The sequence below is a fragment of the Chlorocebus sabaeus genome, chromosome 11 (assembly GCF_047675955.1).
Source record: "Chlorocebus sabaeus isolate Y175 chromosome 11, mChlSab1.0.hap1, whole genome shotgun sequence".
Lineage (NCBI taxonomy): Eukaryota > Metazoa > Chordata > Mammalia > Primates > Cercopithecidae > Chlorocebus > Chlorocebus sabaeus.
The window spans coordinates 13948286-14020374 of NC_132914.1; the positions used below are offsets into that span (position 1 = coordinate 13948286).

A 72089-nucleotide genomic window follows, 5' to 3' on the forward strand; every position below is an offset into this window, starting at 1 on the left:
GGGGAAGGAGCCAGGAATCACACAGTCCTTTCTTTCTTCGGCTTCTGAATCAGCAACTCATTCTCTCGGGGATCGCTGGGTTTGTTTCTTGACAATGGCTAGCAGGTCCCATGTTTCTCAGATGAGTAAATTTGAAACCACAGAAAACGGAGGCCTTGTGGCCAAGTCCTCTTGGTTTGTCACATCTCTGAAAATCTGAGCCATTGTCAAACTCCTGGCTGCAGGGAATTAAACCCTTTATTTCCCTCTGCCAGCATCTTCACCTTCTCCAGGAAGATCTGCCAAAGGACTGCTCCAGGTGCAGGTCCACCCACCTCCCCACTTTCCCAAACCTTCCTTTTCCATTTAGAGGCTGTCCTTGAGTCCCAATTTCCATGTCACTCTGGAAGTGTAAAAGAGATCTTTATTCCCTTTACCTTCTCTATTTTTAAGCAGCACAACTAACTCACTCTGTACTGGTTCAGCTGGTGAGGATCCATATTTTTATTTTCCCGTAAGAGTTCCCAGGATCTAAACAGTATGTTCTGACAAAACAGGTTAATTTGAGTTGCTAGTTATTTACATTATTAAAACATTATTACATTTGTACATGTAATAATGTCTACATACTGATTACACACACACACACACACACACACACCCCCCCCAAACTGGCATAATCCCTGGTTAATATGCTAATAACAAAATTGATGATTACTAAGTTGAAAAAGTTAGTTAGCTGTCTTCTGTTTTTGTATATGGGGCCTAATTCTCCCTGTGATCTTGGGCCCAACACATTTCTGAAAGGCCACACCAGTCAGAAAGTAGATTTTCCAGTTGGAAGGTATTGAATGCATTGCAGGGGTAAACCCAGGACCAGTCCACCCTGGGAGGACATATGTCATTACACCGAGAATCAAGTATCAGGAAGTATAGTATCATCATCATCATCATCAATCAATGACTAACTATCAGTTTATTTCCTTTTGTTTTTATTTTATTTTTTAATTTTAATTTTTTTTTTTTTTTTTTTTTTGAGACAGGGTCTCAGTCTGTCACCCAGGTTGGAGTGCAGTGGCATGATGTTGATTCTCTGCAACCTCTGCCTTCTGGATTCAAGCAATTCTCCTGCCTTAGCCTCCTGAGTAGCTGGGACTACAGGCGTATGCCACCATGGCAGGCTAATTTTTTGTGTTTTTAGTAGAGACAGGGTTTTACCACATTGACCAGGCTGGTCTTGAACTCCAACTCCTGACCTCAAGTGATCTGCCTGCCTCAGCCTCCCAAAGTGCTGGGATTACAGGCATGAGCCACCGAACCCAGCCTCCTTTTGCTTTTAATCAATTTAGAATTGAGTTCTCAAGCTGCTGTTTGTTTTGATTCTAAGCATATTTTGATATTCCAGTGAGTACCCAATTCAGTTTATATATATATATAAAAATATATATATATATAAAATTACACACCCTGCATCAAAAACATCTTTACGTATTTTTATACTTAAACCCAGTTCAAATTGCTTTAAGGCTTAGGAAAATAGGTTTAGTTCAGTATGTAGTTTAGAAAATGTATACATTTTATTCTGGCTTCCAACTAAAACTGTGGTATACTTCTTGCCTCTGAATTGGACAGATTTCTGTGTTTGGCATGTATTGTGGCAATGGTGTATTATTTTGTTCTTGTCAGTTGCATTCATCATTATTTTAAAAAGATTCCAGAAAGCCTGGTGTTATAGTTAGCCCACCTTGACCCTAAATGTTGCACCATTGCATTTTGACCAAGCATTGGAATCATAAAAATTCTCCACCTTCTGTTTCTAGGCTTTCCCCACAGCTCACAGCCCAGAGTCAGGAGAAATGGCGTTTTGGTTCATCGGCTTCCCTGGAGTGAGCAGGGCTGTCCAGACTGAAGGGAAATGGCATTTCTCCTGCTGCAACTCAGGACCCTGCTAGAATAATTCTTGCCTAAGACGGCATCTCAGCCATGTGTTCTCCAGCTCATTAATTCTCAGCAGTGACTAATGCTGAAAACCCAACCCTTGTCTTTGGCTGCCAAGGGTGTAATTTCGTTTGGAATGTTGCTTTCTGTTGACTTGTTCTCTACCTTTTTTTTCACCTGTCTGTTATGCTTAACTCTACCCTCCTGCACGTGTTAATTCTAGTCCTTTGGTGATCTAAACTAAAGAAAATGCCTCAGGCATAAACTTTTTATTGATTAGGTTTCTTTTCATGTGCTATGGCACGTATACCTCTAATATTGATATATTAGTTTAAGCCTACCATTTCTCGAATGCCTATGTGTCAAGTAACTTACATGTATCACGTTTGTTGTGACTGACAACCCAATATAGTGTTGTCCCCACTTTTTAGATGAGAAAACTGAAGCTCAGAGAGTCTGAATGCCTTGCCCAAGGCCCTGCAGCTAGAAAACCTCATCTATCTGCCTTCAAAGTCTATGCTTCATGGACTTCCAGCTCTGGTTCACGTTACCCCAGTAGAACCCTGTGACTTCAAGAATTTCTCAAACGTCCAAACCAATCTATTTTAATTCACTTTATTAATAAAAATAATAATTCCTGTCTGTCTCATAGGTGGTGTAATGAAGTGAAAGGAAGCAGAAGAGAGTGTTGTAGCTGGAAAGGTGGGAAATCACCCCCTCTATGCTAAAGGGAAGATTTCAGGTTCCAAATGACACGTTTCCCTCAGAACGTGTGAACCTGCCACCACCCTTTTAATTTGGTGGATTGATTTAATCCTGTACCTGAACCTGAGTGAGGAGATTCCTTCCTGGTTCGTGACCCCGCTCTTGGAAATGCAGGATCTTGAACTAGAAGGCTCTTAGTGACAGAATGAAGAGCTGGAGGAATCAGAGTGAGATACAAGAGGGTTCTAGACTTGTTCCTCATTTTATCAGACAATTGAAAGTGTTGATCTTCCTTCTAGAACTTCTAACAAGAGAACGAACAGCAAACATGAACCATTTCCCCTCGAGTTTGTTTTCTTGCACATACCTTCTCTTCCTGGTGCCTTGGAAGAACAGCCTCTCTTGACCACCAGAGGATAAGCCTACAAAAGTGTAGAGTAGATGTGTGGCTGAGTGCATGTTTGCACCCTCATTCCACTTCCATCTATAAAGCATTTGAGGCAGTTCAAACAATAGCATGATCACTAGCCATGCTGCCATTTCTTCCAACAGTGACCATGAATATCTTTGCTGTGCTCCTGAAACTCTGCAGACAGTCCTGAGGGATCCAGTGGGTCCTCTGACAGACCCCAATGCTGGAAGTCACGCATATAGCTCTGAAGAGTTGTCACAAGAAATGGCATTTCTAGAGGATGCACAGGAAGCTTTTCATTTGGCATCAGAAAGGCTATTGGATTTGCAAAGACTGCAGAGGAAGAGTTTAAATTCTGAGCCCTCAAAACAGATTTTTAGAAAAGTGTCTTCCAAGTTTTGTTTAGTAAATATAAACAAGATAAGACAACACGCTTCCCAGGATCTTTCTCTTGGGTTTTTATTATGTATGTATTCGTTTATTTTTTGCCTATGATAGGGGTATTACCAGGAAAGGGAGACCAAAACCTCTCATTCCTTAGGTTGTATGTAACGCTTACTCAGGAGATATGAGCAAACACTTTGGAATCTTTATCATTTATATGTTAGCTGCCTTACTGGTGAACTCTACAGAGACTATCATATTTACCAAAATAGAATGACATCTCTGCAGAATCTTTTGTCATAGGATTTCTTGGCCAAGTCACCTTCCCTCTAATTTGCAGAGATGATAATAAAAATCAAGTGAGGTCACTAGTTGAAGAACAAGTCATCAGCAGAAGCTGATGGGCTCAGCCTCCTTCAATCTGGCCTGGAGCCAGGTGACGGGTTCAGCGCAGGAGCCTGGCCTTCTCTCCCAGCTCTCGATATACATACTTACTGCAATGGGTACATGTCGTTAGTGCTGAAAAAACCGGTGTGGGGTGGAGCAAGTCCAGTGGCTCTTTAATTATTTGCAAATTTGAGGTCAGTTAAGTTTCTTAATTATTAATGATCATCCTTTGGACATTAATATGCCAAGTACTGCACTTGCCACCCAGAAGAGAAGGCGGGATTGTGACGTTTCAGCATTTCACTAGGATGGAAGAAGAATCAAGCATGAAGCCACCAAAGAAGGACATGGAAGGTCATCAGCATGGCAAAGAAAGCAGTGTGAAGGGAGTGCTAAAGGGAAAGTGTGTCAGTGTCCTGCCAGTGTAGCCAGGCTGAGGTTGGAAGGAGGCATGAACAAAGCCTGGTTCAGAGAAAAGGGTGACATTATCGTCACCCTTTGGTGACATGTAGTGACATTATTGTCCAGGCAAAGGGCAAAAGTCTTCAGGTGCATGAATGACTGGATAAAGAACAAACATGATTGGAGCCACAGGGCCGTATTGTGCCGCAGCAGGGGCTGACGAGGTGGGGGAGGGTGCTGGTGGAGATATCAGGAGCTATGCATGGGTTCTGAGCCAGATATGAAATGGGCTTTGAACCTAGTTGGTCTGAGCAGCTGCATGTGGTATCAATTAGCATAAAAAACAGTTGAAACCAAAGAAATCTGCAAAAGGACAGCTCTCATAATCTAGCATTGAGAAACATAAAAACTGAACTTATGTTGAGACATTTGGAATGGAGAAAAAAACCCTAAGACAGGACGTAGGGCAGAGGAACAATTAGCCAGGGCTCAGCAAAGAAATGGCGATGGAATTGGAGGAGAGATACTGCATATGTTTTGTCGCCTCTTGGAATTTTTGAGCTGGAAGAGACTTTAGTCTAATATCACTATTTTGCAAATGAGAAAACCAAAGCCTAGAGAGGCCAGTGAAGAAGTTGTCCCTATAGACTTACACATGGGCCGATGAAATTCAATTAGGTCTATATTTTATTTGGAAAATGACATAAATATGTTTTAGGTTTCAGACACAGAAGCTTAATTAACTAATGCGGTGTGTCAAGCAGAGCAGTGGTTTTAGGCTTTTGACTTTTGCATTCTGATTCCAGAAAACTTGACCCTTGATAAGCTCTGACCCTTGATCCCTGGAGACTTTTGGGAGGTAGTGAGTTACTTTGCACTGGGGCTACTACGGATAGAGAGGATCAGGTTCTCCAAAAGCCATTGGAAAACATCGTGGGGCGGAAGACTGGCGGGATCTCAGAGCTACACCCTGCTCCCTGGGGTTCTGAGATCTGGGAACGGTCAGGCTAGACTGGATCTTTCTCAGGATGTCCCATTCTGGTCTGGGTCATCTGGCTTCTACCCAGACTCACGTCAGCCTCCACACTGTGATTATCCATGACACTTCAGCCAGCAGCGTCTCCACAGCACAGTTTATAAAAATAAAAAAAAATAAAAAAAAAATTAAGATCCTTTCCCAGGAACTGGGAACGCGTTTCATTTAGCTTCATTTAAAATACATCGTTAAAGCGATGTGCCCCACAGAGCTGCCAAATGCTATAAATATGTATGAAGTCGCGGTGGCCTCCTACACCCATGGAGAGGCCAGTTTTGGGATGGATAACAGACAGGGGGAATTTTAAGTACATCCTGTTCCACTAACACTTGCTTCTTTTCCATTCTGTTCTTCCTTTTGCTCTCTCCTGCTCACCCCAGCAGAAAAAATAATTGCTATGAGGGCTGAGCCCGAAAGATTTCTTCTTCTTTTTTTTTTTTCCTTAAAGTGTTGCAAAACCTTAAAACTGTAAGGGAATAACAGCTTTCCCCACGACACACAAACACAGCTCTCCTCTGGCAAACAGGAAACCATCCCAGGGCTGTGGGCTCCTGAGCCAGGAAATCGGGCTTTGCTGCTCCGGCTACCTTCCCCTCAGGTTCTTCCTGGGCATTCAATGCAGTTAAAAATAGTAACCACCAAAACCAGAAGAAAAGATGATTTCATTGTCTAACCGCTGCAACTTGTGGCCTGATTTGGGTGGTGGCAGAGAGGGAGTTAATCCTCTGAGTTGGCACCTAGGGAATTCTCTTAGGGTCGAGCTGGTCCCTCCCCTCCGATGTCAACACTGGGTGTCCCTGAGGAGGAGCCCAGCTCAGGAGGGCGGCGTGTTAGGCAGGGCCAGCTTACCACACTCGTGCACACTGTGGGTGAGGCAGCTGGTGGAAATGCAAGATCTCCCCGTGGCCCAGCCTGTGTGCCATGCAGGTGGTACACACCCGCCCTGGCTTGGGAAGGCAAGGCTGGGGGCAGAGTCGCTCTGCTATCTGAGCTAGTCACTCCTGCAGTGGTCTGGGCAGTGTGCATCCTCAGCTGGCCCTGGCAGGCATAAGAATTTGTAGAATATGCTCAGTTCCACTCAGCATGGGGAGCTGTCACAGTGACAGGTGCGGAAGGGACCCAGTGGGCTTCTAAGGCTCTGTGAAGAGAAAGACAGCTTGAGAAGGTACTTGAGGGTCTCCAACAGTTAATCTTGTTGAATAAAAGAGAAATCAGTTTTTACCATGAAGAACCTTGCTCCACCCCTGCCATGCAGACTAAAATCCTCCAAAGCAGAGGTAAGTTCACAATGATGAAAAGATCCACATCCCTCAAAATAGGCTTATGGTCCTTAATTTTTAATTTGCGTTTTTTTTTTTTTTGTTTGTTTTTTTGTTTTTTGTTTTTTTTAGACAGGGTCTCACCCTGTCATCCAGGCTTGAGTGCAGTGATGTAATCATGACTCACTGCAGCCTCGGACTCTTGGGCTCAAGTGATCCTTCCATCTCAGCCTCCCAAGTAGCTGGGACTACAGGCATGAGTCATCACACCCAGCTATTAATTTTTTTTTTCTAGAGATAGGGTCTTGCTACGTTGCCCAGGCTGGTGTCTAACTCCTGGCCTCAAGTAGGCTTCCCAAAGTGCTGGAATTACAAGAGTGAGCCACTGTACCCCGCCTTGCTACTCATTGGGCAAGAGTTTTAAAAATAAGTTCTGTGTGCCTGGCACCTCCCGAAGTGTTGTGGGGATACAGAAGAGATATAAGAGCTGTTTGCCATCTTTGAGGACTTTATAGTGAAGATGAGAGAACGAACTCAGCTGAAGCAAACTGGAGACAAGACACACCAAGCATTCAGCCAGGAAGTACTGAGTGCCTACCAGACACTGCTCCTGGGAGGGCAGCTGTGAAATAGCATAAAGAAATGCCTGCTCTCAGGAGCTCATGCTCTGTGGGGAGAGTAGGTGGAATAATAAGCAGGATGTATGCCATATGCTGGGTAGTGCTGGATAATGGATAAGAGTTAAGCAGAAAAATAAAGTGGCAAAGGGGGATAGGAAGGGTTGGGGAAGGGTTGCAATTTTAGAATAGGTTTCTGGAAAAGTTCTTCCTGAGACGGTGACATTTGAGTCAAAACATGAAAGATACAAGTACTGAGACTGCATAGTTCAGGCTGGAAAAGGACAATCATAGAGGGGTAAATGGGGAAATAAGCAGAGGACACTCATGCAGAGGCTGAGGCTACATCCAAACCCTTGAAAGTCGGAAAGGCTTTAACTAGTAAGAAGAAGGGATAAGAGGGACAGAATTGATATCATCACCTTGAAATTTGTACAATCCAATAAATGTTTTCTCTGCTCTGTGTCTCATATGTTACACACTTTCAAGAAAAACAGTTCTATTGCCTACTTATACCCTTTGGGTGGATACATCAGCACTTGAACTTTTCCCAGGGATGTCCGTCAGTCCCCATCACAGCACTGGGGACTGGGAGGCAGCACGGGGATGGGGTGTCCCTTGCTTAGCAGTGTCCACCGGGGAGGGGCCCTGGGTGGAAGGGCAGTGGCTCTGCCCTCACCCAGAGAGACACAGGGATGAGAGTTGCTCAGCCACTTTCTAACCTTGTGACCTGGTGTGCTAATTTTCTCATCTGTAAGTTGAGAATATTACCTTATTATTATTACTTTTTACAGGGTTGTTATTAGGCACACATTAAGAGCTCAGCAAGTCATACCCATCATTATTGTTATCATGATACCACATAAGTATGTGAAATAAAATGACGAGCTGACAATTGTTGTGAAATCTGTCATAAGTCTGAAGGGTGCTAACATCAGTCAAACTTGTATTTCACTGTAGAGCTGCCAGCCTCGGGTCAGACGGGCACAAAGAGAGGCTAAGCGGTGCACCCCTGTCCACCACACTTGGTAGGTGTGGTTGGATGCATGTGCTGACCTGGGGCGCCAAGATGGAGCACTTTGAGGGTTTGGGGCCAGTCCTGGGGGAGAGGAGTGGAGAAGAGGTGGGGAGGAGTCAGGTGAGGCTGATCAAGATGTAGTTCTGAATCTGGCATCAGCCTCCGGGCCATGAGCTCCTGTGAACCTTCCCACCAGAAGGTGCTAGCTCACCAGCATCATGGGCTGTCTATTCACCCTTCCCTGGGGAGTGTCACTCAGGAGGGGACCTGGGGAGAGCTGGCACTGGGACTTCCACTTCCCCATGCACTACCTCTTTCCTTCTTACTGATCTTGACAGTTCACCTGTGTGAGTGCTCAAAAGCTTATGATAAGAAAACCTGATCAACCTGAGGGCAAAGCTGTAAGAAGTTTCAGCCATTTAAAACCCGTCTGGAGAAGGCCTGGGGAAATCCTGTGGTCAGCGAGTTAAGAAGGATAGAAGGCCCTCGGAAGACTGAGAAAAGAAGCACGGGGCTGCAGAGAGCTGAGTGTTTCAGAGCAAATGAAAAGTCCATGGCGTGTGCTCGAGGCTCACACTCTGGGTGGCAGGGAGACCAGGTCCTGCGGCAAATTTAAAATGTGGCTTCTTGAGTGTTTAAGTCACTTTGCAATGTCAGGCTCATCACTGAACTCTGGTCTCCCTTTCAGCGCAAGGGACAAGCCAGGCTCCTCACAGGCACAGTTCTGTGTCCACCGCTGATGAAGGTTTCTCTTGACTTCCCACAGATCGAATGGGCAGGCATTCAAATACTTGCTGATTCATTGATCAACAAGGCAGTGACTAGGACTGTTTAACAATCTGTTTTTAAGGTTTATCAAGCACTTATTACATGCTAGGCACTGTGCTTTACACACATTATCTCATTCTCATAAAAACTTTATGATACATGTACTCATATTTGTTTTGCAGGGAAGGAAATGAAGCCTCAGAGAGGTTACGTGATATGCCTCGGCTTCACAGTTTGGTAAGAAGGAGGACCCACATTCAAATTCTGCCTCACACAGTGGCTGTGAGCTTGAACACAGTGCAATACTGCCTCAGCATCCACCAGTGTTTAATTTTTGACTTGTTTATGTCTATAAAAGTAGGTTACCAAGGATGGGTAGATGTGTGATCTTTTGGGGCGAGTAGGATAAGGAGATAAACATATTTATAGTGCGCTAATGTTACAACCAATCCATTTTCACAATCTTTCATTCACTTATAAATCGATTTTGTTCAATAAAAATAATAGAGCACCCACTATGCTTACGCATGGCTGGCCATTGTTGAGGGTTCAGAGACGAAAGATCATTCCTGCCTTCTGGATCTTGCTGTCTCTTGGAAACAAGGAGACAGAAAAGTGAATATTGGTAAACTCAGGTGTACTTAGAGGCTGTGGGAGCTCCAGGTGGGGCATCAGATTCACACTGGGGCTGCGGGTGTCTTCCTGGGGATGCTGATGCCCACGCGGAGTCTTGTAGACTAGGCCAGGCAAGGGAGAGCAGGCCGGGGGAAAGGGCATTTCATCTGGCAGGACGTGGAAGGCTTGGACGTTTCAGGCTCAGGCACAGAGAGAGTTCAGTATGTCTGGGACATAAGGCAGGGAGAAGAGGGTGACAGGCTTGTGGGCCTGAGAGACAGGGACAGTCAGACCAGGGAAGGCCTTGTGTGCAGGCCAAATAGTGGGTCCATATCCTGGAAGCAACAGGGTGCCATTGAACAGCTTTCTATGGAGGAAAGACTTGGTAGTTTTAGAAAACCACTCCGAGAGCAGGGGAGATGAACCAGGACAGGGCAGCTGGAGAGGGGAGACAGGCGAGGAGGCAATGAGAGGATCCAGGGCAGTGAGCTAGGAGCAGGCTGCAGAGGGCTTGAGTCGGGGAGACAGCTCTCGACACTCAATTGCCCTCCATCCCAAATCAGAAAATACATATAGTGTGTTTGTTCTCATAGCATTGTCATATTTAGTTCAAACTGGTATCTCCATTTGTTTACATCTAATGCCTATTCATTCTAACAAATAGTCTACAAACCACAGTATTGGGAGCCTCAGTGGCAGGTACTCTTCAAGGTCTTTACATATGTCGTGTCATTTCATCCCCCTATCAATTTTCTGGGATAGATTTCATTATGTTCACTTTACAGATAAAGAAGTTGAGGCTCAGAAAGGTTAAGAATATGGCCAGAGCTGGACGTGGAGAGTGGAATAATAGACACTGGAGACTCAGAAGGCGGGAGGGTGGGAAGGCAGTGAGGGATGAGGAATGAATCAATGGGCACGATGTGAACTGTTTGGGTGATGGTCACACTCATTGCCCAGCTTCCCTGCTGTGAAATATATCCATGTAATAAACTGCACTTGTGCTCCCTAAATGTACAAAAAATACAAATAGAAAAGAATTTGCCCAGAGTCCTTCCAGGTGACAAAGCTGGGATTCCAAGCAACCACAGCATTCTCAGTGAAGTCCCATGGCGGGTTTTTGTATTTGTTTGGAAGGGAGTGAATTCCTCCCTTTTTCAGCCACATTCACACTTTATAACTGTATGTTAGCAATCCAGGTCCTTTAAGAAATTCGTTTTTATATCTTCAAATTCTCCTAATTAAAGAAAGGTCAAAGGTTGCACCAGACACTGAAATGGAGATTTTGTAATCTGTAAAATGTTTCCATCCATGTTGCCTTTTTTGGGTCCTCCTATTTTCCACTGAGCTTGGAAAGACATTATTATCTCCATATTATTGATGAGGAAACTGAGGCAGAGAAGCAGACGTCATACGATTAAATGGCATAGCCTGTCCTTCATGCTATGAATTTATCCTTTGCCTTTTGTCTCTCACTGATTACACTCAGGCGGCAAATGGTGTCACATGAACATTCTTTGGCACATGAAACTGGGGGGAAATGCCATTTAACTCTCCGAATGTTTCTGCCCTGGCATCCAATGCAACTCATTCAAGAAACATTGAGTACCTAAGGTGTCCAGGCAATGGATGTTCAAAGATGCCCAGCTTGGCCCTTAGGGAGTAAGTGGCGCACAGAAGGATGGACACAGGGGAGCTGAAGGTGTGACAGGGTGGTAAGTGGCATCCTAGAGGCATGGCCAGAATAAGCCAGCTCCTCGGGTGGGGTTACTCATTCTGCCTAGGGCGAGGTGGAGGGATGAGATGGCCTCACAGAGGAGGTGACATTGAGACTGGCTGTGGAGGTAGAACAGCATTTCTTTAGGGAAAGAAGGGCAGAGACAACAACAACAACAGGATCATTGGTTAAGTCCTTGCTATGCGCAAGTCCCTTTGTTAAAAACTTTAGAGATATTATTCATTTGCTACTTTCAGTAACCCTGTAAGACATCAACTGGTATTAGGCCCATTTTATAAATGAGGAAATGAAGGCTTAGGGAGGATTTGCACCTAGGCAGCCTGATTCCAGCTCATTCTCTCGACCACTGCAGCACAGGGCAAGCACTCAAGCTGGAGAATAGAGCTTGAGTGATGCCTCAGAGGTGTAAAGGTGCCCGGCTCACTCAAGGTGCAGGGTGGGTGCAAGGAGGGAGGAGGGCATAGGCCTGAAAGGTGGATAGGGCCAGTGTGCCACGGGCCTTGCATGAGTTTATCTTCCCAGCAAAGTTAGATAGCAGTCATGTGATCCGATCTGATTGGGTCTGTGTTTCATCTAGATACTCTGGTGCCACAAACTCAGTGCCTACAGGGGGCCAGGCCCATAAGGCAAATGAGGCAAGCAGGCCAAGCAAGAAGGAGGGGGTGTTTGGCAAACCAAAATTTTATTTGAAACGTCCTGATTTTAAAATATAGGAGACTAATTCAGATTCCTTTTTCAGAACTCTTTCAGGACCAAACAAACTATGTGTGTGGGCTGCTAGTTTGCTACTGCTGACATGGAGGATGGATTGGAATAGAGAGAGCTCAGAGGCAAGGGGCTTAGTGTCAGGAGCCCATTGTAACAGTCTAGACAGAGGAAGAAGCCTGGAGCATCGGCCATAGCACAGGGAGAAGTGGAGGGGTCAGGACTGAGATAGGTTTTAAGTAGATTAAATAGTGTTAGTTGACTTTGGATGTGGAGAGTGGGAGAGGGAGGAGTAACGATTGACCTGGTGGAAGATGGAGCCATTCATTCGTTTAATTTTTGAACAATTATTTATTGAGTACCTACTATATCCAAGATATGGCCTGAGGAGCACAGCTACCGCAAGGAATAAGACAGGATACCTTGCTGTGAAGAAGCTCCAAATCTACTGAGAAGGTCTGTTGAAAGATAAGTTCTGTTGAGAGATTTGGGGGCATGTAGGAAGAGCACCCACCCTAGTCTTAAGCAGCAGGGTGCTAGGGAAGGCTCTGCTGATGCAGGAGAAGTGCAGGTGTGAGGGAGAGGGGCACACATTGGATTCTGGATTTGTTGAGTTGAGTCTTAGCTACAGCCCAGATAGTTCTGTGATCTGATACCACTGCTCTGTGATGCTTTTAGTTTTTTTTTTTTTTGAGACGGAGTCTCGCTCTGTCACCCAGGCTGGAGTGCAGTAGCATAATCTCCACTCACTGCAAGCTCCGCCTCCCAGGTTCAAGCCATTCTCCTGCCTCAGCCTCCGGTATAGCTGGGACTACAGGCGCCTGCCACTGTGCCTGGCTAATTTTTGTATTTTTTTAGTAGAGACGGGGTTTCACCGTGTTAGCCAGGATGGTCTCGATCTCCTGACCTCGTGATCCGCCCGTCTCGGCCTCCCAAAGTGCTGGGATTACAGGCGTGAGCCACCGCGCCCGGCCGATGCTTTTAGTTTTACAACAGGTTAGAGTCCACACAGCTTGCTCACCCATATGACACGTTCCTTTCTTGTGGTCATACATTCCCTGGATCCTCTTTTAAGAGACTTGGCATACATGTGTACACAGTTGAGAGTGTAGCAGTTGCTGGCGTTACTGTCAAAGTCCATGTCTTTCCTGGGTCCCTGCCCACTTGTCATCCATCTTAGGTGTTGCAATATTTGTAAGGTGAACCTGGGCTTGTTTATTGAGTTTACTCATTGCTGTTGTGGAGAATGATCTGCTTTCTTCCAGGTATTATGACTTTTGTATGGTGGATTAATTATGAGGAAGATACCCTGTGCAGTTCATCACTCCACCTCCTACCTGAGAGTGCCACACATTCTTTGTCCAAACCTGGGCAAGATTTTGCTTCATTCATTGAACACACATCTGTTGGGCACCCACCATGTGCCAGGCACTGTTTTAGGAGTTTGGGATGCATTCATGAACAAAGAAGGGCTCCTACCCTCATGCAGCCTTGCTTTCCTGCAGCCTAAATGATTTGTTCGTGTGTATTTCTGTGTTGCTCTTTTGGGATGTGCACAGATGCATGGCCCCCTCTCAGCCAGGAGGATGTTCCCACCTGTCCCCTCTCAAGTGAGGCTGTGTTCCCCATGATCTGAGACTCTCCATTCTGTTCCCCTAATATGGATTGTCCGCAGCATGGCAGCTTCTTACCTTGGCTGTTGAATCTCCACTGTCCCAAACAGAACCTTAAACACTTTGCCCAAGTTCTAAATATCACTGTTCCTCTATATACTCTGAAAACAATTTATGTTCTTTTTTGATAAGATAATTTAACTGTATCCTTACGTCAGACCCTTTGTCCTTCCCATGGACCTGCTCACCAGATGCACACCTTCTGTCATACAGATCTTGTGGTCTTTTGTTCTCTGTCCTCAGCTAAAAGTCCTTCCTATGGGAAAGTGTCCAGAAAGACCAAAAAGGGGCCTGGAACTCAGGCTTGAGCTGGTACACTGGTGTGGATTTGGCACAGCAGGATACTCAAGAAGACTTTTCTAGGGAGGTTTGTTTTCACCAGGTCACCTGGGATGCAAAGATAACCTGGGGATGAGGAACCAAGAGGCCATTGCAGGGATCATTGGGCTGGGTGAGTTCCCTGCTCAAAGAACAGGGGTGCGGAGATCTCTGAGTCATAAGCTGCTCTGTGAAGGTCTAGAAAGCTCTGGCTTGGATTGCTACCAACAGTAGTAGTTAAAAAAAAACCACTCCTCATATCTGCAATTTCTTCACCTATTTGTACCATCTTTGATGTATGGCAGACACTTCATAGCTTCCAGGAGCCACGAAAAGGCAAGCAGTGTAAAGGAAAGAGAAAAGTTAACAGCAAATAAAGAGTTAAAAACTCTAAGAAACTTGGATGCTGTTCTTTAATAGGTCTGTGGCCTCGATCAAGCAAGTAGACTTCCCTGAGCCTTGATTTTACCTGCCCAGTAAGATTTTCTTTTAAAGGTTGGAATAGGAGCAGTGTGTGTGCCTAAGATGTTATGCAAGTAGAAGTTGTTTTTGCTGTTGTTGCGATTATTATTTTTACTTTTAGCAGGCTTCCCTCCTAAAGCCTACATTAATCTGGACCTGGATCTTCAGGGCTGCTCCAAGGGCTGTCCTTCTGTGGCCGAGGACAGTCCAACAGCCATTACCCAGTGAGCCACCCCCTGTCCTGCTCATTAATCAGTCAGCACTGGGCTGAGGAATCTGTGTAGCTGTAACTTTGCCACCAGCTAGGAGAGACCTTGCATTTTCTTGCTTCTGCACCAAGGCTGGAAATTCCTTGGCAGGGGCTCCACCACTACAGACTTGCCTGTTTCACTTCCCTGAGGGTGCTGAAGGAACCCCACCGTACCAGGATACAGGGAACCATAAGCTCATTAGGGACAATTCGCTAGCATACCTCCTGCTGCCCTGCAGAGCTCTGTGTGGGCTCCAGCCTGTGGAACTAACTAGGGTCACATGCTGAGCTGTGGGAGTGGAGGCATAAAGTGAGGTTCAAATGATGCCAGGAGTCTGAAATTTTGGGAAATGGATGTGCTGGAACTGAAAATGCTAATGGAGTAGTCTGTGGAGATTTAGCCAGAACTAAGGGATCTTTAAAATATCAGATTCCTGGCAACCACTCAGCCCTACGTCTTTAAGGTTAGGCAGACTCCTTTGGCTTCATGTTCTCAGATGAAAGACCAGAAGGACAGCAGTAGGAACTGTCAATCATTGCTCATGACATAAAAAGAGAAGGAAAGAGGCCAGAAAGAGTTGGTTGGCATCCATTTACACATGCTTCGCGTAAGGTTTTAGATTTGGGAAAGTGACCATATAATGTTAATACTAGAGGGGACCCTCAAGATCACGAGAAATGACCCCATGGAAGAAACTGAGACCTGGAGTGCTCAAGTAAGCTTTCTAAGATTGCACACCATTTGGTGATGTGATCAGTGCTGTACACAAGCCCAACGGATGGGAAACAGAATAGTTAATAAGGTGGCAAATATGTCATTACATGTACAGATACATTATGTACAGGAGTTCCACCATGGCATTGTTTATGGTAGCAAAAAATTGAAGCAGCATAAGTATCTATTATCCACTAATAAAGAACTGCTTAACTGCTTTATGATATATGCACTCAGTGGAATACTACATAGTCATTAAGAATAATGATGTTGATCTACATTTATTGACATGGGGTGCTGAGGGACTTAGCTAGAGGAGCACATAAATTTTGGTATGTAATAATAATGGATGTCAATGCAGCATGCACATCATTTTGGGTAAAATTTCATATGTATATATGAATATATATATATATGAAAGAGTGTTTATAATAATTACCAAAGAGGTGAGGTTTTGGATAATTTTAATTTTTTAATTTACATGTGCATGCATTGTTAGAATTGTGTTTGAAGATCATATATTATCTTTTATAATCAGAAATCAACCAGTAAAAGGACTTCCTCTTTTTTTTGGTCATGGAACTCCGTGTGCAGTTTCAGAGCTTCCCAGGATGGTGGGAGTGAATTTCCACACCCAGTTGGTTTATAATTGCTTTCCTCAATAATAGGCAAGTGCTGCCCAGCACACAACCAGGGGATGGCCATTCACAGAGCATGGTGCCTTGGATCTTCAAATGGATGTTGCTGGTGCAGGAAGTAGATTAAGATGTCCCCAGAACTTCAAGATACAGTCTCTTTTGAAGAGTAAAAGTTGGAATGAAAGGAATGGTTGCTTTGAGCTTCTGTGGAGGTGACTACCTTAAAAATAGTCACAAAAGGGTGGCAGGAGAGATTTAGGAACCCCCCAGCTCTAATTAAGATGACTGGGTATAGTCACAGGCAAGCGTGACTAGAGTGGAATTATAGCTAGAAAAGTGAGACTGAATCAATTGCATTGGCTAGTGCTGTAATTTGACTGAGGACATAGTGTGTTAACCAAAGAGGGCTGATCAGTAACAAGTCCAGAGAGGAGAGCTTTGTGTGTTCGTCAGAGTTTATCTAGCTTTGTCCAAGGAAGAATAGCTGTGAATCCTATGGCCATGGACCCTGCCAGGTTAAGAGCATTGAAGTTCCTCCCTACACATCTTCCTACAAGAGGAGGCTGGACCTGGCATCTGTGTTTGGAATGGCAAATGCCAACTTGTGTGCATGTGTGTGTATCAAAGGGTGGAAAGAGGTCTTGTTTCATCCTGTAATTTTTTTTAAAAAATTGATCAGTTGTCCTAAAATTTAACCAGGATGCATATCCCATTTTCCAGTGAGGCTAAATAATCAAGTCACTCTACTTAGTACTTGTTTATTTGTTTGTTTTCACCAAGAACCAATTTGTATCTCTGAAACTGTTAACCTGGTCTCAGAGATCACTCTGGCTCATCTCTGGGTCTTGTGTGTTTTGTTCCACATAGTCTCATGGGGAATATCCTTTAGGATCCTTAGACTGGACTGCCCCTTCCATGGCAATTTTTCTCAGGCAAATTTAAAGATATGTACTAACTACTTTCCCCACAGCTACGGGGGCTTAGCTAGATGGGTGCTGTGACCAGTATCTTAGTTTGAGAAAAGAATCTTAAACAAGAACCGAGATCCTCTTACTTGGTTATTTGACACTTCATTGATTAAACGTAGTACATTTTAATTGAATGCCTACTATGTAGCCACCATCTACTTACTGGACCTGCTGCTCACTGTATGCAAAGGCAGGGCTAGTCACTCTTTAGTTTCTTATGAATATTCAATTCTTTACCTGAAATGGCCCATTAAGCAGTAAGAACAATGCACTCAGTAACGTGAGAGCTAAGGTACAAAAGAAAAACATTTATTCAGTATACCTTTAATATCTGTCTTCTAATATTACAGTTGGCATTGGCTGGAGAAAGGATCTCTTCATTTTTCATTTTGGCTGCAATTGCTTCTTACTTGTTTGCTTGTTATTCTTCTCTGGCCATAAAGCTGTATCCACACTGGAAATGGCTCAGGTCCCTTTGTCAGCCATTTGGATCAGTCATGCATATCCCAACTGCCTGAAAAACTGGGTTTAGCAATTAGTATCAATCTGGTAACTGTCCGAAGTGGCAAGGGTGGCTTATTTCTCCTACAAGTTTAGATGTCATTGTTGACATCACCACTTCTCCTCTCTAGCTACATGCTATTTTCCTCTCTGTTCCAGCAAAAGTGTCAGGCCATGGCCCATATTCTAGAAAGGCTCTTGGTATTTCATCAGTGTTCTCTTTTCTGAGCAGTTTAAGGACCAGCTAGCTAAGAGACCAGAAAGTGGGGGACTAGGAAGATTTTAGAGACTTCTCGTTTTGTGAAACTATATTAAAATTACATCTTACTGAGAGGAATTTAAGAAAGTAAGCAATACACGCCTGTAATCCCAGCACTTTGGGAGGCCAAGGCGGGTGGATCACCTGAGGTTGGGAGTTTGAGACCAGCCTGACCAACATGGAGAAACGCCATCTCTACTAAAAATACAAAATTAGCTGGGCATGGTGGTGCATGCCTGTAATCCCAGCTACTTGGGAGGCTGAGGCAGGAGAATTGCTTGAACCTGGGAGGCAGGGATTGCAGTGAGCTAAGATCTCACCATTGCACTCCAGCCTGGGCAACAAGAGAGACATCAAAAAAAAAAAAAAAAAAAAAAGAAAGAAAGAAAGAAAGAAAGAAAACAAAAGAAAAAGAAAGAAAGCAATAACAGCCAGAAGAAAATGGGCTGGGTGTGGTGGCTTACACCTGTAATCCCAGCACTTTGGGAGACTGAGTTGGCTGGATTGTCTGAGCCCAGCTACTCTGGTGGTTGAGGTGGGAGAATTGCTAGAACTTGGGAGGCAGAGGCTTCAGTGAGCCAAGATCATGCCACTGCATACCAGACAGAGCGAGACTCTGTCTCAAAAACAAAGCAAAACAAAAAATTAGCCAGGTGTGGTGGTGCACGCCTGTAGTGCTAGCTACTCAGGAGGCTGAAGTGGGAGTCCGGGAGGTGGAGATTACAGTGGGTTGAGCTCGTGCCACTGTACTCCAGCCTGGGTGATGAAGCGAGACCCTGTCTCAAACAAAACAAAACAAAAACCACCACAACAACAAAATAACCCCAAAAAATCATAAAAAAAGCCAGAAGAAAGCCTGAGAGAGAAATAAAGAGAGGAGTTTTGGAGAAAGAAATGAAGGAAAGGAAAGGAATACAACATTTCTGGTAAATTCTCAAATTTGAAAGAGGAGTGGTGAGGAACAAACATTCCTTTGACTTGGGAAGATACTGTGTAACTTCCCCTCCATTCTATTTACCTTCCAAGCAGTATGTGCTAGTATTAATATTGACATCCCTGTTCATATAATAGCTTTGGGGAACATGTTGCGTAGTTTAGGATTCTTTTTGGTTAACTGAGTTTGAACAAAAACAAGTTCAAGCTATTATTAATTTTCTTTTCTGTGGGCTGTAGGGGCCAGACCTGCCTTAGGAGACTTCTTGTATCAGTCATTAAAAGCCTTCATTTCATGCCTTCATTAAAATGTTTGCGCCGGTTCAAACTTGAAAATCTGCCCCAAATGGCATCGTGCCAGAAGTTGATTCTTGTTGCTTCAGAAAAAGGGGAAAATATCCCTTTGCTGGAGTAACATTTGCACTGGGTGAGAGGGACATTCCCTCCCAAGAATATATAGCTTTATCGAGTGAGGTCAAATGAAACTTTGCCTGGTTCTTTGCCCATGCGGAAAATGAATGTGTCTAATTTACCTTCCAAATGGGGGAAATGGGAGCAGAAAGGCAGATTACTCGACATAGTTTGGAAAGACCATATAAACACCAGGGGAGTTGTAGCTCCAGCCTTATGTGGTTTTAGGCCCCGAACCGTTTACCGTCTGTAGTCTAAAAATTGTCAGCTCATGGCCACAGGAATACTCAGGCTTAACATTTTAATGACATCCAGAGGCACAATAAGCTAGAACTTCAGCCAGAACAGATCCAATTTCTTTCCCAGACTGGATAACTTTGTTTTATAAAATAAGCTCAGTGATATTTCAAGGGTTAATTATAAGTCTTTAGAAATCCTGGACTTGCATTTATCTTTTAAAAATATTTACACAACTTGGCTTTCTATGGCACCACTCTGTGTGTGTGCATGTGTGTGTGCATGTGTGTGCGTGTGTGTGTGCATGTGTGTGTGTGCATGTGTGTATTTTAAGAGCTCAATACATTTAATATTTTCTCTCCAAACCTAGACATCTCCAAAAGCACACAGGAGATTTATCAGACCCATTTGGAAGGTGATGCTGTCTACTCACTTTAGGGTGAAATAGAGGCGGGCAGATGCCTCCTCACAGCCACTGCCAGGTAGTAAGAGTGGAAACTGGGCCTCCTGCTTTCTGAGTCCTGTTTTGAAAGCCCCTCCCTGAGTCCAGTATCTCTCTTTGTGAAATTCATGGAAATCCAGATAGACTGAAGGATTCCTCTATTCAAGTACTTTAAGAAAAGTTCCTGATTTTTTTCCCCTTGTTAAGCCTGAGAAGGAGGTGGGAGGGAGAATGCCTCCCCTCTGCCATTCCTTGGCTCCAGGTTTCTCTTTAAAAAATGCCATCAGACCACATACTCCTCAGCATCTGAGAACACTTCCTCTGGAGTCCAGTTCTCCTTTCCAGGCAGCTGAGGGAAGAGAGACTTTAAAACTGGCAGAGGGCATCAGGGGTGAAAGGCAACCCTGAGAGCAGGAAAAGGCCAGGGAGACAGGCCGATTCCGGCAGGGGAGACTGGCCCATCTGGAGCACCAGGTCATGCCTGGGGATTCCCTGGCCTCACCTGCAGACACCCTCCCCTCCCTGAGGGTTGGGCTGCTCAGAGATCACTGGGACTCTCAACCCACTGCTGGGAGTGGCCCCTCTCAGACAGGCATTTTTATTATCAAATGAGCAATGAGAGAGGGGAGAGGTGAGGAACTCTATGAGAAACATGCAGTCTTTTATCACATCATCAGTTTTCAGTGAGAAAATCCAGACCTTCTTACTTTTACAGAGCTAGAATTCAGTTCTCAGGGACTTGTGAAGATGCAGCATCATCAAATCATTGTGTGTGTGTGTGTGTGTGTGTGTGTGTGATGTTTTCCTTATCATCCACCTTAGAAAATATTCTCTACTTTCCCATGTTAAAATATTTTTTCCTAAAATCCATCCATCCTTATACATCCCAACCTCCTAAAGAAAGTAATATAGGTTCATTGCAGAAGATTTGGAAAATACAGAATTGTGACCAGAACAAACTAAAATGCGCCCATAATTTTATCACCGAATTTGATCAATATTTTGGTGAATAGCCACCAGTCTGTTTTCTATCTTTTTAGGGAATATAAGTTCCAAGAGGCAGGGGTGTTGTTCACTTCTGTGACTCAGTGCTCTGAACCAGGCCCAGTGAAGGTTGACGTGCAGGCTGTATTGACGGAATGAATGAAGAAATACTACACGTGCATATTTTGAATTGAAACAGGTCATCAGGGTGCAGCAGAGAATAACAGAAATAGAATTGCTTGGATGTGTTGACTTAGATCCAAGCTACTACTGGTAACGTACTGTATCTCCTAGAATAAGTCACTTCACCTCTCTGGGCCTGAGCTGCTTCTTCAGTAAAATAATCCTTGCAGCTAAGATTTGTTGAGTGCTCACTATGTACACTATCATAAGCCCTATATGTGTATTTCTCATCATAGCTTTATGAGTTACGTACCTGCCATCTCCATTTTATGCATGAGAAAATAGGCATGGAGAAGTTAAGTGGTTCGCCTAAAGTCACACAGCAAATTTGTGGAGAGCTGGGCTTGAACTCAGGCATCTGGGCTTTTACTCTCTCCAGTGGAATGCCTGGGCTGTGGGATGAGATGACTTCACAGGCCTCTCCCAGCTCCAGTGTCCAGAGAGAGCGAGGGGAGTGGTGCAGGGAGGTAGTTGGGATGATTACGCTACTGGCCAAGTTCAAGAAAGTCAATTGTGGAACAAGGTCCAGCTGATTATTGCAGAGAGCAAAGTTCTTAACTAGAGGACTTCCTCCTGGAATGTGGAGAGTCCACACAGGCACTAGCAGAGCATAATGAAAGACCAGGGATTCTCCGCTGTTCAATCAGTGCTCCATCACTCAGAGGCAGGGTTGCAAGGGCTCCTCATGTGTCCCCTTTGCCTTCAGGGCCTCCCTGTACAGCCACCCACAGGACAGTGCACTAGGGTCAGGCAGGGAAGTAAATAAAAGAAGGAATCTGATAATTCCTGACAGTGTGCAGCAGCTGATGCATTTAATGGGGGAGGAAGACTGGGAATCTCGCTTGATGATGACCTAGGATGTCAGTCAGCAGGACACTGGCCCCTTTACTCCCCCTCCCAGACTATAACCTTGTGTTTTGCCTTATGCCCATGGTAACCAAGTCTCCTTTTTGGTGAGGAGGAATGGGCTTCAGTAAACAGATCTATTTGTGTGATCCTATTACTCATTTGAAGCAATGTCACTCCTTTTTCCACTGTGGTCTGTGTGTCTGAGTCAGAGACAGCCTACAACAGGGTTCTTTGAATTGATGGCTCACTCCCAACCACTCTTGACTGACTGCCAGCTTAGCAGGGCGTAGCTTACCAACAAATCTTTTTTTTTTTTTTTTTTAAAGCCAGACTGATTCATAGAAACTCCTTTAAAACACGGTGAAAAGAAACCGCCCATTACACACCCCAGTACACCAGCAGGGGAAACTTATAACCTCGGGAGGCAGGTCCCTCCCCTCAGTGCGGTCGCATACCTTCAGAAGAGCGGACCAGGGCTGCTGCCAGCACCCGCCACTCAGAGCGCCTCTGTCGCTGGGACTCTCCAGGTAGGACAGCTCCTAACGCTGAGGGGACTCTCAGCAAACCTTCTCCTTCCTTTCCACGGCTCTCCTTCTTCTGACCCCATCTAAGCTTTGCTTTTACTTTTTTCCTTTGCTATTTTTCTATGATCCTTGAAACTTTTGGCTCAAAGTGGATGCAGAGACAACTTTTTCCAGAAAGTTCAGAAAAGTGTATTTTGAGGACAGAGTCTGGGGAAATCAGTGGGACGGGACTGAAATCGTGCCTGGCAGTGACCGGGTTCTCGTTCTAGGATGTGGAGGGAGCAGGGACTTTGAAACACACCGGGGTAGGATGCTGTTTATGGAGGAAACACCACACACCTTGGAAATGACATCGGGAACTGCCCAGATGGTTTTCACCTCCTCCGTTTTGATTCTGATTGCTTCAGGACTTGAATTTTTTTCTCTGCTCGCTGGTTGTTGGTTGGGATTTTTTGGGTGGTAGTGGATCGATAACTGGTTTTCAGTTTATTTTTGACATTGCTTTTCCTGCCTGTTTTCTTCTCTATTCATTTCTGTTTAAATTTAAGTATCTTTTTCCCCTCACAGCATGGGAAGAGGGGGATTGGTTTGTTTAAAGAAAACCGTTGGCCGGGCACGGTGGCTCACGCCTGTAATACTAGCACTTTGGGAGGCTTAGGCGGGTGGATCACCTGAGGTCAGGAGTTCAAGACCAACCTGGCCAACATGGTGAAACCCTGTCTCTACTAAAATGCAAAAATTAGCCAGGCATGATGGCAGGTGCCTGTAATTCCAGCTACTCGGTAGGCTGAGATGGGAGAATTGCTTGAATCTGGGAGATAGTGGTTGCAGTGAGCTGAGACACTCCAGCCTGGGCAGCTGAGTGGCACTCCATCTCAAAAAAAAAAAAAAAGAAAAAAAGAAAAAAAGAAAAAAAAAGAAAACTGTTACAGAGAGAAAGAGAGGGAGGCAACTGGTGTTTCAAATGAAACGTGGGAGGGGTTCATTTGGTGGAAGCGGGAGCTGATGAGGATTCCAGATGCCTTCTCTTGGCCAGATGTGGAGGGCGGGGGAGGCAAAAGGGAAGCTGGGTTTGGAGAAGAGGGTGGGGCAGGAGAACATCTGTGCCTGTTAAAAATTGTTGAGTGGCTTTGTGCTTTCACCCCAGAAAAAGCTGCCTTTCAGTGCTCAGTGAAAAGATGGCATATCAGAAACGATAAAAGAACTTTTAAAAGCAAGTGGATGTGGAATTTCTCTGCATGGAAGGCAGTGATTGTTTTGAAATGCCTATCTTTTCTCTCATTCCCAAAATGTGGTCGTATAAATGCAAACACTCATGCTAATCATGAAGTAAATCAGGAGGAATGAAGAAGGGTGCTTTTTCGTTTTTTTTGTTTTTGTTTTTTTTTAGGTTAGCATATTGGGTGAGTGTCTACTGAGGTGTGGCCCATTTCAACGTAAGATACTGGTATATTTTTTTCCCCAAGTAAACAAGGTGAGAATGACAGGATTCAGCTTGTCTGACAAAGTTAGGCTTTTCCTTTAGAAGTGCAGTACGTTGGGAGAGAAGATTTAGATGTAATCAACCCTGTGTTGGGCAGGCAATGCGCCTTGTAAAACTGCCCCAGGGGGGATGATTGAGTAGGCACCAGGGCAACTTTTCAAGATGAAGGGAACTCCTACATTTGCTTCAAATGTTTATTATTTCCACATTACATGGATGTGGATTAGAGAAGCCATTATTAAATCAATAGTGTTAATATCCTGCGAAAATTATACCAATCTTTTAGTTCTGTGTGGGTTAAAACTAATAAGCAATGTCTGTCTAACCAGTCAGCGCACGGAAAGCCCCGACAATGTTGGGAGTGTAAACCATCATGAATTGCATTATTCGTGGCAACGTTTCACATGATACTGCAGCTTTTTTTTTTTTTTTTTTTTTTTTTTTTTTGAGACGGAGTCTTGCTCTGTCGCCCAGGCTGGAGTGCAGTGGCCAGATCTCAGCTCACTGCAAGCTCCGCCTCCCGGGTTCACGCCATTCTCCTGCCTCAGCCTCCCGAGTAGCTGGGACTACAGGCGCCCGCCACCTCACCCGGCTAGTTTTTTGTATTTTTTTTTTTAGTAGAGACGGGGTTTCACCGTGTTAGCCAGGATGGTCTCGATCTCCTGACCTCGTGATCCACCCGTCTCTGCCTCCCAAAGTGCTGGGATTACAGGCTTGAGCCACCGCGCCCGGCCGATACTGCAGCTTTATACATGAGAAAATATGCTACATGTTACTTGCTGGAGTTTGAAGACAATTTAGAAAAACGCCGTTTTGATTCCTGCGCTCTGCTCTCATCCAAGAAGTAGTGAGAGAATCCCTTAGCTGTGAGAGTTTTTCTGGATTTCAGCTTTGACAATACAGAAATGTGAGGGTTATTCCCGCCACCTCCCGCCTCCCGCTCCATCCCTCCCACCCTCAGGGGCAGATCCAATTCCACCCAGACTCCGAAGAATGGGGCGGGGGCGGGGGCTGCAGGACATCCTGTCTGGCGCCCTGGTCAGAGGGCCCCCCACATTTTACATTGTTTGTGGGTACTACACTGTCTTGGGAGTTGGCAAAAGGCCATCAAGAACCAACTCGACTCGGAGCAGATCACATCCTTAGAATCTGGCTATCTCCCAGGACTGCTGGGCAGACCGCTGGGGAAAGGAAAGACATCCCTTCTGTGGATTGTGGAAAGGACTTATTACGCCTTCCTCAGCCCTTCCTGCTTCCTCCAGAGACCAGATTAGGCCCATCAAGTTCCCAGCCTTGTCAGTGGGCTTCATGGAGACCCCCTGCCCGGGAATACAGACCCTCTTGGCTTGCTCTGGGTGGCTCTAGGAATTTCAGGTAGTGCCAGACCCACAGGGACTACTGGAGAGAGACACGCTGAAGACCTAGGAAAACTTGTGGATGAGGCAAGACTGCTTTTCTGTAGACTCTATGGAGCCTGGTGGGGTACATAACTGAACCGTCGCCACAGGAAAGGGCAGGAGGCAAGTGAGTTTCATTTCATCCTTCGTTTTGTTCACAGAATCCTAAATTTGGGAGGGATCTTGGATCTCATTCATTCTCCTACTGTGTGCAGAAATCTAATTTTTACACCATCTTGAACAGATGACCATCCTACAGATCTTAAAATTTCCAGATGCGGGGAGCTCAGAACCTCAGTGTGTATCTCCACACTCATTCCCCCTAGCAGGCCAGCTCTAATTTTATTAAAGTTCCTTAAATCCAGCAAAATCAACTTCCTTATAACTTCCTGATTCTGTTGGCCTGAAACAACTCAGAAAATATCTATTCTGGTTTCGTTGTTGCTCCACCCAATGATCCTTATCCTCTAAACACTTAATGCCTATTTAATATTTAATGAATACAACTTGATGGATCTACACTGCATTATCTTTTCTTCTTCTTTTTTTTTTTTTTTTTTTGGCCTAAGGCTCAGAAGGGCAGGGAGCATTTTTGAAGCTTGGAATTATGCTCTTAGTCAATCATACTCACAGGGTTTTTGATTTGGAGGTATTTTCATTTTCTAAATGCATGGATATGGTTCCCTCTTTAACTTCCCACATGTATGTACATAGCTGCCTAACACAAAAGCTCAGGCATATTTGGGACTCTCAGATGTACATACTTGGAGGGACACACCCAGTGTTGCTACCTACTAGGTCATGGCTAGATCAATCCAATACCAGGACATAGGCTTCTAGCTAGGGGATTGTCCCATAACTTGGGGATTGTCCCGTAACTTGGTCCATAGTTCACGTAGCCCACGCCTATACATTGTCACCACCCATCATAGTAACTACGGGAGCAGGCTGCCCATCAAATGTAGCCTCCTTGTAATTGCTGGCCAGCAATCTGGGTATCAACCCCTTGAGAAGAGCTCCTACATCTTAACCAGTGTAGAACAGGAATTTTCTCACCATAGGCTTCCCTTTTCTAATACTCTTCCCAGATCCGCCCAGGTGATCTTGAATTTCTGGACTGCACTTGCTATTCAGTAATCACGGAAGCCCAAATATGGTTCCAGTTAGGGGTTTACCTGAATCTCCATCACCCAGCCCCAACATACACACGTCCTGAGACTACTCTTTGCAACACTTCAGTCCCTGGCGTCCTGTCTGGGTAAAACCATTTCCTTCAATTTACCTGGGAGAGTCACTGATAGTGAAGGAGAAAGATGAAAGCACAAACACCTGTGGTGATTGCTGCTTCAGTCTTTTTCTTTTTAACAAAATGTTTGGGTCAAGGTTTTCTTGTGTGTGGTGGAGATGGCATTTCCCTGGAACTACGATGGACTCTTCTGCTGAATGGTGCCCTTGGCCTTATGTGGCTGTGACAGTTTTTCTATTTCCTGAGCCTGTTTCATAGATTGTTTCTTCAAACAGGGTAGTTAAACTAGAGAGCCCCTTCGGCACAGCTTGAAACCATGGCGAGAATCCTGGAGCAGATGTCAGACAGCTGACTAGGAAGACAGAGGGGCAGTGGTGTTATCTAGACTCTGCCGTGTAACCACAGGCGAGGCACTTGTCTTCTTGCTTTCAGAAGTTGAACCTGTTGGTTCTTTCACACCCCTTATGGCTCTGAGATTCTAAGATTCAGCCAGGCATGGTAATCAAGCTACTTGGGAGACTGAGGTGGGAGGATCACTTGAACCCAGGAGTCTGAGACCAGTTTGGGCAACATAGACCTGTCTCTGAAAGAAGAATTTTAAAAAGCAGGGCGGGGTGGTGCACGCCGGTAGTCCCAGCTACTTGAGAAGCTGAGGGAGGACGATTGATTGAGCCCAGGGCTTTGAGGCTGCAGTCAGCTATGATTGTACCATTGCACTCCAGCCTGGGTGACGAAACAAGACCCTTCTCAAAACAAACCAAACCAAACAAACAAAACACCAAAAAAGAAACGAAAAACAAAAAAATTAAGATCCTACCATTTCTGTTTTGAGGAATCCCTTGGGCTGACGCTAGCAGCTAGTTTAATCTGTAAAAATGGATAGAAAAGTGAAACAGGGCAACGCGTGGCATTGAAATGGGCATTTTTCAGAGGATTCTCGTCTCCTAGGTTCCTTGAGGACCCACGCAGCCTCCTCTGCCCCATCAACTCACAGATTCTTTAGGCATGGTGTTCCCTGGACTTGCTCTCAGCCACGAGTGTTCACCCGGCACTAGGAATAAAAGAAAGAGGTTTGAGTAATTAAACGTAAAGGGTGCCAGCTCAGATGAGGAGGGCAGGCTGAGTCTGCGAAGACATTGACAACAGCAAAGCATTCACCAGGAACAGAATCAGGCTCAGGGAGAAACTGAGCTGGCCCTGGGAACAAACTCCACCCTCTTCTCGAAGAGGAAGACCCTGCAGCATGAGGGTGTGGTGTATAGGTGTGGACAGGAGCCAATGAGGAACAATTTGAGAGGAGAAAGAGGAAGGTGCGACTAAGACAGGAGGGAGGGAGGGAGAGCAAGTGGGATGCTATTTCCCAGGCTGTGTGTTGAGGGAAGAGGCAGGCAGAAAGACCTAAAAGCGGGAGAAAGAGCTAAGTTGATAGAGAAAGACAAAGTGGATAGACAAAGAGCTAAGTGGATGGAGAAAGAGCAAGGGAGAAGTGATGAGGCTGTTTCCCCTCCCATCCTTCCGCTCTTTTTTGGGGACCACCTACCCTCAATGTTTCAGGACAGCCCTTCGGTCAGAATTCTATTCTTTGTCACCTGGAATAATCTTTTGTTGCATTGGTTTCCTCTTGTTTTTTTCAGGATAGTTGACACCTCTTTGGTATCATTTGCGTTTCCACTATGGGTGCCCACCAGGCTGGAACCTCTTTCTCCTCTTCCAGGTCAGATCAGAGCTGAGAGCAAAATGGGGTCCTTGACCCTTAGACCTCTCGTTTCAAAGACTCAAAGACCCTTCCCCAGGACGCTGGAGAAGGGGAGTTGGAGAGAGGTTTGCCACCCTGAAACAACTAGCTTGGGGCAAGCCAGTGTGTTCACACTGATCTCAGAGAAAGTTCTGAAGCTGAGACCTGGAGCTTCCCTTTACTGAAAGATAGTCTCCAGGTCTGGGTGGGGTGGGGATTCCTGCGATGAGGGTTAGAAGCTTGCTTGGAGTTTGCAGGGGGATCTGGTTCGGGCCTGTGGTGGCCAGGCAGGCTGGCTCTGCTGGGTGGGCCTTCTCCGCAAAACGAAGGGAGAAGCAGTGGCCTCTGAAGACCATGTGTTTTTATAATTGACACAGTTTTAAGGGGTGTATGCTGACTCTCTGATTAACTTAGAGAACGTAGGAGGAAAAGAGAGAACAGTAGATCTGGTAGAAGTTCTAGAACTTCCACCAAACCCTAAGCCAAGAGACAGGAGAGAGAAAATCATGCCAGGTGGAAGAGCCCTGCCTGGAAGGTGCGAAATGGCTTCAGTTCTGATTCGATTCCCTTTCTCCTTTGGGGACGTGCATTTCCTTCTTATCAAGGGGTTGGACTGAATGACCTCAGTGCCTCTCAACCTCTAAAGAATGAATTGGAATGAAGCCCTGAGCCCACCTGATGGGTCTGGGGTGTCTCTAGGCAAGGGGCCTCCCCTCCCAGCTTGCTGCCTTCCAGGAGGCTGCAGCTTTGCTGGTTGAAGCATGTTGCCGCCATCTACTGTTGGTCCCGCCCAAGCGCCGCTGGGGCTGGGCCACACCTAGGTTTTCTTCCCAAACCCCTAGTTATTATCTTGGCAGTTTCTCCCTTGAAGACATTCTGGCTGCCAGAACACTCCTTTGTCAAAAGCAGAAGGCAACTCATGCTTCCGTCCTCGCCCAGGGAACATCGCCCGATCCCTTAACCAGCTGCAGTCTGGGGGAGTGGGCTGGGCCCCAACTTCACAGCCCGGGTCTGGCCTCAGTCTTTGCAACTGTTGCCCAGATCCACCCCCTCCCTTGGACACAAAGGAGGACAAGCGGAAATAAGAGAGCAAGGTTATTCTCCTTGGGAGCATTTGCAAAAACAATATTCATGCCGCTTGTTTGCTTTTAGCATAATCGTTGGTCTTCAGGCTCTGCCAGGGAAGCATAAGGCCCATTTCCCTGGCCTGAACCTTTCACTTTACACAGAGGAAGAGACCAACCAACCAGGAACTGTGTGGCCCCCGCTCTGTGCCTGGCACAGGCCTTCAGCCCTCACGCTAATCCTTTGAGGTCTACAGGTCACAGTTCAGGTGTGGTGGAACCAGGATTGGAGCTGAGAAGCCCTGCTCTGTGCTACTTTGAACTCTGTGCCTCTAGGAGCCACTGACCAGAGAAGTTATGTGATTTTTCCAAAGGCAGCAGTTGGTAGGAGGCAGATTTATTGTAAGAATCTGGTTCTCCAATAGGTTCTCTCTCATATAGCAGGCTTGCCCCACTCGCAACCCACCCCTTGGCTCCTCACCCCTAACTATGTGAGACTCTGTGCTAGTCTACACAGCACCAGACAAACACGACTTGCTGTATAATCACCCCCATTTATGATAGCCTGCATTTGGGAGATGAAAAAAATAATTGTTTTCCCTGCAGCATGTAGGTTCCTATTACTTTTGCTGCTTGATTGACGATGTTTCCCCTGGTTGTAAAAACTGCCCTGTATTTTCCAACATCAAGTCCTACCTGAGGTTCCTTCCTTCCACACCAAACATGAGCTATGCAGAGGCCGAAGGAAATGGCCCCTGAGAATTCTTTTTCTTCGCATGTTTCCCACGGAGAAATTAATACCCTGCTTTCCCACTCCTGCATAAAAACAATATTGAGAATGGAAAAGTACACTTGATATAAAACAACAATAACAATGGCCAGAGAGGCTCATCCAAGGTCTCATCCACTCAGCCTGCCTTTAATCCCAGTCTTTTCCTCCTCCAGACACATCCTCTCTGGCTGCCCCCAGAAGGGAGTGCTTCCTTTTCTGCTTTTGTGGTAACATGAGCATCCATTTTGTCAACCAAATGATCCTTCATGGGAAACAAACACATCAAAAGCAAACCAACAAAAGCAAAATGCTCCTGACGTGCGCAGAGGACAGAAAGGCTTTCGTGCCACCCTGCGCGATGTCCTTAAGAAGGAGAGGCACTTGCGGAGTTTCAGGTGTCACGCTGAGGAAGGTGGTGTGGGGATGGCTGACTCATGGGGGTCAGTTGACCAGAAGTGGCGGCTACGCCTCTCTCTCTCTCCTCATGCCTTGGAGGAAGGGCCATGTCTTTGGTCAGATGCTGTGAGAAAGCTTTCTCCAAAGTTTACAGTTATCCAGAAAGAGATCAGAATTTCACTGTCAGAAAAACATTGTCCAACAAAAAGGGAGTGTCTAGCAGTAATCTCAGGACTGTGTTATGACTTGACTGAGATTTTGAGATTTAAGGTGAGGGCCTCTGGTGAATCTTCTGATAACCTGGTAGTTCTTCTGTGAAGACAACCATGCTAGAAAGAGGAAGAATTAGTCTTGTAGGGTAATGTCACCGGTAGAATTAAAAGTGGTGGTGGTCGTTGCCAAGAGCACGCTTGGACGTATTGTCAGCAAAATCTTTCTAATTGGGGAGGGGATCCTGGTAGGTAGTGAGCTCTCCATGACTAGAGGAGGTTAAACATGATTTAGATAGTTCTTTGGTCTAGATCTGTAGATGACTTTCTTGAACTGAAAAGGAATTTTAAAGACCTCCCTCTTCAGTCCTGAGATTCTATAATTCAAAGAAGTAGAGAGAAAGGTTAAATCTGCAGACAAACTAGCGTTTAGAAATTTAAGACATTCTCTTTGAATTCACTTATTTCCTTTTCAACAAAAGGCAACACGCACATATATACCCTTGTGTATTCAAATGCACCCAGGAAACAGTCACATATTTACATAGGTATTTATATAGAAATAGATAATAAAGTTTGCATACAATAAGATGCTCAATACATAGTTGTAGTAAAGTATTAAACAATTTCTGAAAAATAATAAAGGACTAAAGTCTATGTACGTTAAAAAAAAAAAAAAGGAAATATTTTCCCTCTAGAATTCTGTGGTTATTATGAAGTCTTCAGTCATTTTGACATTGATTATTTTTCCATAGGGAAGAAATTATGGCCATCCTTAATTCGTTTATTTGTTCATTGAACAGATATTTGTTTGGTACCTGTCATAGGCAAGACTCTCCCTTCAGGGACTTAAAATCTTAGGGCTATCATTAGGGGTTTTAATGAAAAGCTATGTGAGAGCAATAAAAGAAGAGAGAAAAGAAAACTACTCCTAACCTGTGGATCTGGGAAGGCATTTTGGAAGAAGTAGGATTTTAGCTTGGTTGAAAAGAATTTGATAGACTGTCACTGAAAGAAGAATACAAAGCAGGGCTTTTATTTTTGGAAATCCGAGGCCTGGGATTGCAAGGACTGGCTTGAGGTGCTTGGAGCCTCTTTCCTGGTGATTGGTGGTGGTTAGAGGTGGGAGTTTGGAGGTTCTTGAGCAGGGGAGTACCATGGTCAGATAACCCAGTAGCAGGGTAGAAGATATGTTAGATGGGGGGCGTTCAGAGACAGTGTCATGGGTGAGGCTGATGCCTTGGTCAGGCTAGGACCTGAACTGGACAGTGGCAGTGGGAATGGAACATAAGGAAGGATGTGAGATAAGTAATGGAGGTGGAAACTCAGGGTAGGACTGTGAGGTTTTGGGCAACAAAAGTGGAATGAGGGGAAGGGAAGATAGGACATTTGGCAGTGGTCATTACTGCTCTCTTCTCCCCAGAAAAAAACCTGGTCTTTCTTAAGCTGCCAGGGAAATGCCAGCCAGATCCATCCCCTGCTTCTCAGAAAGCTCTCTCCTGCCTTCTTGCAGAGAAGGCCTCCAAGATGCCTTTCATCTGGGAGAATCTTACCCATTCTCTAATGAATCATGGAAATTTGAACCCTGAGGGCTTCCCCCAGCGTTCGCATCGTCTTCAGTCCCTGATTTCTGAGCATGCTCCCTCCCACCCCTCGGCTAAGGCTAATTCTTCAGTGACTCAAGCCCCAGGATTTTGACCACTTCCTTCACTGAAGAAGTGGGTTTTTGGTTGCTCTATTCTATTGTATTGCTCCCAGTTATTGTGTTTTAGGCCACGCTTAAAGAATTGCTGCTGCCTCCAGGCCCTATGGCAGTTCAATAAGCACACAGACTTCTGGACAGGAGGAAGTTATCTGACTCCTAGCTTAGCAATCACGGAGCCAAATTATGCACCTCTAAACTTCCCTTCTGTTTCTTAGAAGTCAATTATTCTCAAAGTCTCTGCAGATTTAGTTACCCACTAGAAAAGGAAAGTCTCCCATGTGGGCCTGAGTAATTTCTCACTGGTCAGAGAACCCTAAAAGTGTTAGGCTGCCTGAACAAAGGCAACAAAGCAATGTATGGCAGTCTCGGGTCTGCGTTCCTTTGATTGTTTCATTTGTGTGTGTGTATGTGTGTGTGTGTGTTGGGGGGGGTGCAAGAGGGAGGCAAGAAGCCAATAAAGATTTAAATGGATGGAGATAACTTGAGAGGTCTGGTTATCCCTCTTTCCCTTCTCTCAGGTCTCATATTAGTTAGCCCTTTGGAGCTATAGCCACGAGCAATTTTAATCTTCAGGGTTTTATTTTATTTTATTTTATTTTGAGATGGAGTCTTGCTCTGTTGCCCAGGCTGGAGTGCAATGGAGTGATCTCAGCTCCTTGCAACCTCCGCCTCCCTGGTTCAAGCGATTTTCCTGCCTCAGCCTCCCCAGTAGCTGGGACTACAGGCGTGTGCCACCACGCCCGGCTAATGTCTTGTTTTTTTAGTAGAGACTAGGTTTCACCATGTCAGCCAGGATGGTCTCGAACTCCCTCAGGGTTATTTCTACTAACTATAACTATATTAGCTATTCTGTTAGCTAAGAACTTTATCTAAATACTGAATGGTCAGTGTTTGTGAGGTTTGCATTAGAGCTAGGAGCACAAAGACACCCCTGCTGTAGTGTGGTCTGGGCAATGCGGAAAGAAAAGGAAGAACAGTGGTCAGAAACAAAAGACGGTGGTCGGAGGTAGGGAACTGCAAGCCTGTCCATTAGAGCAGAAAAAACAGAAAAGGGATATCAGAGACTCGTGTGTGGCCCTGAGGTGCTGATCTCCATTTCTGTTAACAATACTTCTCTCCAGAGTCAACATACATGGCTCCTATACCTTCCTCAGTTTCCTACCCAGCCCCTGACTGCCCCTGTGCCACGTATGTTAGGTAGGTGAGGCCTAAGAAAGAGATCATCCTCCACTCACAGCAGTGAGTACAGAAATGTGTTCCTGGCGTCCACATGGAAGTCAGTGGATGGCCTGTTCTTTAAAAATGCAATGAATTGATAAGCTCTGCTGGCCTAGGTCTGGGAGTCTAAGCACCACAAATGAACGCTGTTATGAGCATTCCCCTACAACTTTGGGACTGCCCAGTGCACCAAATGCTCTGCAAAAAGCAGGTCTTGCTTCAAAGTATTCAGAATTGCAATGCTGTGATTTTCTGCATCTTGGTTTGCACTGCCTCACTAGGACTGGGGTATGCTTTCCACTGGAGAGTGCCACCCATAGCATTTCGGAGAGGGCTGAGGGAGAAGTCTACTATTGTTTTAGTGAAACACACTGCCAAGAAATAAGTAGTAGCCACCAACACTTCCAATGTATAAATTCTCATACATGGTACTTTTTTCAGTGCCTTTGTATGAAGCAAGATTCACAGTGGGGCAGGGAATGAATCTCCCCACAAGCTACCCTGCAAGTAATGGGTAGGTGGAAGTTTCAGGAGCAAGGGTTCTTCTGTTATTCTACTCTGCTATTTACCCATTAGTTACCACTAATGGCTTTTTTATAAAGACCTCAATGATCACCCCTTCCAGACTGAGGGTTCCCCTGGGGACAGGAAGTATCTAGCCCAGTATAGAGACTGGATAACTAGGGATGATTCAGCCCAGAAACTCAAGAAGATAATTCATTCTGTTTTCACCCGTGTTGGGGGAAGACCATTGAAAATAATGGAAGCCCCTCTAAACTGACAGTGAATGATATTAGTAAAACCTGACAAATAATGGGCCAGTGAAAAGATGGAGAAGTTGTAGCTCAAGAAACACACAGAACTGTGTGCTTCACACAAGAAGACCACTTGCTAACTCCAGACATTTCGCTTCTTTCCGTGGTGAAAAGACAGGGAGGGCACAATCACAAAAATCCACGATGAAAGAGAGTTGCTCTTTTGCTTGATTCTCACATCCATTCTTCCAGCCTGCAATGGGCAGGGCATATGGTCAGCTGGATGCAGGGGCCAGGAACTCACACACACCACCAGGGCTGTGACGCATGGGTCCAGGTAGAGGTGCTGTGGGAGGGGTCATTGAGACAGAGCGTGTGAGCTGGGCAGAGGAAATCAGACTTGACTTTAGGGGTTACAGAGTAACCCAAGGAGACAAAATGCCGCTGAATTCCCAACAAACTATCAGGGAGGGAATGTTTTCTGTGACTCATTTAAGTGGCTTCACTTGGTGGATTATATTCTGTTATTGTCCCTCCAGCCCTTCCCGCTTTTACGAAGAGGATGTTTGTAAATTAGAAGCAACAGGAACAAGAAAGTCATTTGAAGAGCCCGAGGAGGATTAAACATCAGTATTCGTTATGTAATATTTGTAATTCCCTGCAATCAGCCTGTTCCTTTCCCCATAGAGGGCAAGGAGATCAGGATCTGGTGAGGTGTGAATCTTGGGGCGTATGAGGAAGTTGGGCTGAGAAAGTGAACTGTCTCCTGGTCTTTCCCGAGGGTGTGCTCTTAAAGGTCTCCCCGCTTAAGGAGCAAGGGTCAGACAAATGACAATTTCTAAGAGGGCTGAAAGGATTTTATACACCCTGCCTCGTGGACTACACAGCAGATGTCTTATTACTTGCACTTAACATGGGGCAGCCTAGCGATTGAGTAACTGGGTTGAGTTGGCAACAGCTACCTGGCTTCACTTATGAATAATAGTAATAATAATAACCACAGCTAAAGCAACCCCATTATTAGTAGCTGCCATGTGCCAGACACTAGGTGTTTTACATAAACAATCTGAATTCATCCTCACACTTCCCTTTGCAATTGACATTGTGACTTCCACTTTCTAAATGAGGAAACTGAGATGAGCGGTCAAATAACTGGATACGATTGTAATTCAACCTCTGATTCGAAAAACTCTTTTTGCTGTGCATTTAAGTCAAGCAGAAAATTGTGGAGGTGTGCTAGAACCCGAGAAAAGCAAAAATGAATTTGAATGTGTGGGGAGATTATTAATAGCAGACATGAAAGCTCCAACCTCTCCCCTGAAAAGGCAGGATAAACGTCATAATTTTTGCATTCACAGTTAAATTGGACACATAAAAAAACAGCCTAGTTTGGAAGGAAGTGGCCAGATTGGGAAGGGGCTGCTGGAGAGGGTCAGGGAGAATGGTGGAAACAGTGTCTGCCTCTTCATTCCTTGCTTGCAGAGAGCAAGGCACCCTGATGTATATTAGATCATTCTAGATTTTTGGTTGCCTGATGAAGAAAGAAAGAGGAGATAAAAGGCATGTGAAGTGTTGGAATTATAGTATCAGTGCTCTCTAATAAATACCTGGTATGGCATGAAAGTGGCTCAAGCACATTCAAAGCATCAATTAAATTAGGTGGAGTGAGAGAGGGCAGTGGAACAACTGCAGGACGCGCCTGGCCATCTCCTCCCTTGGATAGGGCATCCACACATCCATTCTGCCTAGGGTGTGAATAACCTCAAGCCCTTTCCTTTTGATGTCCCTCTGAGCCTGCACTGCTTTGTGACAGTCTTAGGCATGACAAAGCTCTCCTTCTGTAGCTGACATAAATCAGAATAGCCTCCCCCATGTGTCTCCTTCACACTTCCTTTATTTCCTAGGCTTTATGATCAATGGGCTCCCTTCTTCTCTGCTGCCATTACGGCTGAAAACTTTTGTTTATCCATGTACATTCTTAATCAATGTTAGTTCCCAATCCTCCCATCCTGTGATTTATGCATTTGCCTATCTTTTGTATTGAGTCCTGAAGGGTTGGAATTTGTGTAAATGTCATGTACAAGAAGGCACATTTGGTAGTATCTCAAGTTGCATACTTTTAAAGCCCTCAGAGCCGTCACACTGAGCTGTGGAAAATATGACTCTCTGCCCAGACCAATGGCAGGCTTTCTGCCATGGGGCACACAGAGTCCAGAGGCTCAGGTATATACTAGTCTGAAATGCTCAGTCGGGAGTGACCAGACCATTAAACTGTAATTAGGTTGTTATAATTATTGAAAACCAAACAGCATTATAATAATAGAATTGTGTCTTTCACATTTTATATCTCATCCGGGATCAAATTAGTAGCCTATTCAGTATATGGGCATTGAGTAATAGCTGCTAGTCTTCAGAAGGCATTCGCTTCTATTAAAAGTGCTGGGTGAGCAATTCGATGAAAGCATGGACATTTTCCTAGTGGAAAATGGACATTTATATGACATTGTTGCACAGAGACCTGGAAATTATAAAGGTCTACTTCTTTGAAAATCAAAGTCTTATTTGTAACCTCTAAAACACAAACAAAATAAAATAGTAACAGTTATCATAAAATGTTCTTGTTCCTTATTTGAAATAGAATGTATTAGAGAAATGAGTATGTAAATACCTAAGAAGAAACCAAATTATGTTTCCATGTAGGTATGTATACCTGGATGAATAGGCACTTAGGCAAATCAGAACTAGGTTACAGGGGTGTTTTCAGGAATTTATGATTCGATTGTGATGGTTTTTAGAGCAGCTCTTCCCCAGGTTAGCAGATAGCCCACATGTGTGGGAAAACTGAGTCGTCTTATCGAATCCAACAGTAACCGTTTTTGTCCCTTTCTTTTTCTTTTCAGAACTCTTTTCTCACGAGTTACCAAAAAAACCGAAAGCCAAGATGTTGGTATTGCTGGCTGGTATATTTGTGGTCCACATTGCCACTGTTATTATGCTATTTGTTTGCACCATTGCCAATGTGAGTAATATTCTTTTGTTTATTCACTCATTGAGAAATCATTCGAATATTTACATCAAGTGCACAAAAGAAGTTTAAGCCACAGCCCTTGCCCTTCATGAACTTACAGCTCAGTTGTGGGAAAACAAAATAAACACACGCTTGCCCTTCAAACAATTAAATAGCAAGAGGATAAAGGTGAATGGCCACAAGAGCGATCCTGCCAGAGCTGTAGGTGGTTAAGGGCTGGAGGATCTAGTGTGGCTTCTTCGGGCTCTAGAAGAGCCTTCCCAGCAGCAGGTGTGAGTGGAGCTTGAGGTGAACCTGGAGGACTGGTAGATGACTGAGGTTTCTCTTAGCGAAAGAGGGAAGGTGGAAGGATCATAGGGATGCATTCAGGTGGGAGTGCTAGCAAAGGAGCACATGTAGGAAGGACACGCTTTGGTCAGAGGATAAGGAGGACACACACCTAAGTGGCTGGAGCTGAACTTCCCCTTCTGAGAAGCTTGATTAGAAGGATAGATGGGAAGGAGAGGATGACAGGCTTTGACCGCCAGACTGGCGAATTCAAATTCTGAGCAAAGAGTAGCCTGTGAAAGTGGAGTTTTGCAAGATTAACCCAGTGCCACTTAATTAACTAACTCAGACAAAACAAGAAAAAAAGAAAAAAAAAAGTGGAGGGAGTCTTTTCTCTCTGAACCCTGGGCTACTCTGACCTCTAGTGGTGGCTTGTAGCACCCAATTTGCTTTTACTTGTGCTTTTCTCAGAAAAAACAAGCCAGCTCCTTGGACTTAAAAACCAAGGCCACCAATCACTAGGCCGGCAAACCATGGTTTTAGAATCTGTTTAGGTCCCTATCACAGTTAAAGTATAAATGAGTTTTAAAGTTCAGTTAGAAGAGCTTTGCAAACATTGATGGGTGTGATCATAAGCAAGGCTAATTTAAGAATAACTGTGATAAGACAACTCCCACCCATGCAACCTCCTCATTTTGTAATTTAGCCATTCTATATGTCAACTCTTACATCTATCCGGATAAATCTGATAAGCTTCTTCAAAGTGTATTAATGAGCTCCAAAGTGCTTCGTGTCTGTGAATTACCAGCCCCTAATATAAGGCTCGGCACACAGTTGTTTATTGAATGAAGAGCAGGGATTGGCGCAGGTGATTGCATGTGCCTGGCCCCGCCTTTCCAGTGTGTGCATTTGTGTGTGTGTAGACAGAACCCTGCACTTGTTTTCTATTCTAGAAGGGTGATTCCTTTTCTTGGGCCAGGCAGGAAGGGATGGCGGCACCATCATGAGCCTGGGGGAATCCATTCAGGTCACCCTTCAGCTTTTAGTAGCCCCTACAGGAAAGCACTTGCGGTAGTATTTTACTATCAAATTACTTTGCATGTTGTGACAGTCAAGTTTGATCCTTCTGTTTAGATGAAAGGGGCTTATTAACCACCAGATTCATTGTTATTTTCCCAGTAGGTCTTATGTTTTTTAATTGTTTCCAGTTGGACATTTCACTTTTTTTTCCTGGTCAACCAGGGACTTAAAAGAAACAATCTTGTTAGAGTATATGAATTGCAAACACTTAAGCCAGCTTCTTCATCCTGGATTTCTGTTTCTCAGAACCTTAGAATTTTAAACCACTGTGGTTGAATTACTTCCGTTTATTTTAAGTCATGAAGATCGTGGAACCCAAAGAGGGCTAGGTGGTTTCTTTCTGGGTTTCACATTCTTCTGTCTCTCTTCTCTTGGGATCTTTGTGACTTCAGTTTTAATCGGACCTTATTTTCACCCACAGATAGGCTGCTTAGCCATCGTTATGGCTAGATAAAGTGTCTTCATTAATATTTGATCCCGATGCAAGTTGATTTGTTATTTTCTTTTTAAATCAGAGGGTCAGCTTTCAATCAACATTTTCTTTCCTTCTGGTTTCAGGTCTGGGTGGTTTCCAGTGCGGGAAATGCATCAGTAGGTCTTTGGAATAACTGTACCAACACTTTCTGCAATGAGACCCTGTTATACGCCACAGAAGGTATATATAAAGATATTGACCCAGTGCTGACAATAGGTGTGGTCAGGGAATGCTCGGCCCCTGGAGTGACCCCATGCCCTTGTTCTCCTCGCCCTGTGTCTACAGATGCCCTGAAGACAGTGCAGGCCTTCATGATTCTCTCTATCATCTTCTCTGCCATCTCTCTCCTGGTCTTCGTGTTCCAGCTCTTCACCATGGAGAAGGGAAACCGGTTCTTCCTCTCTGGGGCCACCATGCTGGTGTGCTGTGAGTATCTCATGGGTTGAGTCTAGTTTACATTGTTAAGTCCATCTTACCATGGGGGCTACTGGCAACTTGGACAGATTAGCACATGGTTCAGTGAAACTTCCTTGTGCAATTTTCTCCTCTGGTTATTTGTTCTCTCATGGAAAACCTTGAATTGCTGCTTGGGTTAAGAACCCTCATCTTCTTCATTGTTCAAAACCAGTGCTCCTGGGTAGCTACCAAGTGGCAGCGCATTATCTGTCAATAGCATGTGTATACCAGACACTTGAAGAAGGCAGAAAGGTAGGAATTCTCAGAAAGATGAAACCACTGCCACAATGCACACAATGATTGTGATTCTCATTTAATTGTTGTTCTTTCCCAATATACTCGGGTTGGTGGAAGGACATGCTCTTTTTCATCCTTGATTAGCTTTCCTAGACCCACAAGGGCCAGACAGAACAGCTGGGTGGTAGGCATGAGGTTCTGTGTTTTACATCACACTATGGACACACAAATGAGTGCAGATATGAGAGCCCAGACACCTCTAATTTATCGACATACCATCAAGCTTGGCCCAGGGGACATCCATCAGAACTCCTGTTTAGCGACAAACAACCAGAGTTCATTTTCCTATTGCTAATGAGGGAAATAGGATCTTCTTAAAATTAGAAAAACTTTTTCTCGATGTTAATGTAAGAAAACACACTGACACATCTCCTTTTCCCCTGCAGGGCTGTGCGTGCTGGTGGGGGTGTCCATCTACACTAATCATTATGCGAATGGCTTGGTAAACAACTACCAGTCGGGGTATCACCACGGCTATTCCTATATCCTGGCCTGGATCTGCTTCTGCTTCAGCTTCATCATCGGCGTTCTCTATCTGGTCCTAAGAAAGAAATAAGGCCGGACGAGTTCATGGGGATCTTGGGGGGTGGGGAGGAGGAAGCCGTTGAATCTGGGAGGGAAGTGGAAGTTGCTGTACAGGAAAAATCAAGATGGGGAGGGGGGAGGGGGAAGAAAAGGGGGAGGTCAAATCCCAAACCATTACTGAGGAGATTGTCTGCTGCCAAGCCCCTGCCCTGGGGAGAAAGTAGTTGGCTGGTACTTTGATGCTCCCTTGATGGGGACCAGAGAGCCTCCCTGCAGCCACCAGGCTTGGCCTCCAGCTGTTCTCAATGACACACACCGTCTGGGGCCCCATCAGCTGCCACAACACCAGCCCCACTTCCGAGGTGAATTCTGGGTCACGCACTGAGGTCCACAGACCTACTGCACCGAGTTAAAATAGCGGTACAAGTTCTGGCAAGAGCAGATACTGTCTTTGTATCTGAATGTGATGAATACGATAAGCCTGGAAGCCATCCTGCCCTTCTGACCCAAAGCAAAACATCACATTCCAGTCTGAAGTGCCTCCTGGGGGGTTTTGGCCTGCGAGCCATTGTCCCTCTTTGGAACAGATACTTAGCTCTGTGGAATTCAGTGACAAAATGGGAGGAGGAGAGAGAATTTGTAAGGTCACCTTGGTGGGTTAGCTAAACCAAGAAGGAGAGCTTTTCACAATGGAAAACCTGGGGGATGCTCAGAGCCCAGTCCAGACCTCACACACGGCTGTCCTTCATGGAGACCTCAAGCCATGGTCTTTGCTAGGCCTCTCGCTTAAAGCCAAGTCAGCTCTTCTGGAGTTTCTCTAAAGTCACTAGTGAACAATTCGGTGGTGAAAGTACCACATAAACTATGGGATCCCAGGGGCAGTCTTGCAACAGTGCCATATTAGGGTTATGTTTTTAGGATTCCCCTCAATGCAGTCAATGTTTCTTTTAAGTATATAACAGGAAAGAGATGGACATGGCTGCTTGTAGCACAATCCTATTACTCTTCCTTTAACTGTTTTGAAGAAGTTTTGTCTAATGATCAATATTGAGGATCAGGGCTCCTAGGTTCAGCAGTAGCTCTGGCTTAGACACCAGCTACAGTGATCACCTCTTAGGAACCCTGCCTATCCCACTTCACAGGTGAGACATGGCAATTCTGGAAGCGGATTAAAACACACGTAAACCAAAACCAAACAACAGGCCCTTGGGTGAAAGGTGCTATATAATTGTGAAGTATTAAGCATACTATATTTCAGCCATGATAAGAACAGAGTGCCTGCATTCCCAGGAAAATGAGAAAATCCCATGAGGTAAATAAAAATCTAGGTGATGGGCAGATCTTTCTTTAAAATAAAAAAGGAAAAACTCTTGTAGTACCTAGTCAGATGGTAGATGAGCTGTCTGCAGCCGCAGGAGCACCTCTATATAGGACTTAGAAGTAGTATGTTATTCCTGGTTAAGCAGGCATTGCTCTGCCCTGGAGCAGCTATTTTAAGCCATCTCAGATTCTGTCTAAAGGGGTTTTTTGGGAAGACATTTTGTTTATCGCCCTGAGAAGGTCTACCCCAGGGAGAATCTGAGACATCTTGCCTACTTTTCTTTATTAGCTTTCGCCTCATCCATTTCTTGTATACCTTTCATTTTTGGGGATTTGTTATGCCATGATTTCTGGTATTTATGTAAAAGGATTATTACTAATTCTATTTCTCTATGTTTATTCTGGTTAAGGAAATGTTGAGGGCAAGCCACCAAATTACCTGGGCTTGGGTTAGAGAGATTGGCCAGCAAAAACTGTGGGAAGATGAACTTTGTTATTATGATTTAATTATCACATGGTTATAGAAGGCTGTCTTAGTGCAGAAGCATACTTACATATCAGACATCTCCAAAGGAAATACTCAAATTTTGTTAAGAAGTTGAACTATGACTGGAGTAAACCATGTATCCCTTATCTTTTACTTATTGTTCTGTGACATTTATGTCTTATGTAATTTGCATTATTTTGGTGGATTGTTCTAGTACTGTATTGGGCTTCTTCATTAATAGATTATTTCATATACTATAATTGTAAATATTTTGATACAAATGTTTATAACTCTAGGGATATAAAAACAGATTCTGATTCCCTTCATTGTGTGAATGTTTTCTTTCTAAAAAAATGTGGAAAAATATGGATAGTTGTGACATTTATCCCTCATTAAGCTGCCTATCAGTTTGATTTGGACAACTTGACATTTATTTGAGACATTAAGCTACTTTCTGGTAATATATTAGGCGTTTCTGCAATAGCTTTTTCAGGCAACTGAATGTTATTAAGCATAGTTTTATCTTGCTTTAATTAAACCTCTTAGGCAAAACATGAAACTTCATAAGCTAATACATTAGAAAGAGTTTATGATCTTAAATCAGAAATGCTTGTGACATTAAGAAATGAGGCACTTGTAAAGTTTCTTTGAAATAGCCAGCTCCTCTAGTGTGTCTTCAAAATATAAAGTGATTCACAAAGGCACGCATCACATCTATTTGTAGCAGCCCATTCATTACATAAACCAGGGCATACCTCTGTGGGCCCTGTGAGTGAAGGGAGGCTTCACTACTTTCTGTGAGCAGTAAGGACTGGCATCTTTCTGTGAGCAATTAGGACTGGGTAAAGACTGCATATCCTTGTGTCATGTCAGCACCAATACAATAAGGAGGGTTTGAATGTGGAGCAGGCAATCTTCCAGCCCCTTCTGGTCTCGGATGAAATAACTGCACAGAGTAATGCACCAAAAATACACAATGGAGGCTGAAAAGTTCAACATATTTTAAATCAATTAATCAAATTGCATCGATTCCTGATGCCTTCTCAGAGGCCTACATGATTTCTTAGATTGCTCTGAGAAACTATCATAAGAGGTCCACTTCCCTCACTTAGCTCCCCCAGGGATTTCTTTTCTCCTATGTCATACACCCAGTCCTAAATCAACACCCCAGACTATCCTTCCATCCCTCCTCCAGAGGGAACTTTTCTCAGACTCTGCAACAAACTCCTGGCTCTATCCAGAGTGTCCTCTGCTTCAAAGATTGGTATCTTTCTCCTCAAAAGCCTGGATGGTGAATGGGGGTGTATTAGTCAGAATTCTCCAGAGAAACAGAAACAACAAGATTCGCATGTGTGTGCATATATATAAAGGAATTGACTCACATGATTATGAAGACAGGCAAGCCCAAAGTCTGCAGGGGGTGAGCCAGCAGAGAGCTGGTGCTGCAGTGCAGGTCTGAAAGTTGCCAGAGTCCCTTTTATAGAGAAGCTTAATAAATATTTGTTGAATTAAAAGTCTTAGGTGGAGACAAATAGAATTAAAGTGGTTAAGTAAATACTCTTAGGTGAAATTTGTGCAAATTATGAGTGTAAAGAGGGTGAGCTACAGAGTTCTCCATGACCACTCAAGAATGGGACCCACAGGCAAATGATAACTTATTCATTGATCAAGGTGATAAACTTGAGTTATCAAATGATTAATAGATAATGATCTCACTCTGCCTTGGAATTAGCCATCGCAGTCCCTGTGTTAAAACCCCACTGGCTTTCAGGCATGGAAAAAAATTTCAGAAAGGCCTTGAAAGAAGGCATATGAAGACCAAAAGGATATCGAGCAGGGCTCCATACTTGAATAAAGGAAGAAACTCTCTTCAATGTTTACTAAGAAATAGATAGATATCCTAGCGAAAATGTTTAAATGTATTTGAAGAAGAGCTAGATTTTGTAGGGGGAGAGAAGGGAACAGGATAGGCTGGTGGGAGGCAAAATGAAAAGAAGAAAACTTGTTGGAAATTTTGGAGTAGATTGTGAGGAGAGGTGACCCATTTTAAAGATGTACTGTTTGGAGGTGAACACGACTTTCAGAGCACACAGCAGATGAGGAAAGATATACACTGATTGTGTGGAGCCCAAGGCAAGGAGGGTTTTTGGAGTCTTAAGTGGCCTTGTTTCTGAAAGGGAGACATGTGGAGCCTACTCCTGAGGTGGGAGGCTGGGGAGGTGACCATCAAGACCTATACTGATAAACAACTAGGGGCTGGGTGCTGCACCTACATGCTGGGGTAATAGAAAATGAAGCAGACATGTGTCCCATCTTCCTCCAGCTTTCAGTCTAGCTTGGAAATCAGTTTCATACCTAGAGAAAATGGAGGCTCTGTGGGATGTAGATGAGGTGGGATCATGGATGCCTAGGGAAGGGAAGAAGAAAGATTTTCAGGTCTTTGCTCTTCCTTATGACCCTATCTCATGCCATGAGCAATTGCCTGGCATCTCCTGTGGATTGGACCACTGCTGCATTTCTTATTTGCCAACATTACTTTGTCCCAAATGCCATTCCTTTGTTCCAGGGCCTCCTTGTCTTCCATCTGGGGAACTCCAGGTGAGGAGCATTATAATAGCTTCTCTGCCTTTATCTACAATCTCTCCAACCTGTCCTTTATGCTGATATCAGGATGGGCATTGATGGATGCTTCTACCACTGTCAGGGCAGGGAGGGCCAGAACACTAGCATAAGATGTCAATGTGTATATCCATATGCCAGGTCCATACTCAACTCAAGCTTCTGGTTAACTCCTGATCTATTGGCAACTCCAGTTCCCAATAAGTTCCTCATCTCCATCTGAGACCACCTCAGCCTGGACTTAATTGTCCACATCACTATCAGCATTTTGGTTAAAACCATTCAACAAGTCTCTAGGGAGCTCCAAACTTTCCCTCATCTTCCTGTCTTCTTCCGAGCCCTCCAAACTCTTCCAACCTCTGCCCGTTACTGAGTTCCAAAGTCGCTTCCACATTTTCAAGTATCTTTATAGCAATGCCCCACTCCAGGTACCAATTTCCTGTATTAGTCTGTTTACGCACTGCTATAAAGACATACCTGAGACTGGGTAATTCATATAGAAAAGAGGTTTAATTGAAAAAAAGTAACAAAGTGAGCCCTGATTCAAAAATGACTGTCTACACATGACACATGAGGGACTTTATGATACTAAGAGATTCATTAAACAACAGTGGGTGGGGAGGAAGAACAGACTTTTGAGCTCTTCCCAATATAGGAATGTGTTAGTTCTAAAAATTTTCTTAAGTTGTTTGCTTGGAACTTAGAGTATATTTTTCCATAGGAAAAATTCCGAGCTATTTTATTTATGATATGGGCTAAAAAGACTTCTGTAATCTAGTTTGGAAACTTAATAATCATTAAACTTATTTTCAATGAGATATGACTGTTTACATTCTGAAACCTGGAACCCTCTGTTCCCTGTAAATACTTTAGGAAAAGAAGAGTGTGTCTGATGGAGGGTAAGATGGAAAGTGAATATGGATCCATATTCAGAAGATACGGCTGCCTTAGGGCAAAGGAACAGCTTTTCCCTGGCCATGCTAAGCGTTTGACATTGATGTGGGAGAATATGGCATTCAGTATGACTTCGTCTGGATATATATAGTTTCGTAAATTGGGTGTTCTTAAGTTGAGACTGCATGTTTCATTCCAAAATCAATCTTAGTTTTCCCACTTTCATTAGCATATTGTATTAGTCCGTTTTCACACTGCTAGAAAGACATACCCGAGACTGGGTAATTTATGAAGAAAAGAGATTTAATTGACTCACAGTTCTACATGGCTGGGGAGGCCTCGGGAAACTTATAATCATGACAAAAGGGGAAGAGGTACATCTTACATGGTGATGGGGGAGAGAGAACGTGCAAGAGAAGGGAAAACTGCCTTATAAAACCATAAATGTTGTGAGAACTCACTATCACAGGAACAGCATGGGGGAACCACCCTTATGATCCAATCATCTTCCACCGGGTCCCTCCCTCAACACACCAGGATTTTGGGGATTACAATTCAAGGTGAGATTTGGGTGGGGGAACAGCCAAACCATATCACATATCAACGCTTAAATTCAGTTTACCTGAGAATTTTGAATGGTTCCAACTCCTTAGTATAGTCATTTACAGGCTTTTAGGCATTATGAAATTGTACTATTTTTAATTTGATTTCACCACTTCTCCTCTGCCTTATAAAAAGCCGACATCAAGCACATATGTACTTCTAATTTTTAAGGTGAATCAAAAGTAAACCTGTTTTGAGTATTTGGGTATGGTTTTGCAATAGCTCTTGAGGTTACTAGGGTTGCAGAATCAAGTTTGAGAATTGTAGTGGTAGATTTATGGGTGAAATGGATTACACTAATTAGTCTGACATTTAGTCACCTTGTTTTAAAAAAGCAAGGCAGTATTCTGGCAGTGATATTGAACTCCAGATTTCTTTCCATATACTCACTTATGAAATTCACTTCAACATGGCATACCAGAACTGACTACTAATTTCTTTCCCCAGAATAATTTAAATTCTTTATGTCTCATTGTATTTAGTATTTGCCAGAGCTCCTGGAAGGACAGATAAAAGATAAATGCAGACAATTATTCATTGTTCAGCTTAGGTTCATTTCAGCCAATCATTTTCTTGACCTTACCCTGGACCTCCTCATTCCCCAGAACCGCTCTTCCTAATTCAGAGGAACGTGCATGGCTCCTAATTTCTGGAGCTAACACCCACTACCACCATTTTTGAACTCCATGCTCTTTTTTATTTTTGAGATAGAGTCTTGCTCTGTCACCCATGCTGGAGGACAGTGGTGCCATCTCCGCTCACTGAAACCTCCTCCTCCTGGGTTCAAGCAATTCTGCTACCTTAGCCCCCCAAGTAGCTGGGATTACAGGCACACGCCACCACACCTGGCTAATTTTTGTATTTTTAGTAAAGATGGGATTTCACCATGTTGGCCAGGCTGGTCTCCAACTCCTGACCTCAAGTGATCCATCCACCTTGGCCTCAAAAAGTGCTAGGATTACAGGCGTGAGCCACCAGGCCTGGCTGGAACGCCATACTCTTTTAGCTCTCCAGGGATGCTCTGTTGTTATTCTCCTTCTCCCTGTATCTCTACTGGAAATTTTCTCTTGTGGGTAAAATACGCTTAAGTTTACCATATCTTAAGCGAAAGAAAACAGATAAATAACAACAAAAAAAACCCCACTCCTCTCTACCCTAATACTTTGCCTCTTTTTCTCTTATTATCCATCTCCACCAGGCCCTGTCTCGGGTGGAGGGTAAGAGCTCACACAGAGGCACACCATATACCTACATACTTAAAAGTTGTATATCAAGTTAACAAGCCACATTTAATAAAAGGTGTTCTATTGTCCTACCTTGATAAAGATACCTAGAAGGTCAGGTTAAATTGAAAAAGCTCAGACGCCTTGGAGTCCTGGGGTAGAAGTCGGCTTATAGGGGGAGTGGGTGTCAGGCTTTCTGCTCATAGCTTGACTTTCTTCTTCCTCCCTCCTCTGCCCCATCTCCCACCATGAGAGACACGGAGTGCATATGAGTGGGTACTCCAGCCCACACATACGAGAACAGCCCTCACCCCTGCCCCATCCTGCAGACAGCTGCCCCTGGGCCATCTTATGGGCCATCCCGTAACACAGTCCAGGGAACAGTGTTACGGTATTATGTAAACATTTGACAGGCCCAGGGAAAGGGACCTAGTCATGAGCATGAGGACATTTGGCCAGGGACTTTGGCAGCATGGGCAATCAAAATGCAGTCTGACAGCAAGGTGTGGCCTCCAGGTGGGTGTGCTCCTTTGGTCCTGAGCCCAAGGACTTCTTGCCCCCAGAAGGGTGTGGCTAGAGGAAGATTGGAGCAAAGCCAGGAAAGCACAGGCCTGGAGAAGGCCTCTTGCCTGATCTGAGGGCGCAAGGCTCTGCCCTCACTTCCCATTCCCTCACCTCGGGCCTCCCTGGAGCCAATCAGCTTCTGCCCTTAGCACTCCAAAGTGATCACTCTGCTGAGGATCAATAATCACTTTATATTCTCCAGTCCAATGGGCACTCTTAACCTGTACCTTTTTGTTTTATTTTCTTTGCTTTCTGCTCATTGTATCTTTGTATTTTGCATGGGTTTTAATTAAAATTTATATAATGAATGATCACCTATATTGGAATGAATCCAAAAATCTGCATCTTGACTCGGATCAGCTTTCTGAAGTCAGGGCTGTAAGAACTACAAATTCAACTGAACCTCTGAGGCTCCCCTCCCCTTCTTTGACTTCCCCATGTCAGGAAATCATCACCTATCACTTAGACTTACAGGCCAGCTATCCAGGTGTCACTCACCATTCCCCCTTCTCTCTCATTCTTCACATTTAATTAATAACTGTATCTTGGTGATTATAACTCCCAAATATTTCTAGACTCTTTCCCTTTCTTTCCATTCCCTTCAGTGTGATCTTAGTTTAGACCTTTAATTGCATTTATTTAAAGTAGCTGAATAGGCTCATAAGAATTCACTGCTCCAACTCATTTTCCACTCTGTTGCAAAAACTGATTTTCTTGCAATGCAAATATGAGCGTGCCGTTCCCCTGCTTTTAATCCTTCATTGGCTCCTTCAGGTTGTGCAGGATAAAATTCAGAACTTGTCTATTGCTGCCTTTTTTCTCCCATGCGCACTGTATCCCAGGGCTAAAACACACTACTTCCACCACGTTGTGGGGAGTTTTCCCCACATGCCACTTCTTTCTCTGAAGGTCCTTCCTCTGGTATCTGGCTACCTCATCCTGATTTCACAGGATCAGAGCACATTCCTCATCTCCAAAAGGGCGACCTGATGCCCCAGGCCCTGCTGAAATGAGCTTTGTCAATGTTTACATGATACCGTATGCGTATTTCATCAGAGCACTTGTCACAAACTATTTGAATAGTGGGTTAAACTGTATGCTTCCCTCACTGGACCATGAGCTCCAAGGGGGCAGGGAACTCATATTTCATTTCCTTCCCCTCAGCATTTAGCCGGATGCCTGGCAATTAGCAGATGTTCAATATAATTGTGTGAGAAGGGCTGGGGAAGGTGCTGGGACGCATCATCACGGGTGACAGAACCGGTCCCTGTGGCACTCGCTGTCTCGGGGGAATTGGACAGGTGCTTCCAATGCAGGTGGAGTGCCGTTGACGCTGAGAGAGAAGGGAGGAAAGGTGCCTCTGGGGGTTGTCTCTTACTATTTTTAGGGTCATTAAAAGTGATTAAAGCCCTCTCTGTAAAAGTGTCCACATAAATATTTTTTTCATAAAATTCTCCTAAAACATCCATGGGTTTCCTAAGTAGTACAGCCCTTAGGCCTGAGCAGAATGACCTCTGCTTTTAGAGCATTGCATTTATTTACAGTAGCTGAATAGGCTCTGGTCCTCGTCCAGCTGTGCATGCATTTAAGATGAACTTCAAGGGTGAATAAAATGATGGAAGTTGTAAAGAAGTTGGAAGTTGAAAGATCAGCCAACAAAATCATAGCGACGGAAAAGCTGACTGGAGCAAGTGACCCATTTGGAAAGGTAGACTGGGGGCTTGACTGCAGAAGGTCCTGACTCTCAGGGTTAGGAATTTCACAATGATTTGGAGGGATAATGGGAATTCCTGAAGTGTTTTTGAGCAATGATATCACTGGAATGTGCTCTGAAAGGATGAATTTGGCAGATTACAGAGGGGGTTGCAGGGGAAGCGAAGAAGGTAGAGAAACAGCTGGGACGCTACTGTAGTAGTGGAGGGATGAGGTAAAAAGAACTGGACAGAGTGGGTGGGATGGGAATAGAAGAGATTAATATAATACAAAAGCTATGATTTAGATGTCATGTGATTCAGCAAGATTTCGGGGAGAAGGCAACAAAGATTACTCTGATTTACCAGACTGGTGTTGGGGGAACTGGCCACGCCATCAACAAAACAGGGAAGCTGAAGGAAGAATTTGAGGGAGAAGATTATAAACTCAGATCTAGATATGTTAAGTACAAGGAGCTGGCTGGACTTACATATCTTGCTCCTTAAAGTCTAAAGATGTCTTAGGTTACTTGTGAAGGGTTCCTTTCTAGAGGGATCCTGGGGGTTCCCCAGAGCACCCACAGATGTAAGTCTCTAGGAGGCTGCACAGTTCCCACGTTTAGACTCTAGCTAGGTAAGCTTTTCATAGCACATCCATCAGCCTGGGTCAACTCACTTGGGACTGACCTTATATCTATTTGAATTCAGCTGTCTTTTGTTTTAAATTTTACTTTCAAATTGTTTTATTGCCAATTTTAGCTCCCCCAAATTAGCATCACACTTTCTCCTTGTGCTAGTTCCAACCTGGCTCCTGTAGGGGTGGACACGGAAGGGTGATGGGAGGACAGGGCATGGATCTGGGACACACTTGGAGTTTTAATTTAGTATCCCATGAAACTTCTTGTTTAAAATATCTGATTTGCTAAAATTTGCTTTTCAAAAATGTTGGCCTTTTACTAAATTTCCCTCTTCAACATTTTAAACATCTGCTTTAGTTTTAAAATGGCTGTCTTTTTTCTTTTTTTAAAAACATCTTTTACGTTTGTCCAAACTTTCCTATCCCTCAAAACAGAGGCTTCTTTTGGGCAAATTATTTTGATGTGAAATCTCTGAAGAATCTCATCAACAAGAGATCTGGAATGATGTCTGAACACAGGTAACAGTGACCTGGCATGGATGTAAGTCAAAGAATATTGTGAACAACCCCATGTAATACCTGGGCATATGAAGAAATATGAAGTTGAGAGGCAATCATGCCTTTAGATTTTGAATTAGTCAAATTATGGTCTGAGTTATAGAATACTATGTTCACTGTTGGTCACCACTGTTCAAAGAGATGTGAAGAAATTAGAGTGATTGCAGAAACAAGCAACCAAGATGATTAAAGGGTTGGATAATAGGTTCCAGGATAAAAGACAAAAAGGTTTGTTGCTGTTTCCAGAAGAGAAGACTAAAGTAGATCGTGATTCTGAAAGGTTTTTATAAGGCATGGTTAACAGAAACAACATATGATGGAGAAAGACTGTGAGCAAAGCTAAAAGAAGAGAAAATGCCTCATTTTGGATAAGTCAGGCCAGAATCAACATTTTACCCTTTCCTATACCATTACTAATTAATCACAACCTTTTTTTCCTGCAGAGCTTGGGCCAACCATATAAAATCCCCCAAAGGGAACTCCAGGTAGCCTCTCCCAGTTCTTTGAAATTTTTCCTTCGAAAGAAATCTGTTTTCTCCTCTATTTTGGATATCGAACGTTTTGAGACCTTAGACTTTACCAATGGATTTCTCAAAGATCTTTCTAGCACCATGATTCTACCAAATCATTTGATTAAACGAGTTTCATGAGGAATGGACTTAATTTGTAGATGATAATGGATCTAGGCCCTTTGACGAAACTGAGACATCTCTGGAATCCCTTTTAGTGAAGGGCTTGGAGACTCGGCTACTCTTTTAACACATAAAGTTTAATTGTCTTCTCAAAGAAGCTCTTCACAGACAGCCTAGAAAGCCTCATAATGCTGAACAAAAAGAAATATTTGGATGGAGCCAGAAGTAAGGAAAGAACTTCTACCAGGATCTCCTGTGTAGAGTCTCCTATTTGGCCCAGGAGAGGAAAATTGGGCTTCAGGAGGATCCTGAACACTGATTGCCGGAGGAAGGCATCGAGATGCCCGAATGAAGCTAGTTGAAGTCTTTGCTTTTTCTGTAGCTGTTTGTGTGTTGTTATGGAAAAGCCTGATGAACAGCGGTTTTCTGACGTGAAGTTTCTGGGAGGTAACAGTGATAAATGGCAGTTCAAGAAGCTGAAGGGCAGAAATCAATACTTGCTGTTACTCTGCAGTAAATTATGAGACGCCTTCAATGTGAGGGACAGATGTGGTTTTTCCAATTGCATAGTTTGAATTTTAGTTGTTTATAAATTTTCTTTCTCCCTGTGGGTCTAAGTTTCTGTCTTTGCCGTATATACCCTAAATGTATGGTGATATATATGAGACCACTTAAAAAGGTGGCAGGCAATTCACCATTACCATCTGAATTTTCTTCTCTACCATTGACTTTCTCTAACTTTTCTAATGATGACTAGCATAGTTTGTTTTGTTGAAGGACGGCCTTTGGACCACAAAATGGATGAAAATAAAATAAAAATAGCTAAACTGCTTTAAAAAACCCTTAAGAATCTCTTAATACTAAGTTTCAAGGGCAGAGTCTTTCTCAGTGCCATTTGGCTCACAGGCATGCATTCCAGAGCCACCAAATTTGACATACAAAAATAAAAAAAGATTTTACAAAAGCCATTTCTTCCAATGAGGTCAGCAACGGTTCTCGTCATTTCTTTTTTAAACAAATTCATCATGTTCCACCAAGTCAGATATTTACATATACTAACTTGAAATTTCACTCCTGAAAAAATAATAAAGGAAAAGTCTTCTGGGATATTTTTGCTATTTTACGGCAGTTGTTGATCTTTAGTGTTTATTAATTTTTTAGTCTTTTCCTTATTTATAGCCACCCCTCCCTTTTACAAAAAAATACACCAACTTCCTAAAACTTGAGCTAAGAAGTCTGCTCTTAGATGGTGCTCCTGTTTTATAGCTGCTGATTAGGCCAGTAATCAGGAGAAATGTATGAGACTGCATTGGAGGAGACTTCTTGCAGTCTGTCCATCACACACACATAGATAGCACTTCTGTTGCTACTTACCTGAGACAGTCACGTGATACTTTCTAGGACAAATTCAGATAGGAGTCTCGAGTCATGATGGCAGAGAGAATATACACACCACACTGCTCCAATGTTCTAGGGGCATTGCAATCACAGAGGGAGGAGTTGGTTCTTCCTGCCCCTTCTCTACCCCTGCTCGCTAACTGCAGGTTCGCCTGGCCAACCTACAGACTAACCTGTGAGAAGCACTCAGATGGGGGGAGAACCTCCTGCCAGATGTAATAACCATTATTTTGAAAGGCAGAGGGGAGAAGGAGGGCAACCAGGAGAACCTTATAAGACTTCAGGGCTTTCAGGCAAATAGATGATTGTTTGATGGTTTGAGGGGCTGTGACTTTCAGTCAGATCATACAGATTCCTGAGACATAATCTAATCAACACCAAGCATACCTCTTTTGACTGTAAGTAACCTGAGTGCTTGTTCTAGGACTTTTGTCTCCTCTGTTTTCCCAGAACCAGACACATTGCCTGGTTCGTAGACACTGAGTAACATTACATTAGACCAATGAAAGGATAAAAGAATCTCAGGTTCTACTGAAGGAGAAAAGGGCTTACACTGCAATATCGGGAAGAGAGGGTATAGAGGGGGAATTTCTTGTCAAGAAACGTTGTTGTGTTATTATAGGTCTGTTACGGGTTATTGAGGAAGTGCCATGTAATCTAAGGAGATGCATCATCCCAGCAGAATTTCAACTGTTCTGGAATGATTTCAGTGCGCTGCCTGGAGGAGGGCATGAACTAACTACTGTAGGCTTTCAACCTTCCCTTGATGTTGAAGATTCTCATTCTCAGGAAGGTGCCCCACACCCACCCCACCCACAATTTTCTTGGACAATTCTAATATCCTACACTCCCTGCAGTACAGAAGCCACTGATTCTGGACATTTTTGGCAGTATGGTATTGGTATGTTATCAGCCAATGCTTTTTCAGAGCAAAGACACTTTATCAAATACCATTAGGTATTGATTACATTAAGTCCTCACTTAATGTAATGAGTTTTTTTTCTGTTTTAATTTAAGAAGGGGTCTCGCTATGTTACCCAGGCTGGTCTTGAACTCCTGGGCTCAAGGGATCCTCCTGCCTCAGCCTCCAGAGTAGCTGGAATTACCACTGTGCCCAGTCACCAATAGGTTCTTGGAAACTGCAACTTCAAGTGTATCCACATACAACAAAGCCAATTTGATCACACGCTAATTGAGATAAATAAGAGTTAAGGTCCTGTGGCGTATTTCTGTCCACAAAAGCACCACCAAACTTCTAAATAAAGACCAAAACACTTCTTAAACGTTGAAATCAATATAAGCTATACAGACAATTAAGAAAGATGAATAAAAATAAGACAATTATTTGCCCAATTATTTTAGTTCAGGTTTTGGATTACTGGAGCCTCCTGGAACAGCTCAGGACACAAGGTGAACTCGGACAGGACACCATCCCACTGCAGGACGCGCTCATGCTCACACCCACACCCACACCCACACTCACACTGGCACCACGTAGACAAGCCAGTTCACCTAATGCGCACAGCTTTGGGATAGGGGAGGAAAGTGGAGTACCCAGAGGAAACCCACGCAGACTTGCGGAAAATGTGCGAACTCCACACAAACAGTGGCTCCAGCTGGGAAGATAGTTTATTTTTCTCATCAATGTTATAACGAAACGATGACGTTATTCGAGCACTCTCTGTACGTTAATGGCGCCATCTGCTGAGATGCTTAAAAAGCTAAAATGTGAGAAGGACCCAACGACTCCTCTGCCAAAAAATGGACGTGCATCATTGTGTCCTGATGCTAGCGAGTGTCGGGAAACAGAAGTTAAAAGCTTCTCCTACCTTTTTTTTCTTTTTTCTTTTTTTTTTTGCATTGGCATCTGTTGACCTATATTGTGCATTCTGTGTAAATTTCATATGCCAGAAAAATCAAGAGTAAAAAGGTCATGAGAAGGCAGAAGAGTGGGTTGGAGAGGACTCTGAATAAGATAACCTGGGATAAGACAGTTTATCAAGATATAAGCAATGATTTCTGATTTTTTTCAGCCAGGAGATACGTAAGCACAGAGGATGTGATATCAGTCTTGGATCAGTAAGGGATCTTGTACAATGAGAAAAGTGATGCATTTTCATCTTCCAGGTGCCTCTCCACCTCTTCTGTCTGGGGGCTGTAAGGTAGGGAATCTGCAGGCTGTTCCCTGATGGACCCTTAAGGTTACTAGACCAACAGGCAACCTTGAGGAATGCTACTCATTAACCCAGTTAACAAATAAGGTTAACATCCTTGTCCTAGTGGGTGTCTGATTTCCAGTCTGTCATTTCACACGTTGACACTAGATGTCAGGGAAAGACTTAGCGTTCTGCTTTGCAGGTCTCACATCTCTTCAGCAGGAAGGAAAGCTGCCTGAGACAGAAATCAGGTATTGAAGACTGGCAGATTTCCCACTGTGAGCCACTGGGGACACCAGGGCTCTTATGCCAAAACATCACTATCTTGCTCACACCCTGTTAGACATACTCTTGATGCTGTTAAAGCCCATTGACAGAATGGGTTGTATCAAGGTCATGTCATCAAAAAAGTATTTTTTTTTGAGTGGGGTGGGAGGGGGGATGAAAGTCATTAATTTACCCTTTCAATTTTATTATAAAAGAGATTCAATTTTACTTTTCAAAAAAGGACAGAAGGTATAACATGGTCATGTTTTTGTAATCCTTTTCATTAGTAAATTAGGAAGGAAGTAAACCAGTTAAAAATTATATGGGAGTCTCATAAGATCATTCTGATACTCTGTAGTACTTTCTTTCATTTTGCAAAAATGATATTTTGTTTTAAATGATATCAAGCAAAAATGTGTTTTTACTGCAGAATAGCTAAATTCTGACATGCTTTCATTATGTTGCCGTTATGATTCCCAAGGCTCTCGGCCCCTTCACAGGCTTCCTGATATGATAAAAAACGATGGGCTTTTATAAAAAGTATGGATAACACATTCAGAAATTTTCCTTTCTTCTTCCTTCTTTTCTTCCCTCCTTCCTTCCTTCCTTCCCTCCTTCCTTCCTTCCTTTCTTCCTTCCTTCCTTCCTTCCTTCCTGCCTTCCTTCCTTCCTGCCTGCCTGCCTGCCTGCCTTCCTTCCTTCCTGCCTGCCTGCCTGCCTGCCTGCCTTCCTGCCTTCCTGCCTGCCTGCCTGCCTGCCTGCCTTCCTTCTCTTCTTTTTTTTTTTTTTTTTAGCTTGCAAGAAGGCAATGTGAACAAACTGGAACCAGGAAGGATGGTGGTAAAGGACAAAGCCAGAAACGGGTACAGGATTTTCCTTGTCACACACATATTTTTGCTGTAGTCCAAAGGGTCATGGCCATCGTGTTCTCAGCCACCCTTTGGAAATAACTAGTCATCTACCCACCCAAGGTTAAAAATAGCACTTTCTTGGTAGGAGGAGCCCACAGTGGGAGGAGGGCCCACCCAGATGCTGGGGAGCAGCCCCGCCTATGGAAAGATGTTCCAGGAATCCCCTTGGTGGATCTGGAAGCCATTATATCATCACCAAAAATAGTATTATTAATACCATATGGGTGTGTCCTTCATTTATTTGTGAGCTGGATGTTGCGCAAGTCACAGGGGACTTGAAAAGAAAAAGACAAGTTTTCTGCTGGCTCACAATGGAGGCAGGAGAGAGACATGCTAGAAAACCATTCTAATGCTTATGATAGATATTTACAATGGTTGGTCATTGTTACCTACTACAATCCAGACAACCCCATCTTCTTGGAACTTTCAGATAAAGACTGATGTGGGGTGTGGTGACTCACACTTGTAATCCCAGCACTTTGGGAGGCTGAGGCAGGAGGATTGCTCTGGGTCCAGGAGATCAAGTCCAGTGCAGGCAACATGGTGAGGCCTCATCTTTACAAAAAAATCAAGATCAATGTAGACAAAGACAGTTTCAAAGTGTAAGGCAGATTAGAGAATTACTTGAGCAGGAATAAAAATATGGAGAGATGTCAGTACTACTGATTTATTGATCAAGTTTTAACTGGTTTATTTATAAAAATACCTATATGACACACACTATGTGCTAGGCATCATTTTAAGCATTTTGCAACTATAAGCTCCTTTCATCCTTACAACTCTCTAAGTAGGTACCGATATTAGTCCCACGTTGGAGATAAATAAACTGAATCACAAAGCACCCAAATATTCACAGATAAAGCTAGAATCCTGGGGGTCATTTCACTTACATTTTCTTCTACTCAACCTGAACACTCACCTAACAACATGCCTTTTCTTTTCACCTAGGAAGAGAGCATTATGTAGTTTAACAGCTTGTGAGTTTGGAGTAAGTCAGATCTGTGTTTGACAATTAGCTCTGCCATGTAATAACTGAGTTTGGGGCAACTTTTACTGAAGTTCTCTGAGCTTAGTCTTTCTTATAAGGAACAGTGGTAACTAATTCCTATAGCTGTTGGAAGAATAAAAGGAGATATCGTAGTAAGATTACATACTCTTGATAAATGTTCTTACTTCTTGTGGAAGCCAGGCTCCAAGATCACCCACACGGATTCTCATTTCCCAGTGATCAGGCCCTTGTGTAGTTCTTTCCACTTGGATAAGGCTGACCTATGTAACGAGTAGAATATTGTAGAGTGACTTCCGAGGTTAGAGCATAAAAGACACAGCAGCCTTGCCCCGTCATTGATCTGGGGAAAGCCAGTTGCCATGCCATGGTGATACGGTTTGCCTGTGTCCTCACCCAAATCTCAACTTGAATTGTAGCTCCCGGGATTCCCACGTGTTGTGGGAGGGACCCAGGGGTAGGTAACTGAATCATGGGGGCTGGTCTTTCCCATGCTATTCTCGTGATAGGAATAAGTCTTACAAAATCTGATGGTTTTTTTCAGGGGTGTCTGCTTTTGTTTCTTTCTCATTTTCCTCTTGCCACCTCCATGTAAGAAGTACCTTTCATCTCCCATCATGATTCTGAGGCCTCCCCAGCCATATGGAACTGTAAGTCAGATTAAACCTCTTTTTCTTCCCAGTCTCAGTTATGTCTTTATCAGCAGTGTGAAAACAGGCTAATACACGTGGGGGCCCCTAGGCAGCCCAGTGGGAAGTTGTGGTAACAGAAGCCTCCTGCTTCCTTCATCCTGCCAGCCAGGTAAGTGGACCATTTTAGAAGCAGATCCTCTAGCCCCAGTCAAGCCTTTAGATGACAGCAGCCCTGGCCAAGATCTTGACTGGAGCCTCATAAGAGATGCTAAATCTGAACTGCTCAGCCAAGCCACTTGTGGATTCCTGACCCATAGAAATGGTATGAGATAATAAATACTTACTGTTGCTTTACACCGCTATGTTTGGAGCAGTTTGTAACATAGCAATAGATAACCAATATACTTTCCCTCATCTATTCTTTCTCCAGTAGTTCAAGCTGGACTCTTATCTTGTCTCCGCCTCTCACAGCACATTCTGCTCCAGACGCAAGTGCAGTGGGTGAAGTTTGTCCTGGAAACATAGCCCCTTGTAATCCATTTCACTTGCCCTTTCTGCTGCCAGCTGAAAATGTCTTGGCCCTCCTCGTATGGTCAACCAGTCTTCACTGGCATTCAGCAGCCCACTAGTTGTTAATGGGCATGAGCTCTCATGTGTCTCTTTCTGGGGACATTCATACTGGAATAGTGGACACACAGGATGTTACAACATAGCCTGGGGTTTCCCTTTAAACTCTTGTTTTGGGCCTCAAAAATGTTAGGTATGGGTCTGGACCTACGTTGGAATAATTGCCTGTAAAAAAATCTAAATTCCTTGTAATCACCTTCTTGGTCAATTGGGCTCTGGCTGCCCCACCCTTCTAATTCATCTTTAACCAGTTGTTCCTCACTCACTGCGCCCAGCCCACCCTGACCTTCCCTTCTCCCCTCCCCTCCCCTCCTCTCCCCTCCCCTCTCTTCTCCTTCCCTCCCCTCTCCTTCTTTCCCTTTCTTTCTGACAGGGTCTCACTCTGTCTCCCAGGTGGGAGTGCAGTGGTGCAATCATGGTTCACTGCAGCCTCGATCTCCTGGGATCAACTGATCCTTCCACCTCTGCCTCCTGAGTAGCAGGGACTATGGAAACACGTCATTATGCCCAGTTGATTTTTGTATTTTTGGTAGAGATGGGGTTCCGCCATGTTGCCCAGGCTGGTTTTGAACTCCTGAGCTCAAGCAATCTGCCCACCTTGGCCTCCCAAAGTGCTGGGATTACTGGCATGAGCCACGGTGCCCAGCCCACTCTGCCCTTACTGTCCCAGGGGAATGTCAAGGTTATTATCTCCACTGGGCTTTTGCACCTGTTGTTCTCCCTGCCTGCAGTCCTCTTTCTGCAGGTCTTCACTTGATTGGTTTTTTCTCATCATTCAGATTTCAACTCAGTGGCACCTGCTCAGAGAGGCTTTCATTTATTAACTAAATGAAGCCCTCCCAGCCCCACCATTCCTGCTATACTCTACAATACTACCATGCTGTTACCTTCATAGCAGTTACCATTAATGAATTATCTTATTCATTGGTTTGCTCACTTGATCTTTGATTATCTCCCACTCCCTTGCTTCATGACAGCAGGATTGTCTTGGTCACATACCACATGTCAAGTTCTTGGTGCATCTATATATGTATATATAGTATCTCAGAAATTTATTCACTGAGATGCAATATGTGTGTAACTCAGACTTCGTTTTGTTGGCTATAAGACGAGATCATGCCGAGTACTTGTGTACAATTCACTTATAGATTAGAAACAATAGAAATGCTCATAGCACATGTGAATGGTATGCTGTATAGTAGTAACAACATTAATGGGATTTTCCATCGTCTCTGGTCCGTTTTGCAAACTCATCTGAAGTTTCCTGAAACTGTAAAAACTCCATGCATTGGGCCCAGCCTCCCCCACCTGGACAACCCTACTGCTCCTCACCCTTCCTATCCATGTTCTGCTCCAATTCTCTGCATCTACACCCCTGCAGGACCTTTTCCTTTTCTGGTTTCTACTACAGTTGTTAATGTAACTGCGTCTCCTAGTGGCCACTACTGATATGACACATTGTGGAGTTGGGAGGACATTATTGGAAACCTGTTTATGGATCATTCTCCAGTCATTTCAGGAGGAGAAACATCAGCCTCAAGTTCAGATAAAAAGTCTAGGCCACAGAAATTATGGTCTCCATATCCATCCTCTCCTGAAATCTGCATCCCCCTCTGTGACCTTACTGTCTGGCCTCATTCAAACTCCAGTGTCTTATCTGGCTTATTGCCTCTTCCCATCTAGAAATATCAGCTTGTAATTGATCTCCCCTCCACACATTCTCCTTCTCTGCATATACATTTTCCTGATGTTCATATTTTCTCAGGCCACTACTCTGCTTAAAAACAAGCAATGGCTCCCTACTGTATGAAGAATAAAGTCCCAGCTTCTCAGCTTGGCATCCCGGACACTTCAAAGCCTGGGTTCAACCTGACTTCCTAGTTTCACTCTCTTTTACACTCCTACGTCCTCAACCATCATCTGGACCATTTCTCGAAACTACGCCTCTACATCATCAAAGTCCTTTTGGCCTTCATGCTGTTCTCTCTACCTGAAGTGCTCTGTTTCCACTTTTACCTGACAGTTGAATCCCATCCCACTCAGAGCCAGCTTCGAGGCTCTGGCTTCCATGAACTGCCTCCTGCCCCGCCTTCCCCTGCACCATCATGTCTTGGTGGAAATATAACAATTATGCCTACCAACCTATCGAACAATGCTAATGGGCATAATTGTTCATATTTCCACCAAGACATGATGGAGTTTTATTTACTTTAACACTGTCATGTGCACAGTCGGTCATTAACATCTGTTAAATGGGTCAATGAATATTGGAAGCTAGAGTCCATGTTTCCCGGAGCCCAGTTCAGGCTAGTCTGAGAAGTGAGAGGCCACATATGGTGATATTGGGACAGAATCTTTGAAATTGGCATGGCCGTGGGCAACCTGGGGTGCAGAGTTACTTTAAACTGGAAGCAGAGCTTCCATTGAAATTCTATGAGCTTTAGTTTCCTTAGGGGAATACTGGGCACAATTATTTCTGAATCTCCTTTTTTATCTTGAGAGAATGAAGGTGAAGGTCTTAGAATAATGGTTTATGTACTCTGACGTGCCAAGACAAAAGGCAAAGTGTAAAAGTTAATACTAGAATATTAACTAACATGTGTTTGGGAAATTGTATTCCTGCAACACTATTTCTTTTTTGAAATTTCGTTGTATTTCATATTTCTTTAGTTTGTATTCCAAGATAACTGTATGTTACTAGTAGCTGAGATGAATGGAGCTTATGCAATGATACAATCTTTCAGTGGATTTTGAGACAAAGCGTTTAGTAGTCTGCAGTGAACACAATAGTCCTAGAGATTCAGAACCCAGATACATAAATTCATCTTTTTTTTCCGAGTCACTTTGTTGTGTCTGTTAGTGATCTTTTGACTCAGTTTTCTCACCTGAAATTTGGAAATATTATTTGATTTCCAATATTTCCAATAAGTTAAATGTTCAGTAAACATTAATTGAGTCACACCCATAGAGCTGAAGTTTTCCAGAAAAATGCCTCAGAAGAAGCTAAATTTGAAGTTACATATTTGGGGCCTATTTTTCTATCTCATACACCTAATACACCCCAAGGCCAGCATTATAGAGTGCACATCTTCTGTTCCTCTTCTTGGCTACTGGGGAGATTATTTGCCTGGTTCAGAGAGGAAACCTTCTTACATTCTTTGATAGATTTTATTCATTAGAGCCCCTTCTTGTTCAGAAGAGAGCAGCAGGTGGCTAAGGTTGGAATATCTGCTGCCAATTCCACGTAGAGAGCTACATCAGACCAGGTCTCAACAACCTAACTTCCATCAGAGACCCAATCTCCATCAGAGACCTAACCTCCATCAGAGACCCAACCTTCACCAGAGATCCAACCTCCATCAGAGATCCAACTTCCATCAGAGATCCAACCTCCATCAGAGACCCAACTTCCATCAGAGATCCAACCTCCATCAGAGATCCAGCCTCCATCAGAGACCCAGCCTCCATCAGAGACCCAACCTCCATCAGAGACCCAACCTCCATCAGAGACCCAACTTCCATCAGAGATCCAACCTCCATCAGAGACCCAACCTCCATCAGAGATCCAACCTCCATCAGAGATCCAACTTCCATCAGAGATCCAACCTCCATCAGAGATCCAACTTTCATCAGAGATCCAACCCCCATCAGAGACCCAACCTCCATCCGAGATCCAACCTCCATCAGAGATCCAACTTCCATCAGAGACCCAACCTCCATCAGAGATCCAACCTCCATCAGAGATCCAACTTTCATCAGAGATCCAACCCCCATCAGAGACCCAACCTCCATCAGAGACCCAACCTTCATCAGAGATCCAACCTCCATCAGAGATCCAACTTCCATCAGAGATCCAACCTCCATCAGAGACCCAACCTCCATCAGAGATCCAACTTCCATCAGAGATCCAACCTCCATCAGAGATTCAACCTTCATCAGAGATCCTACCTCCATCAGAGATCCAACCTCCATCAGAGACCCGACCTCCATCAGAGATCCAACCTTCATCAGAGACCCAACCTCCATCAGAGATCCAACCTCCATCAGAGATCCAACTTTCATCAGAGACCCAACCTCCATCAGAGACCCAACCTTCATCAGAGATCCAACCTTCATCAGAGATCCAACTTCCATCAGAGATCCAACTTCCATCAGAGACCCAACTTCCATCAGAGACCCAACCTCCATCAGAGAGCCAACTTCTATCAGAGATCCAACTTCCATCAGAGATTCAACCTTCATCAGAGATCCAACCTCCATCAGAGATCCAACTTCCGTCAGAGATCCAACCTCCGTCAGAGATCCAACCTCCGTCAGAGACCCAACCTCCATCAGAGATCCAACCTCCATCAGAGATCCAACCTCCATCAGAGATCCAACTTCCATCAGAAATCCAACCTCCATCAGAGACCCAACCTTCATCAGAGATCCTACCTCCATCAGAGATCCAACCTCCATCAGAGACCCAACCTCCATCAGAGATCCAACCTTCATCAGAGACCCAACCTCCATCAGAGATCCAGCCTTCATCAGAGACCCAACCTCCATCAGAGATCCAACTTCCCTCAGAGACCCAACCTTCATCAGAGATCCAACCTCCATCAGAGATCCAACTTCCATCAGAGATCCAACCTCCATCAGAGATCCAACTTCCATCAGAGACCCAACCTCCATCAGAGATCCAACCTCCATCAGAGACCCAACCTTCATCAGAGATCCAACCTCCATCAGAAATCCTACCACCATAAAGATTGGTAGGAGTCTCATGGTAGGCATTAAGCATGAGGCTGCCTCTGGGTCTCTGTCTCTATTTCTGGGTGAAGGAATATATATATACATAGACTTTTTTTTCTCATGGGCATGTCCTACTAAAAAAAAAAAAGGAGATTAACCATATTACATCCCTGACTTGCACTATGTGGCTTAATAAGCAAGACATGTCATAAAGTCAACACTTAGTTCTGTGGCGTATAGTAGTATAAACTAAATACCTGAGTGTAGTTTCTACAGTAATTAGAGTCTAGTGGGATTGGGACAGGTTTCCACATTCCCTAGGGTTTCTGAATAATCCTAGGCCAATGTTGGATCTTAAGTACTTTTTTTTTTTTTTTTTTTTGAGACAGCAACTCAGTCTGTCACCCAGGCTGGAATTCAGTGACATCATCAAGGCTGCATCATCACTGCAGCCTTGACCTCCCTGGCTCAATTGATCCTCTCGCCTCAGCCTCCTGGGAAGCTGGGACTATGGGTGTACACCACCATGCTCCCTTATTTCATGTATTTTTTGTAGAGATGGAATTTTGCCATGTTGCCCAGGCTGGTCTTGAACTCCTGGGCTCAAGCGATCCACCTGCCTAAGCCTCCCAAAGTGCTGGGATTACATGTGTGAGCCACTGTGCCTTGCCTGATCTTAGGTACTTTGAAGACCAATTAACTGGGATTTCTTTTTGACTGTCTAGGGAAACTTTTAGTTTAGTACTGATCTGTCAGAGACCTTGAAAATCATCCCGGGCCAATGCTCAGAGGTTTCTTAAAGGCACCAGCTAGAGCTTGGCATTATCACGGCTCACCATGAGGAGAAAATGCCCCCAAGACCCACCCAGGGTCAGATCTTTCATGCTCATGTGAACTTGTAAAATAATTATTCCAACAGTCCCAGCCACGACCCAGAAAACAGTATATAGTTAATATGTTCCTGCAAATATAAGCCCCTCTGTGTGGCTCTGCAATTTAGACTACCACCCATGAGAATAATACCAAGGCCTATACCAACAGCATTGCATATGTAACGTGGAAAATACTTCGGATCTCATTGATTCATCTCCCAACCAGATCAGGTATGTGAGATAAACAGCCAGTCCCATGGGATAGGGTTGCTTTGTTTTATTTGAGATTGTGTCTCAAACACACCACCTACCAGTACTACCACCAGTACTGGAGTATTTGGGGTACCCATTCCTAGGCTATATGTGAGCCAAGTTCAACAGGTTGTATGATTCTCCCCCAAGTTCAGAGGAAGGGCTGCTCACCAGGTACTTGCTGGTCTGAGCTAAGCAACTGCAGAGTGAGGGAAACACACTTAACAGATGAGGCCGTGAATGCTGCTGCCGATGTCCTCTGTTCTAAGAGCAAATGATGTCTTCCATAATATGGATGCAGTCATGGCCAAATGTATATTCAGCAGTATGTTCCTCCCATCGCTGTTCTGGGGAGATAACGGATAATGCAATTCCTCCAGTAGTGTGAAGTGAGAGGGGGTCAAGAAAACGTTTTCGGCTTAGAGCAACAGGGCGTGAGATGCATCCAATCTTATGCAATCCTAAGTCCCTGAGCACAAACGGAATTTGTAACCAGCAAAGAAATTCTTTATAATAATTTAATTTGTATGTGAGATTGAGCTTGTGAGAGTGAGTGACAGAGAGGTAGAGGGGAAAAGACAGAGGGAATGAGAGGGGAGAAAGACAATGAACAAGATGAATGAGAATGAATAATGGGAGGCAAATATAAAGGAAAAGCAATATAAAGCAGAGAGGGGAGAGAAAAGAAGTAATAACTTCTGATAATTGTGGAAATGTATCACAAACATAATTGCATAAAAGGAGGGATTTAGACAGTGAACAGGAAAGTTGAGAGCATAGCTGAAGGTAGGAGAAAGAAAGAAGAAATGAGTAACAGGAAAACAAAGAGAAAAAAAAGGAAAACACTTCAAGGAATAGGTAGGAAACAAGATGTGCCTTGGGAATTTCAATGAGTTATTTTGTCTCCCAAGTTTTAAAATTACAATGTGTTCTGCCATGACAGTCTAATTCTCAATTAAGATATGCTAATAAGGCTGACCACATACCATAGACTTGCCATGCCTGATAAGCAGTTTAGTTTCTTTTTGGGTTTGGTGGGAGGGCAGTTATCTTTCCACACCGAAGTTTCTCGTTGGCATTCCTCCTATAAAGGCACAAAATGACCATATATTGTTCTTACTAATATTTGTTTTAGTCTGATACACTTTCATCTCTGCCGAGTTGACTACTAACTGCTTCGTACAAACTTCTCATTCCTCCATCTGCTTTCAGTTACCTTCATTAAAAATATTCACATAAATCTTTATTAATGGAGAAAAATGGATTCACTCTGGTTTATTTATCTGTGGGTAAGTTTAATTATTTTCCAGTATGCAAAGCATCTGAGGAGGGTGCAAACACAGCTCAGAAGCAGCATTACCAGAAAAGGGGAAGCTTGTGCCACAGAGTCAACTTGCTGACCTGCAAGTAGCAGACAGTGAATATTAGCTGAATGATGGTAATTGAGTGAAAATTTGGATTGCCCTTCAAGGGATGTTAGAAAGAGTATCAGAAAAGGGCAGGAAGACTTAACATATATAGTGACCAATTACTGAGCATCCAAGCATAGTGAAAATCACGGTGCATGTATTATTACATTTCACAGAAGCAGAACCCATTCTTTTTTGTATGCAAATTTCTCTTTAAGAGTCCCTAACCTACGATATTGTGGGAACTCCAGGCTACTTCTCAATGGTTTCTAGGCATCCCCAGGAAGTGCGCATATTCTCCTGAAATCATTGCCAAGTGCTTGCTGCAGATTCTCCCAGATTTCTCTTGCTGGGCTCACCTTCCCTCTCCACAGTGCACCACAATTTCTGGTCCTCTCCATTGCAAGATGTCATTGTAGATCCTCCCTTTACTTCCAAAGCCAACACAATCACAAAGATATGGAGAGTAGCAATGGTTAAGATTAAAAGCTTTGCAGTCAAACTTCTTGAGTTCAAATCCAGGCTCTGAATCTTACTAGTTGTATGAACTTAAGTTACTTAACCGCCTGTACCTCAGTTTTTTACTCTGCGAAATGAGACTGATAATTAAACTTTTTCCCCTGGGTTGCTATTTTTTTTTTTTTATTATTTTTTTTTGAGACGGAGTCTCGCTCTGTCGCCCAGGCTGGAGTGCAGTGGCGCAGTCTCGGCTCACTGCAAGCTCCGCCTCCCGGGTTCACGCCATTCTCCTGCCTCAGCCTCCCGAGTAGCTGGGACTACAGGCGCCCGCCACTGCGCCCGGCTAATTTTTTTTCTATCTTTTAGTAGAGACGGGGTTTCACCATGGTCTCGATCTCCTGACCTTGTGATCCGCCCGCCTCGGCCTCCCAAAGTGCTGGGATTACAGGCGTGAGCCACCGCGCCCGGCCCCCCTGGGTCGCTATGAAGATTAAATAAGTTAACTTATTTTATGAGTTAATTTTTATGTGAGATTGAGCCTGTGAGAATGAGTGACAGAGAGGTAGAGAGAAAGAAATGGAGGGAGTGAGAGAGGAGAAAGTGGGAAAGACAATGAAAAAGATAAATGAGAATGAATAATGGGAGGTAGGGATAAAGGAAAAGCAATAGAAAGCAGAGAAGTTAATTCATTATACTACGTAGAGCACTTTGAAGAATGCTTACTATGTTGTAAGTACTTAATAAAGTTAGTCACTAGTGACAGGTTGTAATGGTTAGGAAATTTCTTACTGAACACATGCATTTCTTAGGTTATAAAAAAGTATAGCTTTGAGGAGAAACAATGTGAAATTGGAAAACAGATTCTGTTGCTGCTAGAATCCATTGGCTAATCCCTAATGCAGTCTCCCAGGGTTGTCTCCTTCCTTAGTCTCCACCATCTTGCTTGAGTCATACTCTTCTGTAGTCCATGCATTCTTGTCTCCCATTATTCCCCACGTCTTGAATCACACTCCTACAGTCTCAAAGAAGCCAAAAACAAGTAAACGGCATGACAGTCTCTGCCCCCAAGGCCTACAACTCTTTTCACTTTTGCTGTTTAGGAGTCAGAGGTCTTTATGGTATTAAGCCCTCTCCCTAGATAGGGCACTGAGTCTTACATCTGCATAACCGCAAGTCCCACTCAAGTGTTTCACAAATAAAATGACAGTCTTCTCCCCAAAGACGAATTCTCCTGGCATTCCTAGGATGGGGATGGGGTTGTAGCGGGGGTGGGAACCCCTCCAGAGGCTCAGGATTTGTCATTAGCATTGAACATTTTAAAAACATATCCTTTGACTAAGGCAGGCTTGTTCTGAGCCCTTGAAGCGTGTTTGGTGTTCCTGATGGTCATCATCTTGAAGAAAAATCTGAGGTGCTTCCAAAAATGTTCCAGGCACTAAATGAGTGAAGAGGTACACTTGGTGGCAATGACTGCAACTGTTTCTTGAAAACATCTGATGAGGCTAGAAAATACGGTAAATGATTATATAATTATATATCTATATGTATATAAATGCTTCCCTTCACTACAAAATATACTGCCTTAATCATCCTGGCTTGTATTTCCATCGCTTTGCAGAAATGGTTTTTTGAAAACTGTTAGTGCTCTCCAAGTTGCTGTGTCACGTGGCTTTTCTTAACCTACATCTCCCTTCTTGACTCTTTAGGACATTTGACATTATTGAAATTCAGTTTTTATTGGATCTCCCGGTCCTTCAATCTCCTGATTTTCCTTGAACCTCTGTTGCTCCTTCTTAATTTTTTTTTTTTTTTTGGCCTTCTCTTCTTTCCTCTTTCCTTCAAATGTTATTATGGCCAAGGTTTTGTCCTGGATTTTTTTTTTCTGTTTCTTACATTTTCTCCTTTAGTAATCTGATTCATTGCTATAGCTTCACATATAATTTCTCTGTAAATGAATCCCAAATTTATATCTCTAGCTTTGACACTTCCCCTGTCCATTTCATTTCACCTTTGTTTTTAGATATTCAACTGAGATTTTAATCTCAAAATCTTTATTGTTAAAATCAATGGCATCTGTTAATGTCTTTTTTCCTTACTAACAATATCACAGTCTTCCGCTGACACAGATTTAAAATCTCTAAGCCATTTTTTAAAAAATCATGATGCACTGTAAGAAATGCATTTTATATCATGACCCTGTGTGTGTGCACATATATATGTGTGTGTATATACACACACCCACACATACACACACACATATATATATACATGTGCAGACAAACACACATGTAACTGAAACAAAATTTCCCCCAAGAGTACTTGCCCTTATTATGTTTGATGTACTCTAATCTGTTTTATTCCAATCTATTCCATTCCATTAAAGAATTTGGTTGTAAACCATTAAATTAATTTCATGACCCACTAAAGATATGAATTGCTGTTCCAAAAATACAGCTTTTAAATACTTTTTCATTCATCTTTCTCTTTTAACTCCCAAATCTAATCAGTAATGAGTTTATTTTCAAAATGTCTTGCATATTCAATCTTTTTCTAAAATTTTCTCTCTGATGCTTTCAAAAGTTTACCTTTGTTGGGAGGCCTTCCCCAGTTTCTTCAGCTACAGGCAATTTTACTCTCCTCTAAGTAACTCTATTTATCTGATTGTGTCTCTCTTAAATTACTTAATCACCGAAAATATCACACCCCATAACTCTGTTTTCTTATCTTGCTTTATTTTTCCTTCTTAGGTTTTGTCACTGGACAATTATATTAGTCAGGATTCTCCAGAGGGGCAGAACAAATGGGATATTTCTGTATTTATATGTGGATGTGGATATAGATGTAGACAGATGAGAGGCGATTTATTAGGGGAATTGGCTCATATGATTTTGGAGGCTGAGAAGTCCCGTGACCAGACATCTATAAGCCAGAGACCCGAAGACACAAGTAGTGTGGCTCAGTCCAAGTCCGAAGTTCTCAGAACTAGGAAAGCCCGGGTGTACCTCTCAGTCTGAGACTGTAGGTTTGGGAACCTGGGTGATTGCCGGTTTAAGTCCTGCAGTCCCAAGGCTGGAGAGCCTGGAGTTCTCATGTCTAAGGGCAGGAGGAAGAGTGTGTCCCAGCTCCAGGAGGGAGAGTGGGGAAATTCTTTTCTCTTTGTTTTTTTTCTTGTTCTATCCTCACCCCAGCTGACTGGACGGTGCCTGTCCACATTGACAGCAGATCTTCCCTACTCAGTCCACAGGCTCACACACCAATCTCATCTGGAAACACCCTCACAGAAACACCCAGAAGTAATGCCTTACCAGTTCTCTAGGCATTCCCTAATTCAGTCAAATTGACACCTAAAATTAGCCAACATTAAGTCTACCCCTAGCCCCAACTTGGCACTCATATACATCTCCTTAAGCCATACCTGACCTCCAAAAAAAGGACACTAACAAGGTATTAGTTTCATTTAATGTGGTATAACTATCCTGCATACACTGAAAATGGACTAATCCTGTCCTCAGAAGAGGAAGTAAAGTCCCTGGGTGATGTTTACTCTTCTCTGATACCCTATAATTAAATACTATGATTTAAATTTACAATGCTTAAATATTATGATATAAAGTCATATCTTATGTTACATGATAAAGGAATAAGAGAGAAATGAAAACAAAGATATTTGCTTAATATATGTAAATATACACACAAACATAACAAAATAGGGAGGAAATGCTCATGACAATCGCAGTCCTTGTTTCTGTAACTATTCCCACGGTCATAGCTGGTATTTACAACCACGCATTGAGCTGTGGTGCTTTACTTGGTAGGGTGATCCAAAACTTCATGCCTGAAGTGTCTGGGCCATTTGTAGTCCTGCCTAAGTTGGGTTGTTGTCATTTCCCAGTTACCTTAATCACAGGGCATGATAATATGAAGAGACACTGTGAGAGCTCTCCAGACACTCTTCCTTATCCCCATTGTGGAGTAATAGTCCAATTTCCCCTTGGTAGTCTGAATCAATCACCCTAGTCAACACCGTAACTCCCTCCTTAGCCTGTTGACTCAGAGGCACGCGGAGCCCAAAATGACTGGGAGACAGTCTTGACTTCCAGTTAAATGCGATCATTATTGTGTCTCCTGCTGGTAGCATTCCTCTTTCTGGAACCAAAATCTCTAGGCCAGCAGAAGACAAAGTCATGGGAGCAGGAAGCAAAAATTTTGCTAGTGGAACACTTGGTATAATATTGAGTGGTGCTACTCCTGTTTCCACTTCTTGATTCCTGCCCATGAATCTTGGCTATGGGAGGAACAGCACTATATATTTGGACCCTGATTTAGAGCATGTATAGCCATCTGGGGAGACTTGCCCCAACCCTGCAAAGTATTGTCACCTACCTGGCACTGTAACTACATCCTCAAAAGGTCATTCCACTGTTCTGTCAAGCTAGCTGCTTCAGGATAGTGGAGAACATGCTAAGAACACTGAATTTCATGAGCACTAGTCCACTGCTGTGAAGTGAGTTTCATAATGAGAAGCAGAGCTGTGTATGTCAACCTAAATAGCAGAGAGGGAGACTCACTAGAAGAAAATGATATTTATTTGAGAATGGGCATTGCAATGGGAATATGCATACCCTAGTAAATGATGTGCATTTCCAGGGAAGTAAAGGAAGACAAATGTTTTTAAAGAAAAAATGAGGAGGATTGCATAATTGTTTTGGGATAGATATCCTTGGCTACAAGGATCAATAACAAACCAGTGGAGGTTGGAAAAGTAGTTTCTGTACAGATGTTCTCACGGAAGTATTTTTTTGTGTAAGATTGTGATGGCATTTGTGCAAGGCTACGGTTTTTGCAGAGTGTTTTGTGATAGTTCTTGTTATCAGACATTCATGCATGAGAATGTTCCCTCCGTGGCTTTCCTGAGCTCTATTTGTTAAGGTTATACTTTTAAAAAATGTATTATCTGTCTATCTATCTATTTATTTTTATTTTTTGAGATGGAATCTCGCTCTGTCATCCAGGTTGGAGTGCAGTGGCATGATCTTGGCTCACTGCAACCTCCATCTCCTGGTTCAAGCGATTCTCCTGCCTCAGCCTCCCGAGTAGCTGGGACTACAGGTGCATGCCACCATGCCTGGCTGAGTTTTGTATTTTTATAGAGACAGGGTTTTGCCATGTTGCTCAGGCTGGTCTCAAACTCCTGGCCTCAAACGATCCACCTCCCAAAGTGCTGGGATTACAGGTGTGAACCACCGCACCTGGCCTCTACTTGTCAAGGTTATTTAAACGTGACTCAATTTTTATTCTGACAGCTTTCACATGTGGAATACCATCATGATGGACAAAACATTCTGTGAGATCATCAATGGTAGTTTTGGCAGAAGCACCGTGTGCAGGGAAGGCAAATCCATATCCAGAGTGTCTATTCCAGTAAGGATAAAATGCTACCGCTTCCATGATGGAAATAGTCCAAGTAATCGACCTGCCACCAGGTAGCTGGCTGATCACCCTGGGGAATGGGGACATATCAGTGACTCAGTGTTAGTCTCTGCTGCTGGCAGATTGAGCACTCAGAGGTGGCTGCAGCCAGGTTGGCATTAGTAGGTGGAAGTCCTTGTTGCTAAGCCCATGCATCACTTCATCCCAGCCACGATGGCCACTTCATTCATGAGTCCATTGGGCAATGACAAGAGTGGCTGGGGAAAGAGGATGACCAGTATCCATAGAAC

The 72089-nt window shown here is 43.8% G+C and overlaps 1 protein-coding gene across 1 annotated transcript; it reads left to right on the forward strand.

Annotated features, from left to right (window-relative positions):
- The first annotated feature begins 22210 nt into the window (after positions 1–22210).
- On the forward strand, positions 22211–42551 carry EMP1 (epithelial membrane protein 1). The gene is made up of 5 exons (XM_007967725.3): positions 22211–22313; positions 37191–37309; positions 39224–39320; positions 39426–39566; positions 40280–42551. Exons 2-5 carry the CDS (start codon positions 37232–37234, stop codon positions 40447–40449), a joined length of 486 nt encoding a protein of 161 aa, XP_007965916.1. The 5' UTR covers positions 22211–22313; positions 37191–37231; the 3' UTR covers positions 40450–42551.
- Positions 42552–72089: the final 29538 nt, after the last annotated feature.

What these genes read in the sequence shown, in the direction of transcription:
- EMP1 (XM_007967725.3), top strand. Translation starts at nt 37,232, where the DNA reads ATGTTGGTATTGCTGGCTGGTATATTTGTGGTCCACATTGCCACTGTT. An exon ending in CCTGTTATACGCCACAGAAG is followed by an intron (nt 39,321 to 39,425) that starts GTATATATAAAG and finishes CTGTGTCTACAG; the next exon opens with ATGCCCTGAAGACAGTGCAG. An exon ending in GGCCACCATGCTGGTGTGCT is followed by an intron (nt 39,567 to 40,279) that starts GTGAGTATCTCA and finishes TTTCCCCTGCAG; the next exon opens with GGCTGTGCGTGCTGGTGGGG.